Source organism: Pinus tabuliformis, chromosome 1_2 (genome assembly GCF_031772625.1).
Source record: "Pinus tabuliformis cultivar Carrire ecotype Pingquan chromosome 1_2, CPIR1, whole genome shotgun sequence".
Taxonomy (NCBI): Eukaryota; Viridiplantae; Streptophyta; class Pinopsida; order Pinales; family Pinaceae; genus Pinus; species Pinus tabuliformis.
The window spans coordinates 180,061,630-180,133,718 of record NC_142298.1 but is presented as its reverse complement, the minus strand read 5'-3'; the positions used below and the strand labels follow the sequence as shown (position 1 = coordinate 180,133,718).

Below are 72,089 nucleotides of genomic sequence, written 5' to 3'. Positions count from 1 at the left end.
ACTCAAGCATTGAGGACAACACTTTTTTTTAAGGAGAGGGGCATGTTAGGTCCCTATAATACTAGTGTAGCCCCCTTATTGTTATTGTTAGTGTAGACCCCTTATTGTTATTGTTGTGCCCATGTATCCCCCTTATTGTTATTGTTGTGCCCATGTAGCCCCCATATTGTTATTGTTATGCCCCATAGAAACCCACTATTGTTATTGTTGTGCACTTACATTATTATTGTTATGTAGAATATGATTATATTGTGACCCCTCTGACTCCTATATATACAAAGGAAGTCTTTTCATTTGTATCATAAAAGATTTTTTCATTTATGTCATGTAAAGGAGGTTTCCCCCTCGAAAAGGATACTTTTTAAGTCGTTGATCTATCTTTTTGTGAGCTATTTGCACAACACAGTTGGGGATGTTGGTCAAAGCATTCCTTGGATCTATGCAATGCTTGATAACAACCAAGAAAACCATTAGGCATTCATTATTGAGATGGAAGATAAGTTTTTCAATCAAGTTGTTTCCATTTTATTGATCCTGAATCTAATTATAGTTATGTTAGTCCTGACCTGGTGGATAAGTGTCCCTTGAATAAAGAAGTGCATGTAGAGTCTTGGTTGGTGCAATTAGCTACAGGGACCAAGAAAAGAGTTCATCATTGAGTAAGAGCTTGTGTCTTTGAGCTAAATGGTATGCCTACATCAACACATCTAAATGTGCTTCCTTTGGGATCATATAGTATGATTTTGGGCATGGATTGGTTTTTTACTCATAGGACCAAGGTAGACTATTATGAGAAGGTCATGTAGTGCTTGGATGATGATGGAGAGAAGATAATTTTGCAGGGATAGAAGAAGCTTGCATCAGTGAGAATGGTTACATATACGCAAGCTAAGCGTAGTAGCAGGAACGGGCATGTATTGTTTGCAATGCATGTTTCTAGTGACAAAGGGAGGATGTTGAGGATGATGAAGTCCTGAAGAGGTATCATGTTTTGCAGCAGTTTCAGGATGTATTTCTTGTAGATTTTTTAGAGTTACCGCCGCATAAGGAAGTGGATTTCTCTATTGAGTTGATACCAAGAGCAACATCAGCATCAAAGGCACCTTACAGGATGAGCACTCCAAAGTTGGTGGAATTGAAGTTGTAGCTTAAATAAATGCTTGATAAGGGATACATAAGGCCAAGCATGTCACCTTGGGGTGCACCAGTGTTGTTTGTAAGGAAGAAGGATGGTAGTCTCAGATTGTGCATTGACTACAGGCAGTTGAACAAGATGAAAATCAAGGACAAGTATCCATTGTTGAGGATTGGCAACTTGTTTGATCAGTTAAAGGAAGCAACAGTGTTTTCAAAGATTGATCTGAGATTAGGATATCATCAAGTGTGCCTCAAAGAAGAAGATATCTATAAGGCCGCATTTGGCATACCAGGTATGGGTATTATGAGTTTGTGGTGGTTCCTTTTGGTCTTACTAATTCTCTAGCCACTTTTATGTCTTTGATGAACAATGTGTTGTGTCCTTATCTGGACAGATTTGTGATAATATTTATTGATGATATATTGATATACTCCAAGAATGAGGAGGAGCATGCAAAGCACCTGGCAACAGTGTTGTGATTATTGAGAGAGAATCAGTTGTATGCCAAGCTCAAGAAGTGTAGTTTCTTTTAGACTCAAATTCATTATTTGGGACATGTTTTTTCCAAGGAAGGGATAGCAATGGACCTGGAAAATATTAAAGCTATCATGGAGTGGCCAACTCCTAGGAATGTGGATGAGGTTAGATCATTTATGGGACTAGTAGGTTATTGCAAGAGGTTCATCAGGAACTTCCACAGATTACCTATCCTATCACATCTTTGCATAGAAAGGGGAAGAAGTTTAAATGGGCTGAGGAGTGTGCCACTAGTTTTGAGTAGTTAAATCATTTACTTACAAATACTCCAGACTTGAAAATTACATATCTTGATAAGGAGTTTGTAGTATGTATACATGCTTGTAAGAAAGGACTCAGCGGAGTCTTGATGCAGGAAGGACAAGTGGTATGTTATGAATCCAGGAAGTTGAATGAGCATGAGCATAACTATGTGACTCATGATCTTGAGTTGGCAACTATTATCCATGCATTGAATATGTGGAGACATTATCTTCTTGGCAGGAGGTTTGTGTTGATGAATGATCATATTGGACTAAGGTACTTGTTTGACCAACCTAATCTGAATGTCAGGCTAGCTAGATGGTTGGCTAGTATTAGTGAGTTTGATTTCGAGATTAGCTACATCAAGGGTAAGAAGGACAAGGTTGTAGATGCTCTCAGTAGGAGAGTGTAGGTGAATCACATTTCAGTTGTGAGCTCTTATGGGACAGAATTGCAAGAGAAGATCTTGCAATATAGGGCAACATGTGAGAGGTACCAACAGCTAAAGCATAGGTTCCAGTAGTAGGGTGAAGGTGATAGGGATGAGGAGCATCACCTCATGATATATGACTTGGTGAGATTCAGGAATAGGATTTATGTGTCAAATAGCAGTGAGCTCGAGAAGCTTATCTTGATGGGGTTTCATGTCAAGCCATATTCAGGTCACTTGGGATATCAAAAGACGTTGACAACTGCTAAGAAGTTTTATCATTGGCCAAACTTGAAGAAAGAGGTGGCTGATTTTGTTGCTAAATGCTTGGACTGTTAGTGGGTGAAAGCAGAGTGTAAGCATCCAACTGGTCTATTACAGTGTATTTCGATTCTAAAATGGAAATGGGAGGTCATTTCCATGGACTTCATTACAGTTTTTTTGAGGATATTGAAGAAACATGATTCCATCATTGTTGTGGTTGACAAGTTGAGAAATGTAGCTCACTTCATTGCAGTGAAGTACACAAATTCATCTAGTGAGGTAGCTTAGATCTTCATCAGAGAGATAGTGAGATTGCATGGTGTTCGCAAGAAGACTATATCAAACAAATATACCAAGTTCACTTCCAGGTTTTAGAAGGAGTTGTTTGTAGGCTTGGGGACAGAGTTAGCTTTTAATACAGCCTATCATCCACATATGGATGGAAAGATAGAGCGAGTCAACAAAATTCTTGAGGAAATGTTGAGGATGTATGTCATGCATAAGCAGAGGAAGTGGGAGGATTATCTTCCACAAGTGGAGTTTGCATATAATAATGGGTATTAGGAATCCTTGAAGATGAGTACATTTGAGACTCTTTATGGGTGTAATTGTAATACTATTATTAGTTGGAGTGATCTAGTGAGCAGGATGTTTATTGGACTAGACATGTTGGCTGAGATGGAGCAGGAGATGCAGGTTATTAAAAGGAATTTGAAGGCAACGCAAGATAGGTAGAAGAGTTATGCAGATCATCACAGAGCATTCAAGAAGTTTTAGGTTGGGGAGCATGTGTACTTGTACATCAAGCCCAAGAGGATCTCCCTGAGGATTAGATCATGTCCCAAGTTGGAACCTCGGTATTGGGGGTCTTTTGAGATCCTTGAGAGGATTGGACCAGTGGCCCACAGACTTGCACTGCCACCAACAATTAAATTTCAAGATGTTTTCATGTTTCATTGCTTAAGAGATATGCGCAAGATGTTGATCATGTGATTAATTGGTTTGTATTGCAGGTGGAACTAGAGGAAGAGTTCCAACCAGAGCCTCAATGCATATTGCAGTGGAAACAACTCATGCTCTGGAACCAATCAATTGAGCAAGTTAAAGTTCATTGGAAGTACTTTAGCCCCAATGAAGCTACATGGGAGATGGTTGATCAGATGTGTGCCTTGTACCCATTATTTGTTGGTTCAAGCAAATGAGTTTTTGGTATATGTGTATATATATATCTGTGTGTGTGTGTGTGTGTGTGTGTGTGGTTTTAAATACCACAGTGAACTATGTTATAAAGCTCCAATAATTTTTTTTGTTTTTCAACAAGATGTTATTGTAAATATTGCATCGATCTATGTTATAAAGCTCCACAGGCAGTATGTTTTGTTTTCAATGGTTTGTTGGTCATAGGTGTCATAGAACACCGAGGACAGTGTTCTCCCAAGGGGGAGGGGTTTGAAACATCACCAAGGTTAAAGTTTCATATAATAAATGATAATAAATGGAAAAAAGGCCAAAGTCATGGAACACATATTCCAAGCTAATTGTTGGGAAAACACTATAGTGGGCTTTACTTGTGGTTAAATAATGGATATGGAAATTGGCAAAGGAAAAGAGGCATTAATTGACATATAATTATGAAAATAAAGGAAAATAGGAGAAAAGGAAGGTGAATAAATGCAAATATGCATGCAAAGGAAATTAGAGGGAAAATGAAGAAAAAAGGGAAAGCAATGATAAAAAGGCATCAGAGAAACAATTCACAACTTTTGTCATTTTAGATTTTGGATCTCTTACACTTTTGCAGACTTAGAGCATTCTTGGAGAACTTTAGAATTCACTTGGATTTGGATAAATGCAAGCAAGCAAGCAAAGGAAGGAAAAGGACAAGTAAAGGAAAGAAAGGAGAAGGTTGGATCAATAGCTTCAGCAGGAATATCTTATAGGTAATGGGTTTCATGTGTGATTTTATTATTGTGATGTGAATGCATGGTATGTGAATTTGTTTATTTGGTTCATTTTTTATCATTGGCATTGGTTTTTCCTAGTTTGACAGTGGTTTCAGCCTTGCCTTTCCATTTCCAGGTACCCATGGTGTGATGGGATTCATTCTTGGTTGAGCTTTCGATTGGCAGAAGGTTTTGGAATTGGGTGAGGTGGTCTGAGGAAAATCCCCAAGGTTTGGGGGTGGAGAAGGTTTTCTCTGGGAATCACTCTACATATGGGTGGAGATAGGAAAATTCTTCAATGTTTAGCGAAGGAATTCTGAGGCATCCAAACTTGGTTTAGTTTTGTGATATCAATATTAGTTTATTTGAGATTGTGGTAGCTTGAGGGTGGAGGTGGTTTAACCTTTGGAGTCCTTATTTGTTTATGTCTTGGTTTATCCCATGGGATCCCACATTCATGCTTGCAATATGGCATGGGATTGATTAGATGAAAAAAATATTTGGTTCAACTAAATCTATGGTCGAGTGGTATGTGGAATTCTCTGACTTGGTTGGATTTTGCATAGGTTAATATGAGTTATTAATTTAATGTAATTAATGAGCACATCTACTTTTTAGTATGTATATTTTATGGTTGATTTGTCATGGTTTCTATCTAGTTATATGTTGGTTATATGATGTGCTCTAGCTATGGATCTTGTTCATGATTTTATAGTTTATTGAATGGTTGATGAATGCATGGGATAACAACTGTTGTTGCAGCTAGCTTGAGAGGGTATTGAGCCTTCTTGGTGATTCTCATATGAATTTCACAAGTTTATGATCATATATGCATTCATGACCTGTAGTTTATATGTTTACCATATGTTTGAAGAAATTTCTATCATGTACTAGGCATGCTTAGGTCAATATCTTGTTCAAGTTTTGAACTGTTGGCATTGTTATCATCTTAATCATGATTCTTGAATGTTACAGGAAATTATGGGTAGTGCTCTGGAGGCTTGGCTGAAAAAGTGGCATAGGTCTCACGATTACATGCACATAACATGGGATTTTTTGTCACAACCGCTGGCAGGAAGACTTTTGTGTGTGGTTGGAGCCTCGTAACCACAAGAACATTGTGTCAAGGGTGCGGTTGGGGTGTTAAGTTAGAGAAAAAGAGTTCCAACTCAGGGATTGATCACCTGGGGTGGTTTGCAGGCTCCTGTGTGGTTTGTAGTCCCTGAGGGATGGATGTAATTTTTCAGTTAGTCAACCCAACTTCCATAACTGGAACTTGGAGGTTAGGTCATATCATAGTGACACTCAGCTCATGCCTACCTGGGAGAGCTTGTAAAAGAAGGTAAATATGGTAGGGGCACGTTACAGTATATTTATGTGTCTCTGGAGCTTGTATCCAATAGTCATGAAGGCCTGGTGGACGCATCACGCGTTTAGTGTATGTTATCTAATAGCCTCGGAAGTCCTGTAATCGCTGGCATTTGATTCAGAAATAGACAAGCAATCAATGAAGAGGGATTGGTTGGACTTAAAAGAGTAAACAACTTCATATGCACAATGATTCCAACGTGCAAACTTGAGGTTAGTGAGCTTATTGGTTGTTAGTATTCTAAAGATACAATTGAATTACACTTACACTTATATGTATCTATGATTTTTTCCCATAATCAGTTAAATGGAAGTGTGAACCAATGGCCTATTGTGCCATTCCTGTGTCTGAGTGCAATTGTGATATTTTCTGCTTTAAATCACAATGCAAATTGGGAGGACCAAGTGAACAAACTTAGGTTAAAACTGACCTATCACCAAATTCAGCCCAATAAATTCTAAATTTCCCTAATATGCTCACTACGATTCTACCAAATCAGTAAAATAAATTTGAAAATTCCCCACTACTTTTCGATCAAATTAATATTAATAAAAGTTTATTCTATATAGAATTGTATGCAATCTAGGGTGAAGGACTCTCAATCACTCATTTCCCTATGAAAAAGGGGAAGCTGACAAATGTTGAATACTTTCTCATATATCATGCCTTCTCTCATTCGGAAAAGTTGAGTTACGTTTAGTGAATAATCTTCTTAAAATTTAGTGTTCAGTGACTTGTGAGCATTCTGCTAGACACAATGAGTTTGTCGAATATGCTTTGGCTAGACTTCTTAATAAATAAATCTTGTATCCTTTTAAGTGTTTGTTTGATATTATTTTCCTTTATGGCGGGAATTAGGAGATTTGAAGTTTAAAGCTGACGAATTCACTTTTATAAAAGAATTTAGCTCTAAATTTGTTGGAGCGATTTCGTAAATAAATGCCAAATGCCCATCTACTTTAAATTTTGCAGGAAAATTTTCCTAACCTTAAATGCTGGAAAAATCCCACATTTGAATCTCACGAGACAAATATTTTTACAAACTTCATTGTAAATTTGCTAATATTCAAACTTCCCTCACATCACATCACATCCTCTAACTAATTTGTTGTTAAGTTTCGGTAGGTATGCGTCATTATTTTTTGGTGTGCGATGGCCACTTGAAACTTGTCTATCTAATATAGTATAAATCATATTAAATAGTCAACCCTTTTAATAATAGAAAGTGATATAGACTGTAAGAGGAAAAAGACTCGATGACGAACTGATAATGGCGGACGAAGCTGGTACGATCAGGCGCCTGTAGCATGGCCTGAACGGAGTTTTGGCGTATCGGGGCTGCAGGCCGGCATCGGTCCTGCAGCCATCCCTGACACCGTACCCTTTCGAGACTTGAGCCTGGGGTTTTTTTATTTTTGTCCTTTGGTTTTTCCCCCATACCTTCGCAGGCTCTCCACTTACCCTTCCCTTTTTTCACCCTGTTCTGGTTTACCCTTCTTCGCCGATCGTTGCGAGGTCTTTGTCGCTGCGCCCAAACAGCTATCGGCTGTCGCCCGTCGCTTTCCTCCCGCCTGTTTCACCCCGGACGGTTATCTGCTGCCCCTCTTTTCTCGCCCCTGAACGGCTCAACGGCACTCCTTGCTGTCGGCGACGGTTACCTGGTTCCGAGGTTACATTCTGTTTTAAGCAGCTGGCGAGATGGACCTTGACGAGGTGGACTACTCGGACTCTTCGCTGGCAGAAGGATCCATCTGGCGCTCCACGTTCACGGCTTCTGGAGGTCTGTACAGTGAAAGTCTGTCCGCCAGTTTTGAGGATCTCACACAATCGACGGATCCGGCCCCCCCTGCCGAACCCTCCTCCTGGGCTCCTTTCTCTGTTCCTTCTCCAGCCTCCCTAGGGTTTCTAGCAGAGTGCCTCCAATCCTCCCCTATCGACGTCGGCCCCTCAAATCTACAGGGTTCACAACCCTTTCCTCTGCTACCTGACGCTCCCCTTGAAGCCCCCCCTCCTACAGCTCCCCTCCCCCCTACTGCTCCCCCTGCCTCATCTGGAAGCTACAACCCCATTCCCCCCCTCCCGGAGGCTACCCCCCCCCACCGGTCGATGCTCCTATTGGATCTAGGGCATCTGCAAACCCTAGCCGTATGTCCTCCCGCCCGACGAAGAAACAGCGATGCTTTAAATCCAGACCTGAGGACATCATTCTGAGGCTAGAAGAAGACATCCAGTGGGGAGACGCGATGGATTTAGCGGACAGAGTTCTTGTGGGGCGCATCCGGGGCAGAAATTACTCAGCGGAAAAACTGAAGACCTGGGCAACAGAAATTTGGGGCCAATACCTGGCGGAAATCCCCTCTGTCCAAACATTCGTGCGAGGCTGGTTCGCGTTGAGGTTCGCAAGGGCTGACCACACGAGCTGGGTACTGTCATCTTTCTGGCACTTCGAAAAAGCACCAGTACTTCTTAAAAGATGGACGCCCCTCTTCGACCCGGAAACTGAACAAATCGGGGTAGGGCCTGTATGGGTAAGACTCCCGGGCTTGCCACTTCAGTACTGGTCCGAGGACATTTTCAGGAGAATTGGAAACTCGTTGGGCACCTTCATGGAATCGGACAAATCTTATATCGCGACAGGGATGATGGCATACGCCAGGATTCTAGTCCACCTAGACACGAGAGGAGGCCTGCAGGAACACATCACTATACAGTGGAAATCATTCTCGAGGAAGCAGAAGCTAGACTATGAAGGAATCCCTTATCGATGTAGGAGATGTCATCAAGTGGGTCACCTCTACAAGGATTGCCCCCTCCTCAAAAAGGCTCAGCAGGAATCCATAATGCAGGACCAACCCACTTCAGCGGGACCCCCAGCTCCTCCGGCCGCGACAGCACCAAGGGCGGAACATATCAAGACCTCAGACACAGTGGAAGCGCCGCTTGCACCTCTGAAAAAAAAGCAGGGCAAAATCCCGATCAGGCCTCCATCTCCTCCACTGACGTGCTCAAGGGCAGCAAAGGGAGTCGTCTTTTCATCGGGTATGTCTCTTCCCCCAGTTGTCTCTGCATCGCATCTTGCTTCTTCTTGTTTATCTCTATCCTCCCACTTGCCCCCTCCGGTCTTGATTCCCGGCCCCTCATCCCCTTCGGCTCTTGACCTGGTGATGGGCTCCCGCCCGCCCTTTCCCCCCTCGAAATCTCACCATCTCTATGTGACCTGCCCTCTCCCACAGCCATCGACTTTCTTCACCACCTGCCCCCTCTCCTCCGTCCAGTCCCGTCCCCTCCAATCGCCCTCTCCCTCGGTAAACTCCACTCTGAGGTACTCCACCCGCTCAACTGCAAAGCAGAAAGAGCCGGACGCCATAGGATTGGACACTGCCCCATCCATCCTCTCGCCCAAGCAGGGTAGAGGTCGACCCTCTAACATTCACAAGGCAAAAGAACAAGCTGGGGACGAAGTGATCCAGGGCAAACAACACACCATTGAAAGGGTTCTTAGAGCAAAGGACACCCTCCCCCCCCTTCCATGAAGCTTTTGTCCTTCAATTGCAGAGGGATGGCCAGTCCCGAGAAAAAGCTGGCCCTGAAGCGACTCCTCCTTTCCGAGATGGTTGACATTATCTTCTTACAAGAAACCCTTTGCAAAGCGGAATCGGCCACTTCCATCCTCTGCTCTTGGATGCATGATTGGTCTTTCCATGCTATTGATGTCTCGGGCCACTCTGGGGGCATTGCAATTGGGTTCAAGAACCGTTCGATTAACCTGAAGAACATATGGGGTGGTGAGGGTTTTTTGGGGGCGGATATTTACTCCAAGGAGCTGGAGGAAGAGCTAAGAATCATAAATGTTTATGGACCATGTCACAGCAGGGAACTTTTTTGGCGAAAGCTCCTCAGCTCCCACCTCCTCCTAAATGGGAATATAATTCTAGGGGGAGACCTAAATTTCTCTATGGGTTTCTCAGAATCCTGGGGACATATGGCACAGATTGACCCACTCTCTGATTTCTTCGAGCAGCTGCTTGAGGTCCACCACTGGATCGACATCCCCTCGGCCAAGATTCAGCATACCTGGAGGAACAACCGGTCGGGCGACCAAAGCTTGGCCAGGAGACTGGATCGCTTTATTATCAAGGAGGCCTTTCACAACAGTCACCCAAGATCCAGGCAATGGGTTGGCAGCGGAGGCATGTCGGATCATAGACCTATTTTTCTAGAGATTGGAGAAAAACAACAGAAGCAAAAAGCTCCCTTCAAGTTCAACTCCACTTGGCTCCGGGACCCCTCCTATATCAAGCTAATATCCGACTTCTGGAAATCTCACCCAATCCCTGAGGAGGAGGATCCAGCCAATTGCTTTATAAAAAACCTCACTGAAATAAAGGGGCTATCCAGAGATTGGGCTCACAAAAAGAGGGAACAGGATGACTTAATAATCTCCCAAGCAGAGCAAGCAATTGCAGATCTTGATTCGCAGTCGGATGGAACTTTCAACTCCCTGGAACAGAAAGCCAAGTATGGAACCCTGATCAATCAGAGAACCCAAATCCTCAGAGACAGAGAGGCAAGCTGGAGATTAAGAAGCAGAGCAATCTGGATTAGGGAAGGGGATGATAACACAAAATTTTTCCACCGCTTTGCTAATGGTTGGAAATCAATCAACACTATCTAGGAGTTGCAAAATGACCGGGGACAACAAGTTCACAAATCTAGAGAACTAGCCTCATTAGCCACCTCACACTTCAGGAACATATATATGGCCCCGAGGGAAGCCAATCTGCTAGAGATCATGCGAGTTGCCGAGCTCTTCCCCAGGTTTGTGGATGACGAGGATGCTGAAGAACTCATCAAGGAGGTTTCATTAGGGGAGCTTGAAGCCACTATTCGAGGTTTCCAAAAAGACAAAAGCCCGGGACCTGACAGATGGACCATCGAATTCTACCTTGCTTTCTTTGATCTTCTGGGCCAGGACCTCCTCAAGGTTATTAACCACTGCAGCCGCTCAGGAAAGATCCCCTCGGCCATCAAAGCCACTTTCATAGCCCTCATCCCCAAATCCGACAAGCCAGCCTCTTTCAATGACTTCAGGCCCATCTCGCTCTGTAACTGCCTATATAAGATCATGGCCAAAATCCTTGCAAACAGGCTTAAGCCCATCCTCTCGGCACATATTTCCCCTGAACAGTTCGCTTTCCTTCAGCACCGCCAGATCCACGAAGCTATTGGCACTGCACAAGAGCTCCTTCATTCGATGCACAGCAGGAGTCTGAAGGGCATGATCTTAAAGGTGGACCTCTCCAAAGCTTTCGACAGGGCAAGCCTGCTCTACATTCGAATGCTTCTTACACATCTGGGCTTCCCCTACTTGTTCATCAAAAGGATAATGAGTTGTATAACTGATGTGCCGTATAGCATCCTCCTTAATGGATCCCCCACTCCTTTCTTTACAGCAGAAAGAGGTCTCAGGCAGGGGTGCCCCCTATCTCCTTTACTTTTCCTGCTCATTATGGAAGGACTAAGCCGATTGATAGGGACAGAACACAGGAGAGGCAGGATTACTGGTATAAAAATCACGGAAAATTGCTCTCTCACTCACCTACTGTTTGTAGATGATGTGCTCATTTTCTTAAATGGCAGCTTGGCCGACTCCTCGTCCTTGCAGTATGTATTCGACCTCTTTCAGAAGGCTACAGGTATGATCATAAATATTCATAAATCCTCCCTCACAGAGATAGGTTGCTCGCAACATGAAGTCTTTTACATTCGGCACCGGTTCCCCTTCCCACCACACCAGATGGAGGAAGGGTTGAAATATCTAGGATTCCGAATAAAACATGGGGGATACAAAATTGCTGACTGGATATGGATTATTGCAAAGGTGGAAAAGAGATTAAATATATGGTACAACAGATACCTCACCAGGGCTGGAAGACTTACCCTCATAAAAGCAGTTCTGGAAGCAACCCCTGTATACTGGATGTCATTGGCCTGGATTCCAAGAGGAATCCTAGACAGACTACAAAAGATCTGTTGCAGATTCTTATGGAAAGGGAACAAACAGGGAAGCCTCTTTGCATGGGTAAAATGGGATACTATAGCAAGACCAAAGAAATGGGGAGGATGGGGTATAAAAAGATTGGATGTTTTTGCTAAAGCATTGGCAGCAAAGTTAGGATGGCAGCTCATTACCACACATAGCCTCTGGACAAAAGTGGTATATGAAAAATACATTGCCCCGGAAAACATATTCGGCTGGATCCGCAGGGAACACAGAGGGAGCGGAAGGCACTCCAATATATGGAAATTTGTCCTCACTTCCCTCCCACTCATCCGGGAAGGTTTAACATGGAGGATACATCAGGGACATGCTGTACGCATAGGAACGGATCCTTGGATCGGGTGTGGCAACGCCCATCGTCTTCCAGCACCACTAATCGCCTATCTTCAGGAGCTGGGTGTCTCCCACATAGCCCACATAGCAGACCATGCAAGCACCACACCTTTCCAGCAGGCCTGGAAGTCAGCACATGACCTCCACATTCCGGGACAGTGGCGGCATGATTGGGAGATTTTCACTGAAGCCCTCACTCAAGCACACATCAAGATAACGGAAGGAGAAGATGAGATTGTATGGGCACTCGCTAAAAATGGAACATATACCCCCAAGGAAGGTTACTTAAAGCTCATGCAACTTGCTCAGCCTGAAAATGTCCAGCTTTGGTGGAAAGCACTATGGAAACTCAAAGCGGCCCCCAGAACGCGTATGCTCATGTGGACCATACTGTTCAACAAAATTCCCACTGGCTCAAACTTAATGAGACGATCATTCCATGGACCCTTCTGGTGTCATCTTTGCAGGAGCAATGAGGAAGACACCGAGCATTTATTTCTATCCTGCCCTATTGTCTCTGCTCAATGGTCCCTCATAACCTCATCCTCCCCATCTTTCAATCAATGGCAAGGACAGACCATTACAGAAGCCTGGCTGAATTGGCTAGAGAAACACAAAGGAAGAGACAGGAACTTACCACTCCTCATGTGCTGGGCTATCTGGACGGCTAGGAACCGAGCTATTTTTTACCATAGAGACCCCATCTAGCCTAATATCAGATCCCAGATCCTTGCCGATTTTGAATTACTCCCGGATGACCTCTCACAACCCCCCCCTAGAACCATCCTCCCTGAGCACATTGACAAATCTTTCCCATGGGCCTATTTCGATGGCTCGGCCCAAGCTGATGGCTGCGGCGGAGGAGCCCTCCTCTACCTCAGGGACGGTCATTGTTTCCATATACAGATGCACCTGGGAAGGGGCACAAATAACTATGCCGAACTGTCCACTGCCAAACACCTCATACATTTTGCTCTTGAAAAACGATGCTCAAAGTTACAACTGTTTGGGGATTCCAAACTTGTCTGCAACTGGATAAATAGAACTTCACACTGCTCTGCTTTTTCTTTGAGTCACATTCTGGATGAGACACACAGGCTCATAGATTTATTTGAACATTTTGCTTGTCAACATATTTACAGGGAGCGCAACACAAGGGCGGACCTCCTATCAAAATAGGCAGCGCAAAGGCAAGAAGAAGACTGGCTGATACAGGAAGAGTTGGATGGACTCTTCTATCAACACTACCACAGACCTTTTGTCGATCTGCGCTCTCTCCGGAGGATACAGCCATGAGGTTGTTTTTATATTTACAAAACTATCTACAGTTGTTTCTTTTTTGATACTTTTTTGGCACACTGGAACCTCACAAAGCTAGAAGACAGCAGATGCTGTTAACTATTTGGAAATATTTTGAACTCATCACAGATCCATCAGACATATCTCTCTTATTTTTTGATGAATTGCAGATGTTATTTGTGTTTTTTTTCAGCATGTCTCCCTGCGTGGAGCACACTCTTGTTATTTTGTATAAATTTTGGTAAAAGACACATCTGAGAACTGAACTCCCTGTGTGGAGGAAAACTGTTAAGATTATCTGTACAGGGTTGTAGACAAAACTTTTTGCTACTATCCGGTGGAGGCGACCAGCCTCATCATGCATATGCCTTGGCATCTACAGAATGTAATTTCTTTTATCTAATAGAAATTACGACTTTTTCTACGGGAAAAAAATAGAAAGTGATATAGCTATTTAATTTTTCAAATAGTAATAAAGCTTTAGATTTTAAATAAATTGATATGTGTTAATTTAATTTATATTTTTTCCCCAAGGAAAAACTATAACTTTCATTATAAAATATAGTGAAAATTACATGATGTAGATGCATAAAATCATATGCAAAATTGGTTGTTTACTCACTCAACAAACATCTTAGTGATACAACCATATATGAGTCTATCAAATAAAGTTATATATAGTCTATACTAGAGAAAACACAACAATACAATATATGTCCTTGTCCATGTGTGAAGAAAAAATTTGTATTACTAACATAATTATAGATCACAACCAATATCAATAACTTTATCAAAAAGTAGAGATGTGATATCAGTCAGAATCAGAGTCATTTTGTTGAGGATCCATGAATGGTCGATGATAACATTGGTAATATGCTTCCCCATTGTGTTCGTTGATCAACCGTGTCTCGCAAATTTTTTGCACGCCCTGATCTATTTTTTTATGATTAGTTTTATTGTGCTAATAACAATTACAGATTTATAAACATGTACTTGCTTATTGCTTCTTATGTTGAGGTTTCCTTAGTTGTTTGTGCATACTATTAGGTAAATTTCCTTAAGTTTTAAAATGACATTCATGAGAAAAATATCTTCAAAACAAATACTAAACAACAAACATTCAAAGTACAAAAAACCATCAAAGGGACATTTTAACACAATGTTTTGATGAAGGAGTTCACCCCTCCTGGGCTGCATCTCCTTGGCCCATCTTCCATGGCTTGGGCCTCTGTATTAGCTCAATGTGGCAAAATATTGTTTTACAAAGCTCTATGGCTCCTGCTACCTGCACCAATGTGTTCAGAATGTCCCAATTAGCTAAGAACACCTCTTTTTGAGCTCAATTTGGTCGAAAATTGACTTCTCTATGGCTCAATCAACCTTTTCCTACATTTTCTCCTCTAATTCTGGAATATCTCCAGTTAGCCCCACCAAAACTGGAGGCAAGCCCGAATTTGGGGGTACCGCCAAACTTACTACCAGACTAAACTATAGTTAATTAATGTTTAAACTGCACTTAATTAATTTTAAACCGGGATTAGCGCTAATACAAACCATAACATCTGGCGATTTAATGGGATGTTAACATGTAACGGTTATGTCGCAATAAATTTCGGGGTCGAAGATGACGGACAAGCTGACAGTTTAATGTTACATCCGCCGTGTTCACATGTGGTAACCACCACAAAGTAGTGGTATGTCAGAGCCGGCAGGTTAACAAAATCATAAACATTTGTAGTTTCCAATATTGTGTTCACATGGGAATCGTTGGAGCTTTGGTTTGGATAGCTGTCGGGTTAACATAAACGGTTGCAGTTTGTTTATATTGCCATCACATGGGGATAGGGCTAGCCTGTGGGCTGGCCCTCCCCTAACCGCCAACCCCATTTCCGTTACACGTTAAATATACGCTGCGAACGTATTGGGTAAGAACCATCCGGTAGAGCAAGTGGTTAAGGCGTAAGGTTTGCGTGTGGGGGGTCGTGGGTTCGACCCCGACTTCTGCCAAATTATTTTTCTCCACTATGTAGACCACCAACTTGACCTTTGGGAGGTGCCATGTGGTGGCCTCTGGGCTTTCCACGTGGCATTCTTCCATTGGTCCAAAAATCCACTAATAGAAACGCACCAACACACCACTGTACAACCCAACCAAATGATGAAACTTGTCCATCCTTGATTCGTCATTGACCATGCCTAGTCACGTGCCACGTCAGAAGTACGGACTGCAGACTATGTAGTGACTGGGCATTTTTTTTGTAAATTTCGCTTCTTTAGCAAAGTGATCAAAACACAATAAATTTCTCATACGAACTCAGTTTTCGACAAAATGAGTTGCGTTAGGATCGATTTTTCAAAATGGATGTGGTCATTTAGGTTTCGATCCATTCTGAGAACTTTGATTTTTGAGCTAAATACTAAGCACCTGATCATTCCTCTCCACTATAAGCCTTTTGGACCCCAAAAGATATTATCAATTGTTCAGTAGGTGAGGGTACAACTCCCTCACCTTCTTTGTTTTCAACCATTTGGCTTGAAAAGGATTTGTCCCTTGAGTTCCACTCTAAGGTATTCGACATCCCCTCTCTTCGAAGTCCTAGTTCTTTTGTCAAGTATGAGATCTTGTTGAAGCTCATCTAGATATTCTAGTGAGAAATCATCTATTGATGGCAGTTGAACATGCTCTCCTTGATCATCAATCAAAGGAGGCTAAAACAATCTCAAATTCTCAACATTAACAACAGAATATATATGCATATAAGGATGCAAATCAAGCTTAAATGCATTGTTACCAATCTTTTCTAGAATTTTAAAAGGACCATAACGGATTGGCTTAATCTTTTTACCTTCCCCTTGAAGTCTCTCTTTGCTAATATATAACCAAAATTCATCGCCAACTTGAAATTTATGATCAACCCGGTGTTTTTCATGCCTTGCCTTGTAGCTACTTTGACTTTTCTCAAGTTGTTCCTGCACTGTATGATGTATCAACTGAATTTGCTCTATGAACTTCCTTGCCTTATCGATGTCACTGTGACCATCGATGGTGACATATTTGTCAAAGATGAAGTCCAATGGCGATCTTGGAAAGTACCCATAACATGCCTCAAATGGTGATGTATTTATGGAAGAATGCTTTGCCCTGTTATATGCACGTTGTATGTAATGAAATTGTTAATCCCACAACTTGGGACGTTTGTTGCAATATCCTCTAAGAAGATGAATAATTGTTCTATTGACCACCTCGATTTGTCCATTTGTTTGTGGATGAAAGGCTTTACTCTTCTTCAACTTTGTGTCCATCATGTCCCACAAATTTGACCAAAAATTCCCAACAAATCGAGAGTCTCAGTCACTTACAATAGAAGTAGGAAGACAAAAATGAACCCAACTATTTTGGAATAAAAGATGAGCTATTTGTTCAGCTATAATTTGATTTTTACATGGTGTTAGTATGCACATTTTGTTGAACCTGTCTACAACTACATACAAGTAATCATGAACTTTCCTTGACAATGGAAGACCTCCTACAAAATCCATTGAGATACTCTCCCATGGATGTGAAGGTATCGGAAGTGGAGTGTATAAACCAAGTTTCCTATTGCTAGGCTTACTTGTAGCACATAAAGAACATCCTCTTATGAAATGAGAAACATTATCCAACATGCGTGGCCAATAACAATACCTTTGAAGGTTCACTACTGTCTTGCCTACACCAAAGTGTCTAGCAATCAAGGAAGTGTGTGCCTCCCTTATGATATTGTTTCTTTCTCCTTGTGGAATACACAACTTGCCCAAGTGATACAACAAAATGTTATGTACATGATAATCCAACTCTTAAATTTATTTTCCTTGACTCAAGCTTGCATATACTTCTTGAAATTCACTATCATTTACATATTTTTCTATGTAACTTTCATGCAAAACAGAATTATTCTTGAGTATAACATATAAATTTATAATAGGCCTTGAAAGCATATCAACTACCTTATTGTAGATTCCCTTTTTATACCTGATAACCAAATGAAATTGTTGTAGAAAACCCATCCATCTGAAATGTCGTGACTATTGCAACTTTGACTGTGACTGTAAGTACTGCAATGGTTGATGGTCGGTATGGATGATGGTCTCCTTCCCCATCAAATAGTGTTTCCATTTCTTAACACTTTGTACCAATACATAAAGTTCTTTGTCATATGTGGGATAGTTAGTTACAACTCCATTAAAGATTTCAGAATGAAATGAAATGGCCTTACCATGTTGCAATAGAACTGCTCCCATGGCATAATTGCTTGCATCCATTTGAATCTCGAATGGTTGTCTAAGATCCAGAAGTGATAATATCGGTGTTGAACTTATCTTTTGCTTCAAAGCATCAAATACTTTATGTTGTACATCTCAGCAATGGAAGACTTTCTTGACACTAGTCAATGCATGTAATGGAGTTGCAATGGAAGAAAAATTAGCAATAAAATTTCTCCAATATTGTGATGCCCCTAAAAAGCTTCTTACCTCTGTAACTGTATTGGGCTTGGGCCAATTAATAATGACCTCAACCTTAGAGGGGTCTCTCTTCAGCTCACCTCCTCCAACAATGTGTCCCAAATACACTAAAGATGTCTTGCCAAATTCACACTTCGACATCTTTAAAAACAACTATTTTTTTCTCAAGACATCAAGTACTTTGTTTACATGCATGACATGTTCATCTCTTGACTTGTTGAATATGAGGATATCATCTAAGTAGACAATGACAAATCATCTAGAAATGGTCTCAACACATCATTCAATACCCCCATGAAAGTAGCTGGAGCATTTGTAAGACCGAAAGGCATAACAAGCCACTCCAACAATCCTTGCTTAGTTTTAAATGCAGTTTTCCAAATGTCTTCTTTAGCTATCCTAACTTGATGATAACCACTTCGTAAATCTAACTTAGTGAAATACTTTGCATACCTCAACTGATCAAGCAAATCATCAATTCTTGGGAGTGGATAATGATTCTTTACCGTGATTTTGTTCAGTGCACAGAAATCCACACACATGCACCAAGTTCCATCCTTCTTTGGCACCAAGACAATGGGTGAACCACATGGTGAAGTAGATGGGCGTATGATACCTTTGTTCAAAAATTCTTGAATTTTCTTTTTTATTTCCAAACTCTCCATAATATACATGCGATACATGCCAATGTTCGAAAGTGGAACATCCTGTTGCAATTGAATCTCATGTTGAATTCCCCTCTTGGGAGGTAACCCCTTTGGTTCCTGAAACATCTCACCATGCTTGCTTACCACATCAAACAAATCAGATTTCAATTTATCATCACAACCTTCAAAATATTCATAATCAATATCATTCTTTTTCTTGATCATGAGAAGCACAAAATTTTTACTTGCATTTACTAATCTCTTCATCTACCCTGCATTAACCAAAGAAATGTTCAGCTTTTTGCGATGGGATCTCACTATGTACTCCACCCCATTCTTGAGCAATATGTATTTGTTGTCATGGCAATAAAATACTTCTTTTCTATCATACAAATAAGGACTACCGAAAATGATTCCTAAGATGTCAAGTGGAACTACATCTAACTCAACTTCATCAATGAACTTTTTAGTAATGGCGAAATTGAATAAACACTTCCTTCTAACCTGTAAGTTTGCATTGTTAACTATCCAACCCAATGGATATGGCTTAAGATGGGGTACAGTTTCAAGGTTTAGTTTTTTAACCAAGTCTTCTGAAATCAAGTTTGATTGTGACCCACTATCAAATAATGCATCAATCTTTGTATGATTTGAAATCACTCTTACATGAAACAACTCTATTCTTGACTCTTTATTTGGAGTGTTGTTTTGACTATGTGATGAACTAGTGCTTGCAACAATTTATTTTCCTTTTGTAACCATGGCTGAAATCTTGGTCTCATCACCAGAATTTAAACCAAGGTCATGTTGTATGGTAGTGGTCATCTTTTGTTTTCCCTTATCGTTTTGTTTCTTAGGCCTTAATTCGAGATGTAATTTCTAGCAATGGCCTTCATCATGCCCCTCTGTGGAACAATTTTGTATGTGATTTTCTCCCCTTCTTTCTTCACACTTGCATTTTTCTTTCCCTTCCATTTTCCACCCTTCTCTTTCTCCTTACCCTTGAATGGCTTCCTCTTACTACCCTCTTCCTGAATGTTCTTTCCTCTAGATTCAAGGTGTGTGGCTTGCACACATACCTCATCTAAGTTATTTGGATTGAACATAAGAATAGTATGTTTCAGATAGGAATGTAAACCACCAATATATTTCAACAATGTATCTTGGGAATTCAAATTCACTCTTAATAACAAAGCCCTTTTCCTAAACTCTTGTGTATAATCTTGGATTGTTTGGCCTTTAATCTACCTAAGATTCTACCAACTCATAATGGATTTTTTCATATAGGCTAAAGGATAAAAATTTCTTTTAATTGCAGAAACAAATTCAACCCAAGTAATGGATATCTTACCATGGATTCTCATTTCCTCTTGAGTCTTTGCTTCCCACCAAACTAGTGCAGCTCCTTCTAGCCTCAATGAAGCCAACTAGATCTTTATGTCATCTTCTTGAAGGTTCTAAATTCTGCAGTATACCTCCAACTGTCGAATCCAATTGTCCAAATTTTTTGCATTCACCTCTCCATTGTACATGGGAAGTTCAAATTTTATGTCCAATTTCAGTAATGGAGTCTTCCCTTTGGAATCCTTCTTCTCATCTTTTTTGTCCTCTGAGCTTCCTTCTCCATGTGGAGGTTTAGAACTCTCTCCAACCATTCTAGTGTTCCTCTCTTCATAGAGGACTTTAACCATCTCAGTCAAAGTATAGAAATATTTCTTGAATTCTTCCTCTTCTGAAGAGGGACCTTCAGGCTCTCTTTCTCTAGACATAATGGCTATGGATTCAGGCTCAGAAATTGGTACTGCTTGTACCTCTTCAATCTCAGTTGAAGGCAAAACTTGAGGAGTTTCAAGTGCAGCTGGAATTGGAACTTTGGGTGGTGGAGATTGTGGCCTTGTGGCTCTCCTTCTTCTAGGCATTACCTCAGGAGTTGCAACCAATAGCTTCCCTTCTCCTTTCTGCAACTTTAACCTTGTAAGCATCACAATTTTGCAACCATTAAAACCCTAATTGCACAAACTCAAGCAATCAAGCAATTCAACCTTTGCTCTGATACCAACTTGATCTGTTTTTGTATGATTAGTTTTGTTGTGCTAATAACAATTACAGATTTATAAACATGTGCTTGCTTATTTCTTCTTGTGCTGAGGTTTCCTTAGTTGTTTGTGTATACAATCAGGTAAATTTCCTTAAGTTTTAAAATGACATTCATGATAAAAATAGCTTCAAAACAAATATTGAATAGCAAACATTCAAAGTACAGCAAACCATCAAAGAGACACTTTAACACAGTCTTTTGATGAAGGAGTTCACCGCTCCTGGGCTACATCTCCTTGGCCCAACTTCCATGGCTTGGGCCTCTGTATTATCTCAATGTGGAAAAATGATATTTTACAAAGATCTATGGCTCCTGATACCTACACCGATGTGTTCAAAATGTCCCAATGAGCTAAGAACACCTCTTTTTTACCTCAATTTGGTTGAAAATTAACTTCTCTATGGCCCAGTCAGTCTTTTCCTACATTTTCTCCTCTAATTCTGGAATATCTCCAGTTAGCCCCGTAAATCTGGAGGTAGGCCCGAATTTGGGGGCACCGCCAAACTTACCGCCAGACTAAACTGCAGTTAATTAATGTTTAAATTGTGCTTAATTAATTTTAAACCAGGATTAGCACTAATACAAATTGTAACATCCGACAGTTTAATGGGTTGTTCACATGTAACAGTTATGTCACATTAAATTCTGGGGTCGGAGCCGACGGATAAGCTGACAGTTTAATGTTACATCCATCGTGTTCACATGTGGTAACCATCGCAGAGTAGTGGTATGTCGGAGCTGCCAGGTTAACAAAACTGTAATCGTTTGCAGTTCGCAATATTGCGTTCACATGGGAACCGTCAGAGCTTTGGTTTGGATAGTCATCGAGTTAACATAAACGGTTTCATTTTGTTTATACTACGATCACATGGGGGGAGGGCTGGCCTGTAGGCTAGCCCTCCCCTAACTGCCAACCCCATTTCTGTTACACGTTAAATATACACAGCGAACGTATTGGGTAAGAACCATCCGATAGAGCAAGTGGTTGAGGTGTAAGGTTACCGTGCGAGAGGTCATGAGTTCGACCCTGACTTCAACCAAATTATTTTGCTCAATTGTGTAGGCCACCAACCCGACATTTGGGAGGTGCCACGTGGCAGCCTCCGGGCTTGCCACATGGCATTCTTCCATTGGTCCAAAAATCCACCAATAGAAATGCTCCAACACACCAATGTACAACCCAACCAAACAATGACACTTGTCCATCTCTGATTCGCATTAATCTGCATTGACCATGCCTAGTCACCTTCCACATCAACAGTATGGACTACTCACTGTGCAGTGACTGGGCATTTTTTTTACAAATTTCACATGTTTAGCAAAGCGACCAGAACACAATAACTTTCTCATACGAACTCGATTTTTGACGAAATGAGTTGCATTAAGATCAATTTTTCGAGACGGACGTGGTCATTCAGGTTTTGAGCCATTCTGAGAACTTTTATTTTTGAGCTAAATACTGAGCACCTGATCACGCCCACCTTGGATAACTGGCCAGAAAGAGTATTCATTTCCTTGTAAATGTGGTGACAAGTAATAACATAAAAGTGAGACTTAATCATGGAAACTTCATCCAGTAATTTCCCGAGTGTGTGCATGTGACATGTGGCATTAAGATTAAACCAATCAATAACATTGCGAGAATATCCATACACTTGTAGTTGACGACATCCCTGTTTTAGTGCAAATAAGAGAAGTTACTTTAAGTTGTACAGTTTAGAGAAATTGCTCATGCAATTTCCCATTCTCGATTGAAGTTTGAAAAAATGATTATTGTTCGGGTCCAAAACAGTACCACCTCTGCATTATCCATTTTGTGCAAAGTCATCGAAGTATGTATGGGGATAAGATTGATCAATGTTCTCAGGTTGTATATTGCAGGTGCTATGTCAAATCTCTTCCTCGTGTAAAAGTTCATAAATCGATAAGGCCTATGTGCCAATGATATCAGGGAGTATGCCAGCCTCATCGAAAATCTTTTGGTTCTTATCGATCCATGTTCCCCAACAGATCAGTAGAGGGAGATTTTTTAGCTTGTCAGATGAGACCTTGTTCCATCAATTTTTATAGGCCACATTAAAAGTATCACCTCCCCATCTATTACTGATATTTAGAGCATGGTATATGAAATTCCAAATAGAAGCAGTGTATGGACATGTGATGAATAAATGATCAACGAATTCCTCGACACAGTGATAAAGTGCACACCAGAAGGGACCGTGGAAGGAGCGTTTCAATAAATTGTTGCCTGTGGGAACCTTTTTCTCCAAGAGGCACCAGATGAAGACTTTGGATTCCCCGGTCTCTTTAGCTTCCAAGAGTTCTTCCACCACCACTTGTGTTGTTCTGGCCCTTTGTTTGCTTAAATGAAAATATATCCCTCCTTCAGGGTATAGAATCACTTTTTTGAGTGTGCCCAGAGGAGCTCGTCCCCCTATCTTGCAACCTAATATGAGAGGACGTAAGGGCACCAATGTATGATCTCCAAACATGGCACCATTGTATAGGGATATTTAGATCCAAGGCCGATTTCCATCTTTATCCCCATATAATTATGTTCTCTTGATCAACAATTTGGTCAATAGTGTGTCATCCATGCACAGCCAGATATTCCACCAACTCTGGAGGTAAAATGTGTTGACCATTTTTGCTAGACCATGGATCTAAAATAATGTGTACGTGAGTTCTTGAACCTATATTCCATGAAAGTCTTGAGGTAATGATGTAAAAAGTGTCTAGAATAACTTTCCCAATCGTGGGGATGTTAGTTCGACTCTTGTTCTGAAACCTAATCCATTGTATAACAGATAGAGGATAAATATATTTTTGAGTGACCCCCTGAGTCCATAAAACATTGCTAGATAGAAGACGCCAGCCACACTTTGCAACAAGAGCCTGAGAGAAACAAAAAATATTTTTGATGCCCCATCCTCCCCATTTCTTGGGTAAAGATATCATATCTCGTTTTACCCAAGCAAAAGTTCTCCCTTCCTTGGAGCCCCGCCATAAGAAACCACATCAACATTTTTGAATCCTGCTAAGGATGCCTTTGGGAATCCATGATAAAGACATCCAGAATACAAGGATAGCTTCTAATGCATATTTGATGAGAACAAGACGACCAGTCCACGATAACCATTTGTGGCTCCAAGAATTGATCCTTTTTTAAATTCTAGCAATAAGCCAATACCAATCATCTTTCCTATAATCATTTGGATTTAAGTGAAAACCCAAATATTTTAGACCATCTTCGAAATTACTGTGCTGAAAAGAAAATTGTGAGAGCGCATAAGTGATCTACCCTTGTGAACAACCTGTAGTAGATAGTGTAGATTTCATATGATTAGCTTCCATGTCAGTGGCCTTACAAAATAACTGAAGGATACTTTTGAAAGCATCAATATCATGACGAGAGCCATTCAGAAAAATAAGAACATCGTCAACGAAAAGAAGATGAGTCACAGAGGTGTTAATAGCCATCGGGGAACCATTAATATGGCCCCTCCTTTTGGCATCCTCCACCATTATGTTGAGTCCCTCCATGATCAGGAGAAAGAGAAGAGGGGAAAAGGGACAGCCCTATCACAAACCCTGCTCAGCATGGAAGAATTCAGATGGAGCTCCATTAATCAATAAATAAAAAGTGGTAGTAGTGATACAACACATGATCCAATTGTTGAAGTTTATATTAAACCCCAGATGCGTGAGAAGCATACGAATGTACAACCAATTTTCTTTATCGAAGGCTTTTGATAAATCAATATTTAGAATCATACCTTTCCATTTCTTTATTTTCATACTGTGAAGTCCCTCTTGTGCAACACCAATTGCTTGTGTATTTGTCTATTATCCAAAAATGCATAGTGCTCAAAAAAATATGTTGGGAGAGAATAAGACGAAGGCTGTCAATATATTAATATGGATTTTTTTAAATTCAACAATTTCATTATTTAATCATCTTCTTCTTCATCATTATATTAGAATATTTTAAATTTCATATTAATATTTATATAAATTTAAAATATTAGACTTTTAATCCAAAACCACCTTAATCTCTTTTATATATATATATATATATATATAAGAGAGAGTGAAGCAACCTCTTTTCTAAACTATTTTTTTTATTTAATTGATATAAATTTGTAAAGGTTTCCGTTTTAACTTTGAAATATAAGTTACATTTTTTTTATTTTTTTAAATAAATTATATGTAAAAATTGCAATAATAATTTTAAATACAAATAGAATTAATAATTTTGAGTAATATATTAATCTTCTTAACTAATATATGATATTTAATTTTTAAAAATAACTTGCTTTATAATTAAAATTAAAATTATATATATATATATATATATATATATGAATGTATATTTGTTATTTCTATGCAGAATATTTTCAATGTAATAATTTTACCATGTTTTTGGGAAAGAATTTAATTCGCCTGTCTTAGAGTGTTTTTTAATGCACGAATTTAATTCACCTGTCTTAGATTGTTTTTTAATGCATATTTTCTGTGCCGAAGATTTATCGATAAGTTTGAGAATTATCTATATAATCACACCTCTTTATTGATAAGCTTGAAAATTTTCTATATAATCACACCTCGTGTCCCTGGGCTCATTCAATGGGTTATGGTTGTTGCTCTCTATGGTTTGGATTGCGATCCTCCCCAGTCATACTCTGCTACATCTTCCAAATTTCGAGTTCCCACTCTTCCAGTATGGTCGGTAATTCAGATGCTCAAGAAAACATTGAGGTTGCAGTTGTGATTGACAGGTTGTTGGATGCTTGTTTCAATTCATAGGCTGGAAGATATGGTAGAATAACAGAGATGCTCCTTTCAACTCTTCCTGGAGGCGAAATTGCTCCCTCACCACGCTGAAATGGAGGACTCATTAGACGCTATGAGGGTTTTGGGCTCTCCCAACTTCTATTAATATAAATATTTATATTTGTTTTACAAAAAAAATCACTATGTTCCTACTTATTTACTCTTAACCAGATTTAATATATTATTTTTTAAATGATATATCTAATTTTGTTTTATTTATCATGCATATTTTTTTATTTTTTTATCTGTTTTATTTTTTTTATTTAATTAAATTTTAAAATTTTTATCTGTTTTATTCTTTTTATTTAATTAAATTTTAAAATACAGAAAATATGTATAATATTTTCATATATAAAATATAAAATTTATGTATAATATTTCTTTTACTTAAAATTGTTTTTGTTTGGATGAGAGCTAATTTTTTTTTTATATAAGGAAAGAAGTTAACGACTCAAGATTTAGAGGCATTTGGTAAGAGTGGGAGCCTACCTTTTAACAACGATCGAAATAGTTGCGGTGTGTTTGTCTTTGAATAACAATGATGAGTTAGCCTAAGTTACAGATGATTGTCCCCACTACTAGTTTCACACTGGAATTATGATAAATACTCCCAATATGTATATATATAATGATGAGTCACCCCATAATAATTGTCCCCACTACAAATTTCACATATGAATTATGATAAATTCCCAATAAATATATATATATATATATATATATATATAATTGATAATTAACTTTTATTAAAATTAAAAATAATAATTTGTAAAATATCATACATATTATTTAATTATATTATAATTATTATATATAAATTAATAAAGTAATAAAATTTATATTTTATTGAAATAAAATAATATTTTCTTAATTTTAATTAAATAATTTTTTAAAAATTATAAATAATTATTATAACATGCATTAATGGTAGTCTCTTTCTCACATACACAGATATATAAAATAAAATTCAAAAATATTGTATGCATTTAATAGTGAATATGCATCGCTTATCTTATCTGTATTGATTTATAAATTTTAAATACAAATAAACCAAATACTTCATATATATCACTTCAAAATTTTCCAAAATTAACTTTTTTGAGTTTTATAAATGAATTAAGGATAAATATCAAAGCTTTTCTTTCTGAAGAAAAAAAAAATTTAAAAAAAAAAAAAAAAAATCAATAAGGATGCAAGAGAAGCATCAGAGGAATCGGGTTGTATTGGTCACAAATGCATTTCAATTTAGTAGATATTGTGAAGTCGCAATTTTGGGTAGCAACATTGCTTGAAAGAAAGGACACAAAGGAAAAAGTTTTGATCATCAATGTCTATGTGCCTGTAGTGTATAGAGAGAAAAAATATTTATGGGACTCCTTCACAACACTAAAGGCTAGAGAAGGCTTTGCAAATAGTATAATGGGAGGGGACTTCAATACAAACCTCAAATCGGAAGAGAATAGAGTTGGCTCTCAAGTTCATGATCCTTTTCGAGAAAGAATGGAACACCTCATTAGTGAATGGATCTGGTAGACATCCCTCCAAAAATTGGAATATTCACGTGGTCGAATAGAAGAACCAGGGACAATTTCATGGCAGCCCGCCTGGACAGATTTCTCATCCACAATAGTTGGCTCTTGACAGGACTAGAATGTTCTTCATCCATTTTGGCACAAGGTGAGTGGAACTATCGCCTGATTTCTCTCTCTTTGGCCTATGTTGAAAACCTTAGTCCTATTCCATTCTGATATAATCCTATTTGGTTAAATGAATAAGGAGTTCCAAATTTAATTAGAAATGTGTGGATATCTCAAGTGATAGGATCGCCCTCCTTCATGTGGGAACATAAAATCAAATTTGTGAAGAGAGCATTGAGGCAATGGCTTAAATATAATTGCGTACCTACAAGAAAAAAACGATAGGTTTTAGTGCAAAAATTAGCCCAACAATAAAGAATGATGGAGGAAATGTCAATATAATCCAGCCATTTAGAGAAAGAGCGGGAACTAATAAAGAAAATGTTTGATGCCAATCACCAAGAGGAGGAACCATGGAGGATGAAATCATGGAGTTTGTGGCTTCAGTCTAAGGACAAAAACACTGTTTTTTTCACAGGCAATCCAAATCACGAGAAATAAGAAACTGGGTAACAAATATAATTCCATAAGGAAGGCAGAGAATCTTCTCCTTTGAGGAAATAAAAAATGAAGCCTTCCAGCACTTCAGCAATTTATAGCATGAAGAACAAGTTGTAGATCAGGAGATGGCGCAAGAGTTTTTGCAAAATGTCCCAAAAATAGTGACAGAGCACATCAACCAAATGTTGTTAAGTGAAATAACAGAAGATGAAGTTGTCAAAGCCAATGGGATTTGAACCCAAACAAAGCTCCTAGTCTAGACATATTTTCCATAAGCTTCTTTCGACAATTTTGGTTTCTAATCAAGAAAGACTTGTTAAGAATGCTAAACATTTCAAGGGTCAAAGGTAAATTAGGAGGAGCATTTAACTCATCTTTCTTAGCTCTGATCCCCAAGGAATCTAATCTAGTCAACTTCTCAAGAATCAGGCCCATTTCGTTATGTAACTCTACCTATAAAATTCTAACCAAATTCATGGCAACCAAGTTGAAAAAGGTACTCCCTAATGTAATATCTGAGAACCAAGGTGGTTTTATGCAACAGTGCCAAATTCTGGATAATGTCATTCTAGTTCAGGATGAAATAAACTCAAGCAAGGAACCAAGGGAAAAAAGAATGGTGATCAAGCTAGATATGGCCAATGCTTTTGATAGAGTAAGACACTCTTTCATTTTCCTAATGCTAGAGAAGCTAGGGTTTTGTGACACATTCATAAGGTGGGTTAAAGCCTGCATCGGCTATCCTTGGATTGTACCATTAGTAAATAGAAGGCACACTAGTTTTTTTAAAGCCTCTCGTGGGCTTCGGCAGGGATGCCCGCTCTCCCCTCTCTTGTACATTATAATGGCTGAAAGTCTCAGTGGGAATTTAGAACAAGCAAGGAAAGAGGGAAATTTAATGGGGATAAGAATCGTAAGGAATGTAAAGGAGGTGAATCACTTCCAGTTTCTTGATGACACACTCTTGTTGGGAGGGGATTCGAGGATTGTTGTATCAAGATTCAAACAGATTTTGGATGCATACTTTAGTCTTTCAAGTGGAATGGTCAACAAAAGGAAATTTCAAATATATGGGTGGAATTGTGAAGAGCCAATACTCCAAGAGATCTCTCACATTTTTATTTTCTGGTAAACCTGGAATGGAAAGCATTCAAGTATCTGGGAATTAATATCTCCCTTGGAGCAACCAATGCAGAGGAATGGGAAGAGGTCCTCCAAAAGATGAAGAAGCATATACAATGATGGGGAGTGCAATGGATAACCACAACATGGAAAGTACTTCTAATTAAATTTTTCATGTCCTCTCTCCCAATACATAAGGGATTGGGCCTTTTGGCTCCAAAGGAAACCATTCATCAACTTAGTGGACTTATAAGGAAGTTTGTGTGGCAAGGGGGGAGAAACAATATACGATGCTTCCATTTAGTAAATTAGAATATTGTCCGACTACCCATGTCAAAGGGAGGGTTGGAAATTAGAGATCCATAACGTATGAACTTAGCATTAGGAGTGAAAATTATGTGGAGAAATGTCTCAGAGATGAGTAAATGGTGGAAGAGAGCCTTCCTGCAAAAGTATTTTCACAAAAACAGAATCCTACGTCCTGAACAAGCAGTGTGGCCAAAACAAGGATAAAAAATTTGGAAGTTATGCAGATAATTCGCTTTCATCGTATTAGAGCACCTGGGATGGCAAGTTGGGAATGGGGCATGAATATATATGTGGAAGGATTGCAAACCAGTTGCAGAGACCCTGAAAGACAGTGCTAAAGTGGAAAACTTAACACAATGGATGGATGACCAGGGAATGTGCAAGATCATTGACATAGCTCAGTGAGACAGCCAAGGGAGGTGGATCAGGTGGATCGATAACAATATACCCCTAAATCTTCATCGGTCCTGGGACTTGATGATCAAGGCTCTTAAAGGTTACGCCCCAGTAATGATTACCAGGTTGGATCAGAGAATATGACAATTAAGTAGATTGGGAAATTATATAGTTAAGGAGGGGTATAATATTCTTATAAGGCAGTCACTCCAAGGAAGAACTAGCAACATATGGAACAAAATTTGGAATCATGATGGGATGCCAAAGGTTAACTTGTTTTGTTGGGAATTGGTTCAAGACTTGTCTCAGTGTGTGTTATGTCTCCAAGAAGAAGAGGGACCTCCTCACTTATTTTGGAAGTGCCCCTTCGCCTTGGAGGCAAACTCTGTGATGTCTCTATGTTGGATGGCCCTTCCAAAGTTTTTGTGTTGGGCAATTTGGATAACTCACAATCATGTAATTTTTCGTGATGATCAGCCAAACCCAAATGAAGTAGCTCTCAAAGAAATATCAGTGTTAAATGAAAAAATCTCATCTCATGGATATGATGGAGGTGAATTGGAAGAATTATCTTCAAATTATGAAAAGGAGTGGTTGAATCTTTATCAACCTCTTTGTCATGCTAGCAGCTTCAAACACAAAAAGAAGAATTCAAATTCATTCTCAATCAGAATGGACCTGGAAGAATTTCAAAATTGGATCAAAGGACTAGGATATCCAATTCTTTTATTCGGTGGTGCCTAAAAAGGCAACCCCGGGGAGACAGGGGCGGGAGGGGTTGTTCTCCACCTCGATGAAGAAAGAGTGTTGAAATTTTCCTGGAGAGTGGGGGTGTCGACCAATAATCAGGTAGAATACATGGCATTATGGCAAGGTTAGAATTAGTTGTAGAATTTTCTACAAATCAGTTAGCTCTGATACCATGTAGAAATTCCCACTGTAGATCACCTGGTAATGCAATGTACTAAAGCAAAACACTTGATCTACTTCTACAAGCAATTTAGCAAAAGCTTAATCGAACATGAGCAACATCAATAAGAACACATAAACCTGATAAGAAGGAACCAATCACACATAACACAGAAGATATAACCCGGGGAAAGCCTCAGCTTAAAACCACACTCTTTGTATTATTATACATAGGATTTATACAAAGCCTTAGCTCTCACACAACTAGCCAGCTCTCAGTACAATCCTCACAGATGAAGGTGGAAATACATCAAGATTACACAAAGCCTTAGCTCTCACAGCTAGCCAGCTCTCAGTGCAATCCTCCTGGATGCTCACAGGCAATCAAGACTTCTCCTAAGCCTTCTCCTCTGCCCTCCAAGCCTCCTATTTCCTTGCGTAGTTTTTCCTGGGTGATCCTCATGTTACCAAGTGTAACATTGATCTCTCACACTGATCTCACACCCTGTAAAAATGCACAATCCTCAAGGAACCTTAATCCTTCTACTTGGATGATTTTCCTTTATAGGAAAAATCCATCAAATTGATAGTCCATTGTCCCTCCTCTGATCTCAACTGGGTCTTTCTCTGAACTAACATGCATGAGTTATTTATGAGAGAATATTCAGTTATCTGAAGTGCGGTAGTTACATGCATGCAAGCATTAACTAACTCAACTCACTTAATTTAAACAAAATGTTTAAATCAAATATAACTGGAATTGACTCAGTTAACTGAGCCAACTAATTACTACTCAATATTGAACTCATCCTTATCTCTTTAACTGATGGATAAATTTCTCAATTAATAGAGAAATCGTTGCATGTCCTCACATAGACTTCATGTTTGATTTTTCACAACTTTTTAACTCATGGAGAATTAATTAATTTATTTTCAAACAGTTGCTAAGACCAAATTCGAATTTTACTTCCTATTTTAGTCCAGGGACTGACTAAAATAGGAATCCATCCTGAATTGCTAAAAATAGAATTCTATTTTTAGCACTTCCATTTTTCATTCCCTATTGCTCAATCCAGCACTGGTACCCAAACTGCTATATTTAGCACATCTATTTTTAGCATTTCTTGTTGCCATTTTTCAACACTCCCTCTCAACAAGAAAGGCTTCAACTCGAACCCGATCCTGTACCTCTGGAATGTTCTACATGCAACACATCTACCAAGTGTGGTTGCTCCAGCAACTCTTAGAACAAAAAAACTCCTAACTGACCTCTCTGTTGGGCTAGAAACATACTCTGATGCTGAAGTTCTACCTACTACTGACAAGTGCTACCTCTCTGACCTCTACGCTATTGCAACATCTCCATGCATCTCGCACCATTGCACACCTCTCTGTGCCATCCTGCACTGGTGCAACACACTTGTGCCTCTCGCATTGCTACAGCCTGCTAGCTTTGTGCTGTCTTGGGATTCCTGCACTGTAGCTCTCTCTGCTGCTCCATCCGCATTTGTCTCTACCCAATTAGTCAGTCCTGCTACTCCTCATCGGGGCTCCTATAGCAAAGTTGAATCAAAGAGGTTGGGTACCTCAAGGATCCTGCCCCTCCTCCTTGGGACGATCACTCCACATCGCCCCACCTCCTACCTAGTGGTATGGTTGCATGTGATCCCTCTACCCACTTGGCTCGAAGTTTCCCCCTACTAGAGGTCTCCGCATGACTGGATGCCTCCACTTTGTCTCCTCTCGGCTTCCCAAATTATGGTTGCTCCACAACCTCCTGAAGTTGCTTCACCAATTGTGGCTCGTCCACAATCGTCTGAGACTTCTTCTAGCGCTGCATGTTGAGAGGTAATTTATTCTCCCTCTCAACCACCAAGTATCTAACATTTTCCTTGCTCCTCAAGGCTTTGCATGCATTTTGTACCTCAAGTGCATACAAGTTCTTGGCTAGCACACCAATCTGTTTCATATTTCTCGCCGTCACGAAATTTTCTAGAAAAAGAGCTGATTTTAAATCAACGATATCTCCCTCATCCGAACTCTGATTTAGCAGATTTTTTTTTTGAATTTGGGCCTTTTTCCACAAGGAATCTAAATATGCTATTTGTTTGTGACAATTTAGTACAGAAATTTTTAGATATTCTCTGCAAACTCTCGTCCCAAAACTCAAAACTTTGAAATCTCATCTCAATATATTGTTCTCTCCTTTGATCACCTTTGCTCTGATACCATGTAGAATTTTCTACAAATCAGCTAGCTTTGATACCATGTAGAAATTCCCACTGTAGATCACTTAGTAATGCAATGTACTAAAGCAAAACACTTGATCTACTTCTACAAACAATTTAGTTGAAGCTTAATCGAACATGAGCAACATCAATAAGAACACATATAACTAATAAGAAGGAATCAATCACACATAACACAGAAGATATAGCCCGGGGAAAGCCTCGGCCTAAAACCCCACTCTCTGTATTATCATACATAGGATTTATACAAAGCCTTAGCTCTCACACAGTTAGCCAGCTCTTAGTACAATCCTCACAAATGAAGGTGGAAATACATCAATATTACACAAAGCCTTAGCTCTCATAGCTAGCCAGTTGTCAATGAAAATCCTCTTGGATGCTCACCGGCAATCAAGACTTCTCCTAAGCCTTCTCCTCTGCCCTCCAAGCCTCCTATTTCCTTGCGCAATTTTTCCTGGTGATCCTCATGTTACCAAGTGTAACACTGATCTCACACCCTGTAAAACTGCACAATACTCAAGGAACCTTAATCCTTCTGCTTGGATGATTTTCCTTTATAGGAAAAATCCATCAAACTGATAGTACATTGTCCCTCCTCTGATCTCAACTGGGTCTTTCTCTGAACTGACATGCATGAGTTATTTATGAGAGAATATTCAGTTATCTAAAGTGCAGCAGTTACATGCATGCAAGCATTAACTAACTGAACTTACTTAATTTAAACAAACTGTTTAAATCAAATATAACTGGACTTGACTTAGTTAACTGAGCCAACTAATTACTAAATATAGAACTCATCCTTATCTCTTTAACTGATTCCTCAATTAATAGAGAAATTGTTGCATGTCCTCACATAGACTTCATGTTTGATTTTTCACAACTAATTAACTCATGGAGAATTAATTTATTTATTTTCAAACAGCTGCTAAGACCAAATTCGAATTATACTTCCTATTTTAGTCGAGGGACTGACTAAAATAGGAATCCATCCTGAACTACTACAAATAGAATGTTATTTTTAGCACTTCCATTTTTCATTCCCTATTGCTCAATCGAGCACTAGTACCCAAACTGCTATTTTTAGCACTTCTATTTTTAGCATTTCTCGCTGCCATTTTTCAACATTAGTATCAAACAACATGCTTCAGCATCTGAAGGTTTTTTAGGACTCCAAGATCACCATTCAACAAGTGTTTAAGTGCCACAAGAAAGGAGATCCATCGCTCCCTCTGATCTTGCATAGGATAAAGTTGTTAATTGAACAATTTGATACCATAGGGTTTTACCATATCAAAATGCATTTGAATGAAGAAACTTATTTCATGGAAAATCGTGGAGTCTTACTAAATCCCGGGAAACTACAGATAAATGATGAGGGAACAATATTAAAACCGCTCCCCTAATGTTGAAAAAACTGTCAAAATTAATGTTGGTTTTGAGGTGCACTAAGCTTGGGATTAGGGATCAAATGTTGTTTTTAATACGAGACCCTTTCAAATCAAACTTCACATTAATTAGATTGCAGGAGAGGCATTATATTAATTTTGAGAAGAATGATTTCATGGCCACCTGGAGTGGCGAAGTAAGCTTGGAGCCAACACCAGACAGATGGATTAGCAAGGATTTGATAATTGGGGTAATTCAAATGTGTGAAACCAATCCCTACTCTGGTGTACCATTTTGGCAGAGGACAGTGCTTCAAATCTCAGAGTTTCTGCGTTGAGTTTTTAATGGACCCGATGCAAGTGGCCTTGATGAGCGCAACAACCTTCAATCCACCAAGCCAACGGAATGCAGTCAGGATGGGAAATTCACCACTATATATGGAGCACTCTAGAGTTCATGTAATCAAGGAGAAGGTAGTCAGTTTCTCATTGTGTTAGAAGTAATTACGATAAATTCAGGTGGAAATGGAGCAAGCCAAGGGTGAATTTGGTGAGGAGCTTGGCGTACATATGGCCAAGATTACAAGGGCGGTGGACTTTTTAATCCCTCTGACTTATCACAATGCAGAGATGTAGTTGATCGAATCGAGAGTAACGAATTGCTCTCTCTTCGGTTGATGGAGTTAAAATTGGAGCATTTGCAGTTGGTCACAAAAATGATGGAGTTCAGGGTTGAAAATTTAGGGAGGAGGATGGAAGGAAATGGTATGGTGTGCAACCAGGGAGAGAACATCAACCAGGAGATAACAGCAAACTTGGAGTAGAGGGAGGAAGTCAGCACCAACGTCAAGGATTCAGGGGAGAGCCACGCGAAGCTCATTGCAGAGGATGGTAAAGTCAAAGTCCCTCCAGTGATGGGAGACCTATGTTTAATATATATGTTATCTCTTATGTTATGTCAATATGTAGCCTATAATGGAGTTTTTTGGAGAGTTTATGGGAAGAATGTCTTTAGTATATTAATATGTAATGAGAAGAAAATCTTTAATGTAATGGGGCAGGGCAGGAATTTCAGACATCAAATGGAAATCTTATGGCACATGCCATAAAAGATTATGGCCTTTAAACCAGATTATTTTAATGCCAAATATACTTGTTTTTTTTTTAAAGCAAAAAATATTTTGAGTTATTTTTTTCCTAATATTTAATCAATATTAATTTAAAATAAATTTTATATAAATATTAATTTAAATAAATTATTTTTGAAATACATTCATATTATATTAATTTATAAATTAATTAAAAATATTAATAATTAACATAACTTTTTGGAATTTAAAATATCAATTTTTTCACAAAAAATTTGAATAAAAATGAATTTAAACTCCATTTGTATTTATATATTTTTTAATATTTTAATAATAAGAAATTGTTATATAATAATCTTCTAACATATTATCCTATTGTTCAAAGTATGACAAAAATATATATGTCTTCCTCAATAGTTGAAACCCTTTTGAATCTAAATTAGACACTCATGCAAACTTGTCATTTGGTTACATTGTCTTTGAATTGGGCCTGCTAGTACATTGTGCATTTATTGCTATGTGCTTAATATAAAATGCTTGCATGTAATCAATTTTCCTTGTTTAACTATATTGTTATATTTTTCTTCCCTCTCATCACATGTAAACAATGCCATTTTCAAATTTCCTTATAGTTTCTTCTTCATATTCTTTATCCCAGAGCGAGGTACTCGTGTTTGGCTAAGTGGTGAAAAAGAATAGAAAAGAAAGGAGACTAAACCCCCTACGGAAAATTTCATATTGTTCTCCAATGGTAGTTAGCAATTGACTATTCAACATATTTCATGCATTTTCCATTGCAAAGCAATCTTGCATTTGACACTTTACCATATTTTCCCATCAAACCACATGGCGATGAAAAATGTTTTTGAATTGAATGAGTCAAATTTGCAAGAAATCAAGCACAAGCTATCTAGATTCAACTTATATAGACTACAACATTTCTCCTACTATCCACGGGACTCCCTATTTTATTATTTTGTTGTACTTCTTCACTTCCGCTATGCCTCAATTGAAATCTAAGAAGGAATTATTAATCACTTATGTCATTGCTTGAGTTGTCAGCATGATGTTGTTGTGCAATCATTGCATACTGAACTGACTCCTGAGTATCTTGAATATTTGCACCATGTTAATGATGTACATACATACTTGCAAGGATTGTTCATAAATTTTCATTGCAACGTGTCAAGTTGTCTTAGGCTAAGATTTTAAAATAGTTATACTTTTAGCATTTAAAAAACAAATTATTCTTGATATAATGACTCTTTCATTCAGGTGTTCATTTTTAAAGTTTTTTTTAGTCATATAATTTTTCCATAATTCCATGGTTGAAATATATTGAAAACATAAGGTTTTTTGTAGTCGTGATATTTGGTTTTAATTCCATGGTTGAAGATTTGTCAAAATTTTAAGGTTTTTCTAAGTCACGATATTTTATCTTTAATGCTATGGTTGAAAATAGTTATAAGTATTTTATCTTTAACGTCATGGCTGAAAATTGTTGGAATTTTAAGGCTTTTCAAAGACATGATATTTTATCTTTAATGCCATTCCTGAAAATTTGTTAGAATTTTAAGGTTTTTTGGAGTCATGATATTTTATCTTTAACGCCATTGTTGATGATGATGATTAACATCCACTAAGACCAATATGGTCTATCAAACCTTAAAAAAGAAGCAGTTAATTGGGATTATTTAAAATTTTGTTTATGTCATCAAAAAGGAGGGAAAGAAGTGTTCTGAGGTCACTATAGTTTTGCTGACTGAACAAGTCGAGGCAGTTGGCATGGGGAAAATGTTGAAAATTTACCCTGAAAAAAGGCGTTATTCCAGCATCAACACTTTTTGTTTTCAGGGTGTTTTTTGCACCAAAAAAATTGGCTTTTATTGGATTTTACTGTCATTTTTAAAAGATGTTGAAAATTTACCCCGAAATAAATAAATAAATATATATATATATATATATATATATATATATATATATATATATATATATATATATATATATAGATAGATAATGGTGATGCAGAATCAACACTTCTCATTCTCGGGTTGTTTTTCATGTTTTTTTTGGATTTTTTTGCTAGAGTTCTCGTTTTGAGGTAATAGTTCTTATTTGATCGGTAACTTTGTTTACAATAGAAGTCAAATCCATCAAAATCAATTAGCAAATTTGCAAATCTTGTAGTGTTGCAATTCTCAATGAAAAGTTGTTTGCATTTGCATCGCCTCTACATATTTGGCGAAACCATAAATTACTTTATGTTGCACAATTGACACCTTTGGAGGAAAGATTGGTGGCACCAAGAATGACCTTTGCACAAATAAGGAAACTTGGGTACAAAAGATCACAAATTGGATTAACAGGCACAATTATAAATGTTCCTACCAATTTGGACAAAGTTCAAACAACCTTACCTAGAAATATCAATGAGTGCATGATAATTGAAATTATGCTAAAGAGAAAGATGGAGTACATGAATTCTTATTTTTTAGGAAACATTCAGCCAAATAAAGTGATCACTGCTTTGCACGACTTGTGCAACACGAATCTCTATAAAAATGAACATATAGTGATCAATGATGAGTGGAAAAACACTTTGACCCAAAAAAAAATGAGAACAATTATCCGGCACTAGATCAACTAGATTCACCAAATGTTAATAGTGATTTAGAACCAGAATTTGGAACACTTGTGCAAGGCTTCTAGGAGGCCCATTTAATCCATGATCTTGATACAAGAATAGTGCAAATTGTGTCTTCCAAAGTATTCCATCCATTGAGAATTTTCCAAGACAAGTTTTCTGAAGAACTTAACTTCCTAACATTGTTTTGTTGCTCGGGCCGACCTATTGATGTTATTAATCGCTTCTCCTACCAACAAATTTCACAATGGGAACTATTGCATATGTCAGGTGACTTCTCAATGCACATTACAAATATATTTTTTAAAGCAATATGTATCTTGATAAATCGGGTTTCCAACTCATCCTAGATTTGTATTCGCAAAGGAGAGCTAAAAGGACAAGAACTACTTACTAAAGATGTCAAAAATCAAAATATTGAGTCGGAGAATATTGCAGCCACCAATTGCATATCGTTGTATGAAAAGCATTCACACGTCTCTTGACTACTTTGAAACCATACAAAAAGACATCTTTGCAATGATACATCAACTTGGTCCACCAACATTTTTTGTCACATTCACTAGTGTTGAGCATCTTTGGAGTCCATTAAAAAATGCATTGAAAAAAATAGTTGTCTTTATAGCCAATGACAATAAAAATTCCTCCAATGAATCCATCGACACATTGATCAAATGTCATCTAATCATTTGCGGACGATATTACAGACATAGAATCACATCAATGCGTGCTTTGATTACAAAAAATAGTGAGTTGTTTAGACAGGTGCAAGATTATTTCTTTATCACAGAGTTCCAAAGCAGAGGAGTAGAACATGGTCACTTATTTCTTTGGATTAAAAATGCACCAATATATCAACACTCTCTTAATACCAATTTCATTGTGTTTATTGATCACTATTTGACTAGTGATTCAAGATTGTTACCAATTAAAATGACTAAAATTTAGACTCGTCATCACACAAAACTTGTAAAAATCATAGACATTAAGCGTGTAGATTTCGTTTCCCTTTCCCACAAATCGTTGAAACTTGTTTCTTGCACTTTTTGTGCAATAAAGACAATGACAATCAAGAAATGCAAAAAAAAAATATTTTCTTCTACAACACAAAACCTATTCAAAAACACAACATTTGATGATTTCCTAACCGATGTTGGAATTATAAAAATAGAATACATATTTCTCCTTCGCTCTTGTATCGCGCGACCTATTGTATTTCTCAAAAGATATCCTTGTGATGTGTGGATAAATGCATTTTCAAAAAATATCATGCCATTGTGGCAAGCAAAGACAAATGTTCAAATTATTTTGGATGCATATGCTGCAACAACATATTGTAGCTCCTACATGAAAAAGACGAATTCCACAATGACATCTACTTTCAAAAGAATCTGAGAAAGTTGCTTATGTAATGAAGATGACAAAGTTGAAACTATTCGCAAACTTGGAAATGCATTGTTGGATATGCACCAAATGTCAAGTGGATAAGCGGTTCATATTATTCTTTCATTGCCTCTTTACTCATCATCTATAAAAACAATTTTCATTAACACTACTCCAGCGAAAAAACGAACATACGAGCTAAAAAGACATATTATTTCCATGACAATCATTGATAAATATGTCTCACGCCCTACTGAACTTGAAAATTTTGCTTAGCAGAATATGCTTCCTCCTATTTAGCCATAGAAAAAGAAATCAGCAAAAAAAACCGTCCATTTGTCATATGATTCATCTTATACAATGAACAAAATTATCTTGAAAACCATTATAGATTAAAAATAATAATTAAAATAAATAAATAAATAATTAAAATTAAAATTAAAAAAAAATGATGTTCTATATCACATACAGAGAATCCAAATACACATTAAAAAAGGCTAATGAGACATGGACTGAGGCATACTTGTCCCAAAATCACATTGTTTTTGTAACACACCCAACCACTTCAGCCGGTGGGATGGCTACTGTCAATATGATTCCTCTTATGTTGTTAGAAGAATGGGATAGATGCTTTTGTTTTGTCTCTTGTATCCAATCTCCTCATATACATTCAACAAGATCTGACTATATTTAGAATAATGCGCTAAACTCATTCATGTTTGTGTGTGTATATATCAAAGTGGTCCCACGCCATAAGGGACATGCCACTTGTCACCCTCTCATAGGAACTTGCAATCATTTGTTGTTGGTTGGCCAAGTTCCAATGCACGCAATGGTCCCCGCTTGATCCGATGGTCACGATCTCGTGATGAGATCAAAGGCTTGCATTTGGGTTGTGTCAAGTCGATGTGCCTAATTGTTAGTCGGTAGGAACCCCGTCGCAAACACAGCTCCAACCAAGGGGTTCCGAAGACTCCATCTGACGGTCCACAATGCCTCTACCCATCCGACGGTCCATAAAAATTGTTCCACCCTCCCCCTCCTCCTCGTTTGGGGGGGGGGTGTGCATAAGCCACCTCTACCGTCAAATCTCGGTGATCTTCATCATCCAATTGAGGTGTGGGCCCGATCCTTTAACTCTTGTGTAGCCATTTACCTTCCCAATACATGTTACTTGTTTTTATTTTTCCACCTCTCTGACTCAACTACCCCTATAACTCATTGCCTTGTCACCTCGCTTCCTTATTTGCATGTTCCCTTAAGACACTCTAGGGTCAATCCATCGAGTTGACATGTCAAATGGGTCCTATCTCGGAGGTGCACATAAGAACATTAGAGGAAAGAACCTAGAACGAGTGGGATGGTGTGGGTCCAGGATGTGTTAGAAGGCACGTGAGCCTGGCAATTCCATTGTTATACGCTATATACACACACACAAACACACATAACTATGAGTTTAATGCACACCTCTAAAATATAATTAGAGCTCGATGGATGTATCTGAGGAGATTGGATACAAGAGACCAAAAAAAACAATTATCCCATTCTTCTAACGACATAAGAAGAAGCAAATTAGCAGTAGCCATCCCATCGGCTGAAGTGGTGGGGTGTATTACAATTTCTCCTACTGAAAAAGAATTATTTCATTCAATCTTACCATGGGGCGACATTGAACTTGCTTCTACTACAATTGCAAATAAAATTGAGGAATTGTTTGTGCTTCATTTGCCACTAGAACATGACACAAGTGCTTATCCTATTGAAAAATGTGATATTAAACATAACCTAATAGAAAAAATAAAATCTAGAAAAATGCAAACTAGATATATAAAGGCCATTGAATCCGTTGAACATCCCTTTGTTTTGAGCACAATAGTATACCATGACATTAGGAGAAAAGTAAACGAAGAGCAACAGTCGATAACAAAACAAATAATACTATGGAAAAAAATCAATTTAGCTAGTTTTATTTGTTTATTACAAGAGGTATAGGAGTGGGGAAAACATTGACTGCACAAGCACTTTATCATGCACTATTGTGATACTATAACAAAGACTTGCAAAGTGACCCATTAAAAAAAAGGCCTCATAGTTGCATTAACTGGCAAAGTTGCATACTGCAAATGATGTCACAGACTATTCAACTTTGGATTTACCAGTATCAACATGCAACATGGTGCAATTGACTTCTAAAACACTTGGTATATTAACCAAAGAGTATGAACAACTTAGGTTTTTTCTCATAGATGGAGCATCATTAATCGACTCTCTTCTACTATACAACATTGACAAATGGCTTTGTGAAATCATGCACACTCTAGCTACACCATTTGGCAACCTTGACATAATATTTTGTGGTGACCTATGCCAAGTGCAACCTGTATATGACCACTAGATATTTGAACATCCAATCCTTAAGGTAACTATTGCTCCTTACAACTTCTAGAAAGATAATGTCAAAATTTATGAGCTAAAACAAGTGATGTGACAAGAAAACAAGGAGTTTGTGTCCATCCTAAACAGACTTAGAACTTGTTCACATACGAAATCTGACAATCTTGTGTTTTTTAACAACATTGTTACAAATGCCCACTAAATGATCCAACATTTCCATATCTCTTCCACTTAAACAAAAACGTACAAGATCATAATGAACAAATGTTGTCTCTCATCAATAAAGAAACAATCACGTTAAATTCACATGATAAACAAACCGAAACAGTAAATGCAAATGCCACAGAAACATGAAAATGCAACTGTCAGTTGCCATTGTGCTCAAAGAAAACATGCTTGTTGAATTGATTGGCGGAAATTACGACATACAAGACATCTTGGTCAATGGTGCTAAAGGCATTTTGAGGGCATCCATGGCACCTGAAAATGATGTCATCTAGATTGAATTTGTTAATCCAGAAATTGGTAGTATACATTGAAAAAATATGCACCACTTGTTCAAAGATGGAATAATGCCTAATTGGACACCTATTACGAGAGTTTGTAAGCATAATGAGTCAAACAACAACAATTGTTTCACAAGAGAACATTTCCTTGTTCAATTGGCATGTGCACGAACCATACATTGATCACAAATATTCACAATGGATAAATTGGATTTTGACCCAAAAGGAGCCAAGCAACATGGACTTGTTTACACTATACTTTCTGGTGTCAAGGATATTAAATCTTTGTATCTACTAAACAAATTGCAGCTAACAAACTTTTCTCTCTATGACAAAGTTTCTTTAGAACTACCAAGACTTAAATAAAATACGTCTTATCAAGTCGAATATAGTTTATATTCAATTCAAACAAAGGACTGTTTGACAATATGCTCACTGAACACATGTATCTTCTCATTGAATTTTGAGGATATTGTTGTTGACTATAATCTAATGAAGTTTGACATCCTTTGTTTCCAAGAAACAAAAACAAATTCATCTCCATTAAATCCAATGTTTGCAAAAAAGTATAGCTACATACAACTATTGCGTTCGCATGGGATTCTAACATGTCACACAAAAAATATCTCAATGGACAACCAATTCATTTATACAACAAACCACGTTGAATTAATAATTGCAACCTTCCACTTTCAAGAAAATTCCATTAGACTCGCAAATGTTTATTTTACACCAAATGCAAAAGTTGAAGAAATCATTGATTTCATCAAGTTCATTTTAGAACATGCAACGAGCAAATATCCAATTGTGCTTGTTGTGATTTCAACTTGGACATGTTGCAAAATAACCATCAACAAAAAAAACTACTTCTATTTATGCAAAACAACAACTTCAATTTCCATACAACAAAACCAACAACTGATTATGGCTCTATGCTTAACCACTTTTGGACAGATTTCCCAAGCAGTAGCACTACATTCCACGTCTTTGATGCCTATTGGGCAGACCATCACACTATTTTGATTACCATATCTTTATTTCTCACTTATCCCACTTTGTCAGTGTTCATATGCATCAATCCAAATGTCCAAAACTCGCAATGAATATCATATTTGCAAATTTCCAACATAGCCTACATGCACTTATTTCCAAATATATTGGCATTTATATTCACGAAATCTCTACAATAGCTTCCTATGATTTTCTTGTTTTCATTTATGCATAAAACAAGTTTGCAAAAACTTGTAAAGGTTCAAACCTCTAGTTAGCAAAAAATCAAATGTAGAAATCCATGCATCATAGCTACAGATGAGTTGTCTTTGTCGCCACATCAGCTTCATTTCCAATAATTGTTCTGAAATCAATATAATGCATCCTCTTTTTGGGTTATTCAACATTCAAAGCTTCTTAAATGAATAGCTCTTTGTTTGAATTTAGAATTTTTACTCGCTTAGATACTACCATCCGGTAACCATTGTCTCACAATGGCCTCAAGAGAAACTTGTCACAAAGAGCCATCAAAAAAGAAGATGAAGTCAGGGGAAATAACTCTTGTTCTTTGGTAAACAAAGTTTCTGGCATTGTAAATTGCTATATTTTTTTGTACTCTATGAATTGTCCTCACATGTATTACATGATACATTTTGTATGTCTTGTGGTACCCAAGATACTCATGCACTCATAGGTTTTTGAACAATATGCACAAATAATTTTTATACAATTATGTCAGACTTTAGCTAAACGATTTGCTTCTCTTGATAATAGGTGATTGACTTCCTTGAAAACAACATGTAAAACAACAATACAGATTCCCAGATCGTCCATGAACAAATAGCAAAGGACCAAAATACAAAGAGGAAAGATTACTCTCCCAACCTAAATATTTGTAACTTTGTCAATTGATATCCTTGTAAATTAATTGCAAATTTATCAAAACCAAATGATTTGATTTTACATATGCACGGACTAAAGATTGCACAAACAACCCCCTGATCAATTATACAACTATGCATAGGAGCACAAACAAATGTTTTTGAGGGTGATGTACTCATAGTGTATGGTCCAAGTCATACTCTAAATTCCAACTCACCAATCAAAGCACAACTTGTACATGCAGACCTTATTGACAAAAGTGGACAGTTGACCATCACAGTGAGCATAAGCAATAATCTTATAGATAAATTTTGTGACATTTTTTGTCCTGGGAACAACATTTGTATCAGAGAATTTGCAATAAGAAAAAAATGAATCTATGAAAGAGGAGACTCAAAATGTTGCATATTATTGCACAAAAAAACTAAAGTCCAAAAAATTCCTCAAGTTTGTAACAATCACATATTGGCCCCAGACACAACAATACATGATCTTATTGTATCAACTGAAATGCATCTAGTTCGTTCTATTGCAGTTGCAGTTATATCATGTCACTAAAACAATAGGAAAATTGAACTCCATATCAAAGATGGTGAAGTTGCCAATGATACAAAAACTATAAGTCTGTTTTTCTAGCAATTCATTCCTAAGTTTCTATTGCAAATCCATTAGTGATTATTGCTATGATTTTCCTTTTGCTAGAAAGTTACATAAGAAAATAAATATGCTTTAAAACTTCCAAAATTAACTAACAATCATAGTCATGATCTTTCCAATGCACAATAGTTGCAACTCAATGAACATCACAAAGAACATTTCGTGCCCATAAAGCATCCAAAAACACACCACTCTATCTATTCAAACATTGTCAAGAATAGGCCAGAAGGATGCCAAATGCTAAGATCTACAACAACAACATTCATTGATGTTCTCAATGATATTTGTGCAAAAGCACACTTGTTATCTCTCATCAAATAAAAAACACAATTATTTACCAACACTTTCTCTCTCTTTTTTCCATTTAGTGCATACATAGCATTCTATTCAAAACCATGTTATTTTACGCACCAAACACATGTTACAACTCAATAATTAGACTTTATTTTGAAACAGGTACAAGGAATATTCAAAGCAAAAAAATTGTCTTTTCACCACCCTATCAACAAATATGTAGTGAATGTGCAGACACCATGCTTCCAAATTCTTGAATTTGCACACTCTGCAAGGAAAGTACAAAATATTGCTATCACCTCAATGTGGAATGCACATTGGAAACGTGTCATGGAAAAATCGACTACATATTGCAAATTCCACAACTACAAGAATATTTCCAAGCCATTATTGAAACAAGTTTTCGAGAATATCTGGAAAACATATCATCTACAGTGTTTGCTCTCAGAAAGATTCAATGTCCATGGCATTTTTACCTTAACACTCGATAACATCGTCACTGAAATTAAGTCACTCTAAACAACCTTTGTGGCATCATTAATTGTTCTAGTTTGTATGTTATCAATGCATCTATCTTACTAAAACACTTTTTGTCACAATGCATTTTATTTTCTTGTAAATATTTTGAAACACATTATTCTTGCACTAATATTTCTTTTGTTGCTCGTTGTCACAAGTTTTGTTCCAGTCACACATGGGCATATTGTTTCAATTGCACAACAAGTCTATGGCTCCAGGTGTCAATGGTGTGCATATCTAGTACACAGTTTTGTTTTTACACAATCTCGTAGCAAATATGCTTCTATCTACAAAAAACTTCAGCAAAAAATATGCAACAATAAAAAAAATTGATGTTTCTTTCGTATAGGTTGAACAACATGTCAATCTAGCTTGGCTACATGTCTTTGCTTATATTTTTGTTAATCACTTCATTTTTTTTAATATAGTTGGAGTTTGAGCTTTTGTGATACCTTAAATTTAAAAAGCTATCTAAAAAAGAACTACTTTCAATATGTGCTATAGTTTCTGGAAAAAGTTTACTTTATTTCTTGAGCTTAATTTTGCGTGTATGCCTCATCTGTTAGTCCCAATCAAGCATGGTACATTGGTCTAAAATTTGAAAGGTACTATCTTACTAGGTAATTTTGTTAATCAATGATTTATTAAAGGCTTACGAGCGTCTCTCTGATAACTGATATTTAATTTTGTATATGAAATGTAAAGATAGAGTTAATTGATTCCAATTTCCACTGAATGTTTTGTTTTTTATTACAACCCAAAAGAAAACAAAGCACAACAGAAGGATTTCTCCTCGAAGATGTTGTCAGTTCATCACTGACTCAAATTCACTAATTGGAGTGAAAGACATTGAGTAAAATTGAATGGAATTTAACGATCCAACTAACAATTGTTATGTGTGTGTGTGTAGCAGGGAGAATCCATTGCAACATCTAACTTTGTTATTGAAGTAGTTGTGATTTTGTGAAGAAAATTTGAATTTAAGCCATATATGAACCTTTTTATGGTTTTTTTGGTTGTTTTCATCCTGAAAAATAGTTATATTTAGGATGACATCTATATTTGGCTCAGTTATGCTGAGATCTTAAATAGATGGAGACTACGTCACAATGTCTGGCCTAGTTTTTTTCTTTTTCCCTTCTAACATTGAGAATAAATGAGAGGGGGAATTTCAGTAACCATATTGATTAGTTGCAAGCTGGCATGGTGATATCTTAAATGAATAGAGAGAAAATCGCAGTACCTTGCATAACTTTAGCTCTCTTTCCCTGAAGAGGGGCAAAATTTAGCAAACATTATTATTGGTTGCTCGGTGAAAATATTTTGAAAGTTTCCTTGAAATTTTATTGTATGATCAGGTATCTTGTTACTAGTAGTTTGAATGGTGTATTGTACATATATGTCCATTTATGTTTTTCCTTCTTATATTATTTATTGTTATTATCTTATGCAAATGGTGTAAGATAGCTGATGTATTCCATATTTTTGTTCTTGTATTGAGTTACCTAATACTACGAGACAAATATGTCATGCAAAAAGTGGCTAATATATTCCATTTTTTTGGTCATTCCACTGAGAATAACATAAGTATATTTGGCATTTATGTAAAAGGCATCCATTCTACAGGCGTAATTTACAGTCAGAAAAATGCATATTTCATATTTATGTAAAAGGCATCTAATTAACTCTTGGAAGCATAATTAACTTTTCTTAAATAATTACAAATTGAATAAATCATACAAATATTTACATTTATGTAATAACTTAAAATCGCATGTTTTAGTCTCTGTATAGACTAAATTGCATCACAAACATCTCATGGTTTTTGGAATACACGAATTGATTTATTGTATAGGTAATGTGGTTATGATGAGGTGGATTATGTTTCATCCACCCCGTTAAGTATGGTGTTCGAATTACACAATTTCTTAATGCTCTAGCAGAGAACCCCATAGTGCCTGAAGTTTGGAATATAAAAGTCCTTCCACCTAAATCCAAGCCTATGGCAAACTATCCCAAGCCTATGGCAAACTATGAGGAAACTTAGTGCACATGTTTTGAAAATTGGGCAAGAACCACTATCGTCTCCTTACTGAGTCCTTCTCATGTTTAAATTCCATCTATTATGAAGTTAATTATTTAGACTTGGACCAACCATTGTGTGTAAGCATCAATCAAGTAATGTATTGGTAACACTCAAATAAAAATCATATAATAAATTTGGGTTACTTTCAAATGTCACCATTGTGTCATTTTTGAACAACAATGCCTCAAACATATGTATGTGGAACCTTGTTCAAATGTCATCATTGTGTCCTTGTTTAACAACACCACCTCAAACCTTGTTCAAATATTGGAATATTAAAATATAATTGAAGGATAGAGAAGGAAACATATGTAATGATTGCTACAAATAAAATTCAAATGATTACATCTCTATGGAAGTTTCACTTTCCTAATTATTTTTTGAAAATTTTGATGATTTAAGTTACTTTAAAGTTAATTGAAAATTTAACGATTGTGATATTTAAAATTAATCATAACCCTAGAAACAAATTTTCATAAACAAAGTTCAAAAAAAAAAACTCTAACTTTTACTTAATTGCTATCAAATTTTAGATCAATTTTATTTTGGAAGTAGGAACAATATGAATGCCTTTATTGATGTTAAAATGATTATGAGAAAGAGAGATGGATTTTGTTCATATTCAGAAAGTGTTTTCTTTTGGAAATGGATTTTTTCTACATCCATGTTTTCTAAGTTTCAAAATGTTAAAATGTTCTTCACTCAAGTGTTATTAACCATCAGCATTATTCGATCTCCATGCACAATGTAAAAAAAAAAAACATGTACAAAAAAAAAGCAAGAGCAGTGACATCGCCACCATGTGCCTCTTGTTTATTTTTAGTTATGAGTACTTATGCAGGTGCATAGATGGGTTACAAAGTTCGATGAAGAATGGACTAGAGCTTGCTAATGTGATGGGATGGTCACATGATGATGTTGGGAGAGATTTTAAATGTTTTGTGGATATTTGCATTAGGATGTGAGTTTTGGTTTTAGAATAAGTTGGAGGAAATATTTCCTAATGCAAATGTAATTGCAGTTTCCCTTATTTCGTGAGAAGGAGAAACGAATCATCTCTTGTGAATCTTGGTTATCTCATGTAGCTTTCTTTAAAAAGAGAAGAAGAGTGTTTGAGAAGGGCAGTGCAGCAGAGGCAGAGAGAATGAGAAGAAGGGAGAATCTCCAGCATGAGGAGAAGAGGCAGAGGTCAAAAGGTTAGGTTGCATGTGCCTAAATTGTATATCTGGCTATTCTTAATGTATATTCGAGTTTATTAATGAGTAATACGTTTATGTACCTCTATGTTTGTAATTTCTCTATCTGTGTGTTATTAATGAGATTGTTTATTTGAATTTGTAAAGTTGATTTATAGTAAGAATTTGAATGTATCATGGTTGTATGCCTTCATATCAAATTTGGAGATGTTGAGAAATGTCATGGTTGTATGCTTTTATATCGAATCGATATGCTTTGGCTTAAATGTATTTTTGGGTTGAATATATATATATATATATATACACACACCCGTGTGTATGGGTCAATGGTCGTGTGAGGAAGCATTGTTGCCATCATTGTCTACTTATGGATTGTGTTTCGTTTTGGTTTGATTTTTGTGAATCGCTTATCTTTCGAAGTGTGTCCTTACTCCATTGAGTTGTATTAAGAATCTGCACGTTGAAGCCTCCATCATGGTGTGGTGTCCCTTTGTGTATTGATTCCTGTTGTGTCAGCTTAAAGTTTGTGAAAGACAATGTCTACGTGTTCTGGAGATTAGTGAGTGTGTGGTTTTTTTGATGTGAAACCCATCAGCAAAACAGAGCACCATTATTCGGATGTAGTCACGTGCCTTTTGATTGGAATATTATGTGCTATGTTTGTATATGGAGAATGCTCTCTGTGGTTTGGAGTGTGAAGGTGTAGCTAGAGTGTTGTTACAAAGAACCAAAGTACCTTGTTGTGTGGACGTTGTCAAACCCCTTTTATGGTTGATTTTGATTAGAAAATGTTTTAGCTTTGCAATCCTAGTGAATAAGGGCATAATAATTCGATGGTTGAGTTAAGGAACAAGTTAAGGTCATGAAGACGTGATTTGGAAGTCGAATGGAACATGGGCGAGGAGTTTCAGCTTCCCTGGAATTCAAAAAGACATTTTTTGGGATGCTACAAAAATATTTCGCAATGCCTACAGGATTTTTACAGCGCTGCAAAAAGATTTCGCAACGCCTACAACAAACATTTACAAGGATGCATATGAGCTTTTGGAAGCCTGTTTGGCATGCAAGTTGTGCCATGTGTTCAAGTGAATCCCATGTGAGTTGAATGAGGTGGAGGAAATGATTGGAAGGCTTGAGAGAAACCTCTCATGAAATTCATCAACAAGAATTCATATGCTCTTTTGACTGCATAATTTAAATTAATTTTTGAATTTCCAGAATTGAGAGAGAAACAAAGTTATGCTTGTGGGAGTTTGTCCTAGGTTTGGTAGTCGGGGCAACCCAACCTGTCCCCATCAAGTGGTATTAGAGCTCAGCTATGTTTTTGGGTAATGTCAGAGCTATGGAAGGCTTTCGGATTTACAGCTCTTGGAGAAAGATATAGGAAGCTCTTGGAGGAAGTAGAGTTTACAGCAGGTTGAGGTAAGTCTTTGTTGAATTGAGGTTTGTTGATTGTGAGGTATTGTGCAGACATAATGGAGGGTGTCTACCTTGAAGTAGAATAGATTGCTCTTTGGTGATGCATTCAGAATAGCAGAGATTGGATTTTAGTACATTTGGAAGTGAAATGAAGTGATAGTGGAGATGCTTGCATGTTTGAAGATAGCTTGATAGTGAAAAGAGGTTGAAGGAAAAAGAACCTTACAACAGTCAGTGAGGTGATTGCAGGGGAGTAACAAGTTGATATGCTCTTGAGAAAGAACAAGTGCACTGGTTGGAAAGGAGTTGGTTCAACAAGTAGTGAAATATGAGATATTGTTATAGATCTTATAAAATTGAATGTGATGTTTTGGTCATTAAAAGAATTGTGTTTTCAGGATGAACTGGTAGTATTTGTCATAGCAAGTAAGATATGCCAAAGGAGAAGGATCGGAAAAGACACTTGGATGAAGAAATGTTGACAGAACCCGGTAGTAAAACTAAGAAGAGTGAGTGGTTAAATATGCAGTGGTCAATAACTTTGAAAGCGGAACAGCGAGAGTGCTCAGGAGGATGACTTGGTATGGGTGACAAGTAGTAGACTTGTTATAGGGAAAATAAGGACTTGTTGTAGCTCACTAGTAGACAAGAAGAATTTAGCAGAGGAAGGGATGAAGATGGCTATTATTAGTCATAGCAGGGAAAGTTACTAGCAGAAGAAGTAAAGTGCCAAGTAGTTGGACCCAAAGGAATGAGTGATGAAGGATTAAGAAGGAGATGGTTGAGTGGGAGCATAAATCAATCATGTGAAACAGTTGCTACAAGAAAGTTAAGATGACCAGAGTTATGAGCAGGAAGAATGGTGTTGAATAGGAAGGTATGTAACAACGAAGGGATGACAACAATAAGAAGAATTATGCAGCAACAGTTATGTGTTCAAGGGAATATTGAATAGGAGGTAATGGTCTTTTGTTTTTAGTCAATTGAGGATTAATTGTTGATAACAGGTAGTAGTGATCAATGTTGCAGTTCAAGATGATGGAAAAGAACCTTGGAGGAACAATAGAGTCCTCAGAGGAAGAAGGTGAGTAAATTGCATGCAGAAGCCAAAAGAGTGGAGAGTGGTCAAATGAATATTCCAGAGGAGGAGTCAGCAAAAATACCGAGAGAATACTAGGCATGGAAAAGCTTAGTATGGTATTTAGAAATAGGTTGATGGTGTCAAATTTTCGTAGTGTCTTGTGTGAAGCTCACAGTGCGCAGGGAGAAGCTCATAAAAGAAGGAGATTTGTGACTAATGAGAGAGAAGCCAAAGTAGATCAAGTCAGGACAAACTTGATATAGAATCAACAAAAGCTTAAATCAAATTACAGCCAAAGATGATGAGAGGAATGCTACAGAAATATAAGAAAGACAAGGGTTACAGATGGACCCTCTGGAAGAGAGTGAAATGGAATTTGTTGCAGGTGAAGCGAGACAGAGATAAATGCTCAGTTGGAGGAAAAGATCAAGGGAGTTGAGTTGCATTCATGGAAGAACATATTAAAGGTGATGAACACATGAGATGAAACAGAAGAAGATTTGATGAGCATCCTGGAGACAACAAATTTTAGCCAAGGACTCAGTTAGAGGATGAGATTGACAAAAGGAAAGCAGGAAGGTATAGTTGGTTGGATGAAGAGACAACCTTTGATGTTTTGGAAATTTTGAATAGTTCAGCAGCAAGTAAACATCATAGTTCATAGTAGAAGCATTAGAATAAGGTACAAGTTGATTAAGGATCTGTTAAGATTTTTTTTTTTTAAGTTTCATTGTGCAGGTGAAAATAAAGGAAAGTCAGGAGATTTGTAGTGGCCTAGAGAAAGGAGTGTCGAAGGGTTCTAGATAAGAGAACCACGAAGATGCCAAAATCCCAAACTCGGGAAGAAGTTTGGTGAGGTATCATGTAACAAGGTGGAGACTTGTTACTGCAGAGGTGTGTTTCAACTCACGCGTTGAAGTTGTTCGAGAAGACCAGATGCATATGACCAGGAGGTCATATATTTTTGTACCTTGGGAGTCTGATGCAGGTGCATAGATGGGGCACAAAGTTCAATGAAGATTGGACCAGAGCTTGTCAATGTGATGGGATGGTCACATGATGATGCTGGGAGAGGTTTTAAATGTTTTGTAGATATTTTCATTAGGATGTGATTTTTGTTTTTAGAATAAGTTGGAGGAAATATTTCCTAATGTAAATGTAATTTTAGTTTCCCTTATTTCATGAGAAGGGAGAATGAATCATTTCTTCTGACTCTTGGTTATCCCATGTAGATCTCTTTAAAAATAGAAGAAGATTGTTTGAGAAGGGCAATGCAGCAGAGGCAGAGAAAAGGATAAGAAGGGAGAAGCTTTGACGCTAGGAGAAGAGGCAGAGGTCGAGAGGTTGGGATGCACATGCCCACATTGTATATCTAGTCAAGCTTAATGTATATTTGAGTTGATTAATGAGTAATATGTTTATGTACCTCTATGTTTGTAATTTTTCTATCTATGTGTTATAAATGAGATTGTTTGTCTGCATTTGTAAAGTTGATTTATAGTAAGAATCTGAATGTATCATGGTTGTATGCCTTCATATCAAATCTAGAGGTGTTGATAAATGTCATGGTTATATGCTTTTATATCAAATCGATATGCTTTGGTTTAAATTTATTTTGGGGATATATATATATATATATATATATATATATATATATATATATATATATATATATATATATATATATATATTTACCTGTGCATGTCGGTCAAAGTTTGTGTAAGGAAGCATTGTTGCCATCATTGTCTGCTTATGGATTTTGTTTCATTTTGGTTTGATTTCTGTGAATAACTTATCTTTGGAAGTGTGTGTCCTTCCTCCATTGATTTGTATTGAGAATTTGCGCATTTAAGTCTCCATTGTGGTGTGGTGTCCCTTTGTGTATTGATTAGTATTGTGTCATATTAAAGCTTGTGAAAAAAAGTGTCTAAGCGTTCTAGAGATTAGTGAGTACGTGGGTTTTGTGATGTGAAATCCATCAGCAAAACATAGCACCACTATTTGGATGCAGTCACGCCCCTTTTGATAGGAATACGATGTGTTATGTTTGTTTGTGGAGAATGCTCTTTGTGGTTTGGAGTGTGGAGGTGTAGTTAAAGTGTTGTTATAGAGAACCAAAGTACCCTTTTGTGTGAATGTTGTCAAACCCCTTTTGTGGTTGATTTTGATTAGAAAATGTTTTAGCTTTGCAATCCTGGTGAAGAAGAGCATAATAATTCGATGGTTTAGTTAAGGAAAAAGTTAAGGCCATGAAGATGTGATTGGGAAGTTGGATGGAACGAGGGAAAGGTGTTTCAACTTCCTCGGAATCTGAAAGGAGAGTTTTTGGGGCGCTACAAAAATATTTCACAGTGCCTACAGGATTTTTACGTTGTTGCGAAAAAATTTCGCAATGCCTATAGAAAACATTTATAGGGTTGTGTATGATATTTTGGAAGCCTATTTTGGCATGTTAGTTGTGCCATGTGTTCAAGTGAGTCCCTTGTGAGTTAAATGAGGTGAAGGAAAGGATTGGAAGGATTGATAGAGATCTCTCATGGAATTCATCAAGAGGAATTCATATTCTCTTTTGACTTCACAATTTAAATTAATTTTTGAATGTCCATAATTGGCAGAGAAACATAGTTGTGTTTGTGGGAGTTGTCTTGGGTTTTGGGCAGCCGAAGCAACCTGTTCTGTCCCTATCAAGTACCATCATGTTTAGAATTAGAAAAACATTCCCATCAAGCATTGAACATTAGGTAACAGGTAGATCTTCCTTTCGAGCCAATTTGTGAGTTTAATTACTTTTTAATTTTTTAAATCCACAGACAATAGTTTCTAGGCATGCCCCGACCTGTCCCCATCAGGTAACATCATGTTCCTAAATTAGAAAAACATTCCCATCAAGCACTGAACATTAGGTAACTGACACATCTTCCTTTTGAGCCAATTTGTGAGTTTAATTACTTTTTAAATTTTAAATCCACAAATAATAGTTTTTAGGCATGACCCGAGGATTTCACTTTGGGTGAGTAAAATAATTACTTGTGTGTGTTCCTCGACTCTGTTTAACCCAATATTAGTTCACTACCCGTGGATGTCCATAACCTCGAAAAAGATATCTTATTATCAAACAAGCATCGACCCATTGTCAACGAGCACCCATAGCATTAACCGATTTAGTTGCATTTTCCACACTTTTCACTGTGCTTTCAACGTCTTTTTTATTCAAATCACCCATTTAATTTACATATAATTTAATTTGCAATTAGGTGCATAGGAAGTGGGGAGATATGAAAATTATTTTGATTTTCTTGGAAAATTACTCACTCCCAAAGCTTTTTCATAAGGTTACTCCCACAATCAATCATCCTAGGCATCAACTATTTCATGTGAGGTGGGTGGAGCTCAAAAGAAAAAACCTGTGAGAAACCTAAGGTTTTGTTAGTGTCAGTCTTGTTAGCCTGTCACCTGGATCAAAAAATGCTTTTACCATGTTCTTTTCAGGCTTTCATCATCAAATTTTTCTGTTACTAGGTTTACACAGCAAATTTGGTCATTGTATGGTCAGTCCAAAGATGGAATCATTGTTTGAAATCTCACTCATGTTGGTTGTTTATCATACATCATGAAAATGGTTCAAGTTATCATCATCATTCCATTAGGTCTTAGGTCATCCATTAGGTCACAAAGGTCCCCAAGGTCCACCATTTCCAAAAAAAAAAAACCAGAAATAAGTCAAACATGACAAAGCAACTGTTGATGAATTGATCATGATTTATTCACACACTTTTCATATTTTCATGACATCAAATGTTTTAGAAGAAGGAAGCTCCAGCACTCAGGAAAGCAAAAGCACACTTGCAATGGTAAAGGTAAAATCTGTCTTCAAAAAGTGAAATCAATTCACAAAGGAGGGTTGGTTTCTTTTCTTTTTTTGAAAAAGTGAAGAAATTATCCCTATGTAAACTCAAAAAGACTCATAACCTTTTCATTCATATCCCATTCACTCCTCATCATCGAGCTCACTCGCCCAAAAAAAGCAAAAAACTTGTTTCCCTAGGAGAAATTGGCCAAAAATTGAAGGCGTTGTGCGTAGAAACACTGAGCTACGCTTAGGAGGCAGGCGCTCCATGTAGGTGAACTACGTTGCGCTTAGGAGGCAAGTGCTCTGCATAGGTGAACTGTGTTGTTCTTTAGCGTTGCGCGCAGGACAGAGTACCTAAAACTCACCAAAATTTTCCCAAATTCCAAATTTTTGCTTACAAGCTCGGTCAAATTGCTTTCTAAAGCTGAGAAACAAGTAAGTACATCATCTCCCTCTATATTTTCTTTCTCAATTCCATTCCATGTCAATAATTTCTCAAGCTAGGGTTTGTAGCAAAATTTCCATGGGAAATGCTAGGGTAGAAATGGTCATCATAACTTTTCATCTCCAAAACATGTAAATTGATATTCTACACCTTCACACATGTCTGATGAGTCATTTTGACCAGTTCATCGACCTCCAAACAAAGTTTAAACACTAAAAAATGAAACCCTAGCTCATTCCTAAAGTTATTTTGGGCAAATCTCATTATAAACCTTCTTGGTCTCACTTACAAGCAACCACATTTGTTCACTATTTTCCTCACTCATTTTCATCGGTTTTTCAAATTCATCTCATCTTTCATAAAACCCCTCCCATCATTTTGTCAAAATCTCTCACATATCACTTCATTTTCATTCTCACCTCACATCTATTTTCACTTCTTGCTGCTAGGACTTTGTGTCATCATGGAGGTTGAATCTTCACCAAAGAGAAAGAGACAACACAAAGGAGGGAGGATTCTCATATATGAACCATCAAACTACAACCAAATCAACTCCTATCCTTTCATCAAGCAATGCTTTGAGGATGTTCACTATTTGGAGTTTTGTAAAAGAGTAAGTGAAGCAGGGTTTTATGAGTAGCTGACAGATTAGGTAGCTACACAACTAAAAGGAGAGATTGATGTCATTTCTGGTATTAATTTTAGCTTCTCAGTGGCCTCCATCTCACTATCAACTGGTTTACCAGACAATGGTGAATATTGGTTCAAGGGAATGAGTCTAGATCTTGAAAACTACAAGCCCTTCTTAAAGACTCCATACAGAGATACACATACTAACCTCATGCCTTTCATATATTTGCTTGAGAAGTATCCCCCTTTAATGAAAACCATCATGAGGTTCTTTACTTGTGAAGGTAGATTCTCCAGGTTGTATGCCTATCATATTCGCCTCTTGATGCACTTCACATCTCAAAAGCCACTCAACATGTGCAATTTTCCCTGTTCAAGAGTATTTCAAAAATGTCTGAAAAGATACAATTAAAGGACAAAGAGCACTCTCCAAGCTTGTTTCATCACAATCTCATCAAAAGCATTGTCCTTCATCAGCTGGCAAAGAGGGGTATGGCTTGGCAAGCCTTTTTAGAAACATCTTTAAAATGGCATGAGGAAAATGCGGCATCTCAGTCCCCAAGTGCACCAAAACAATAAGCAAAGATGGGGTCATCTAGCAAAATAGCAGAGAAGATTCGACTACCTAGGCCAGAGGTGACCAAAGTGTATAAGAAAGGGCATAGGCTTGTGTTTTCTTCTCACAAAGAGAAAGGGGCCAAGCCTTCTTCATTGACAAGGCAGGAATCAGCAGCAAAGGATAAGGAGACAGTTGAGCATGAATTAGAGATTATTGATTTAGAGGAGGAAGATGAGACTTCAATTATGAGGCAGACTATCAGGGACAAGGACTACCAAATCAAGGAGCTGGCAATAAATATGGAAAGGGCAAAGTACATTATATCATTCCTTGAACAAGAAAACAGTCAACTCAAAGCAAAAGAGTTGATCCTAGAAAAGGAAAAAACTAAGTTAATGCAGCAAATTGGAAAAGGTAAGGAGGTCGTGACATCAAGCGATCCTGAAGCATCACAAGTGAAAGGGAAAAGGAAAAGACCAAGAACCAGAGGTCTCAAGGAAGCTTTGCAAGAGGAACAAAAACAAATATTACTTAATGAAGACCTTGACCTAGAAGAAAGGATTGCCCTAAAGGTACATCAAGATAAAGAATATTGGCTCAACAGGGTAAATGAACACTTAGAGAAGCTCCTAGAGAAGGAAAATAGAGATAATCAAATGCTCAGACACATGGCGCATCATTATCAAGCTCAAAACATGATCGCCAATGTCAAAGTGAAACAACTTAAAAACAAGCTCAAGGAGACCAAAAAAGATCAAAAGGATAAGGGAAATTTGGAGATGCTTGCTGAAGCATCCATGAAGCTATAACAAACTCATTTTTACACCTTCCCTCCAATTTTGAGCTAATTCTGAGCATTTTTATTTTTTTGGCAAATTTTGGTCTAAATTCAGAAATTTGGCCTTTCCAGAAGTGCAGCGCCTTGGCGCTGCGCTTTTTCCTCAGGCCTCCATTTGAGGAAAGGTCTACATTTTTGGAAAGTTCTTGGCATCCTCTAAAAACCCATTTGCCCATATTTTGCAAAGGTGGCTTAGTTTTGGAGAAAAGTACAAAAAAGTGGCAAAAAACTAGCATTCTGGACCATTTTTTGACAAGCATTGCGCTTCTGGAGTGACCTTAGGAGAATCAAGTTTTGAAGGTCTTCCCATGCTCCAAATTCAGAAATTCAAACTGTTCTGGAAAATAGACTTGAAGGGCTAGTTGACCGTTCTCTCAGATGTGCATTTGGGCCCCTGGAAGATACCTAAAAATCGGCTCAATGTCGGCATTGCGCTTCTACACTTTCTGTGTTTTTATTTGTAAAATTTCATTGTGTAAAATTTCTAGTTTCTAGTCTGACTTGGTCAAAGTCAAGATTCTCTATGTAATGGCATAATTTACGAGGATAAGTGATGTAGGCATGAATAAATGTATATCATAGGTTGTTTTTGATGTTTATTAGGCCTCATAAAAGAAGAAAACTCCTAAACAAACTCTTCATGAGGTGTTTGAGTTGCACCTTCTCACTCTCACCTGTTGGTTGAGATAATCTTGGAGTCAGTTCCTCCACCAAGGAATTCAACTCCTGAAGGTGGGAAAGTGATCTAGGAGAGTCTATAAGTACTATTTCACTTCAGGATAAGAGGGTTGAACTTTTTGTAAAGGAGACTTGCATTGTAATCATCTTTCAGCTAATACAAATACAAGTTGCAGCTATTTTCAAGGAACTCTAGCCCAGTGAGTTTATGGTGCTTTTACTTCATTATTTTTGTTTTCTTATGGTCTAAACATCTTTATCTACATTATATCTCTTCTTTCTATGAATGCCTTGTGATAAAATACTTATAATTCTTGTTTTTCAAGCTCTCTTATCTAGTTTTCATGGTTATGTGTTTTGTCTTCCTAAGCTAATGAAATCATGTTTATTTATGCTCATTAGTTTCTTCCACACTATATCCTCTATACTACACTGACAAATACTCAAATTACACCATGGCTTCTGACATCTAGCTCCTTCTTATGTTTGCTCCTGCATTCCCACAGCCTAGACCTACTTGTGGCTCCAAACCCTAAGTTCAACAAATCCTTAAAAAACCAAATTTTCACAAACAAATACACATATCTAGCCTAAAATTCATTTTCTTTAAAGTCATATCACTGATAAGAGACTTAGAGAGATCCCTCTCATGCTCAGTAGGGCTAGCTACTGAGCTGAAGTGGTTTGAGGTTACCCTTGTCGATTTCCTTTTCAGCCTAGGAGATTGTAAGGACTAACAGGTTCAATGTGTTTTGGATATAAATCCTTTGAACCACAAGTGTTCCACCACAAATGCAAACATTTTGAGCATAGGTCAGGTACTTCGTAAAGATAATAAAGTATGATGCTTTTGTTTTAGGATATTGCCACCCATTAAAGCACATCCGAAATGTTACCAATGTCATTTGCCTAAGATTGATGACTCCCTATAAAACTTCCCATGGCTAAAGCAAACAAACTAATTAAACAAAAATAAGGAAAATTAAAACTTTGGAAATCCTAGGTGTACAAGCAAAAAATTATCAACTAACAAGTATGATTTAAAAATAATAATAATAATAATTGAGCTCTACAATGCATAGGAAAGGAAATCCAAAATCAATGAGAAAATAGCAATCCTATATAGAATGAAAATATGATCTTGAAGAATAAAACAATTCATCTTAAACTCAAATTTAAATGAGGACAAGCAAAATATTTATCATGATATCTATTAAGATTCAAGGAACTTATGAAATACAAAAATTTGATAATCCACACGTCAAAAAGAAGCAACAAATGTATTCAAAATCTATAAGGTGTGTTAAAATGAATTAAAAGAATCCAAATTTACGACCTCTTATAAATTCAATATTTAATTGACCTTCTCACTTCTTATTTGTGCTCTTACTCCCCAAGACAATTCAATTTGTATATATAAATTCAATCATATTTAATTCTTTAACTCCATTTTCCCTTGAATTCAAGACTATCATGAATATGATATGGTTAAACACATACATCTTCTTACCACAAGGTACTAGATCTTTTATCATTAACTAAATAAGGGGAGAAATCAACCTTTTAGATCATAATGAAGCTTGTTACACAACATTTGGTCACTGTCCCTGTACTCCCCGTTCCTTGATCCTGGAGGACCTCTACAGTGAACACCACATGCTTTGCCTCCATGAAGAAACTCCCATTGTGTCCCTCTTCATGAGCATATCAATTCCCTTTTGCACCATTTCCCCTAAAACTTTTGTTTTGCCCGGTTTACAAGACCGGCACTAATGGCCTTCGTCTCCCCTGTGCTGATGTGCAGAGATTAGCACTATCCCTAGCACCAACCAAAGCGACCGAGCTGTGTTCTAGTCGCACCGGTCCTATTATGGAAAGCTCTTTAAATTAAGAGTTGAAGCTTCCAGCTCTAGAAGATTTGTAACGGAAGTTTGGTAAATGGTTTGGCCGGATGGGGTCAAGGATGTCAGTTTGGGCTCCTTTCCCCTATAATGATGGAACTACCTCAAGGATAAGACCATCACCCATGAGAAGAGGATCCATATCCCATCCATTCATCCTATATAAAGCTCCCTTCTTCCCAAGCACAAGCTAGTGTTAATGTTGGTGTGCTAGTGCTATTTTGGTTTGGAGTAAACAGCAAGCTATTCATAGCTGTAGCTATCTAGTTGTGTGAGGGAGAAGTGTGATTAGGATTGGAGTGAAGCCGAAAGGGAAGATCCTTAAAACTATTGTTGATTGAGGCCATCATGGAATGCTAGCAGAAGTGAGTGGGAACCTGGTCTTGTCAGAGGAGAACCGCAACGTCAAGACAATGGTTGTAATCTCTTCTTGATATCAATATATATGCAACTATCGATTGATTTCCTACATGATTTGTCATCTTACATATTCATGCTTAATGTTTCTTGACTTGTTAAGTAGGTTGAATTACAATTTGTCTATTATCACGGTTGTCGTTTGTTGTTGTTTACTTGTTTCAGGTGTTTGAAGAAGGAAGCGAGAGATAGCTGGAGCGAGCAAGCAAGGACATCATCAAATGGGATAAGCATACTAAGAGGTAGGCCCTCTTAATTGGTTCTAACCTAAGGAAATCTTCCATAGAATGTATCTGTTGTGGCTAGACCCATTATCGGGTTAGAGGAATTTGTTTGTGTCCGCACTTATAATTTTACTTCACCACAAATCGTGAGTCCCTTAAAGAACATTTTAAAGCCTTGAAGTTAATTTTTCTATCGACTAAGACAAGGTCATCGTGGTTGAACCATCTGGTTCACCCAGTTCCTCTTCCTCTCCTCTGTCTGAAATATTGTCTGAGGAGTCGTTTCCTGAGTTACCAGAGTCACTTGAGGACCAAGGTGTTGAACTCGAAATTGTTCTGAGCATTCAACCTTTGTCATCTCGTCCTCCACCTACTTTTGATACTGGGTCATCTGTTGATCTTGGCCCAGAATCTCCGGACAATCCCGTTCAAACTCCCGAGAACTTGCCGACCACTGACGGTCAGCTTGGACTAGTTATCTACCCTTTGAATCCTCTGTTTGACCCTATTGTGATATCACCGCAGCATCCTTACAGTCCGTACGACTAGCTGAGTGTTCCTTTGGAACTATCCCCTCGTACTTCTTCGACCATTCGTCATTGTTTGTTTCCAGACATGGAACCCAAAGGTGATGCTCCAGTCACCTCTCCAAAAGAGTCCAAAGTTTCTACTCCACACACTGTTGAGGAGGAAGAGTTGCCTTTTCCTCCTGAGGGTTTCCCCTATTCAGGGGGTATTCCCACCAGTTTTCCACCCAACTATGTGTCTTTGGCATAGTTGGTTTCAGGTACACCTAGTGCCTCATCACTTTACCATAACCCTGTTTGGGCATCAAGCACCATGCCTACTTTAGGTCCATTCATTGCGAACACGACTTCCAAATAGGTTGTTACCTAAGTCTCGGTGCAACCCACTATTCTAAATGCCCTTGTATCGTCAATCCCAGTTACCCGTCAAGCACAACTAGTTTCGAAGAATGTCTCTGTCAGTTCCTCCATCCCTCTAGTCAGTGGCCAGGTTGTGCCACTACCTGGGGGGGAAACCTGAATGTTTCTATGGTGTCAGGTGCCACCAATGTGAGTGTCTCACAAGATCACATGATTGGTATGAACCAACCTTCTTCTGGTATTATTCATAACCCTGCTGATCCTACTGGATTAAGTAATGTCTAGTACCAACAAGTTCAGAATCTCGTTGGTTCGTCTGGATCGAGCAATGTTCAGTATCAGCAACCCTATGGGGCTCAGGTCCAATACCAAACTCCTTACGTTCCATATGGTTCTCAAGGAATGGTTAATCAACCTTACACCCTCTAATTTGGGCAGTACATTCAACTTGGCTATGGCCAAATTCAGTTCGGAAATTTCTCGAGCACTGTTCAAGTACCCTTGCAACAGCAAGGACAACCTCTACAACAACAAGGGCAAAATTTGTTACCGCAAGGGCAACCTTTGCTGCAGCAAGGGCTCTCCAGGCAACCGCAATTTCAACCCTTGCAACAATTGCAGCAAACTGTGCAGTAGCAGATGCAATATGCTTCGCACACCTCCCAGCCCATGTCCTCGCAGGGCCAACCTCTGCAACCTCAAGGACAAATTTTGCAACCGCAAGGTCAACCCTTGCAACAGCAAAACCAACCAGGGCAGCAGCAACCCTTGTATACATATCAGTAGGGTCAACCCTTGCAAGGGCAGGGTCAAGGTCAAGTCCTGCAGCAACAGGCTCAAAATCCTAATGTCCTAGGTCAACAGGTCCATAATCCTACTGGCCAAGGGCATCAAGTACAAAACCCTAACACCCTAGGTCACCAGGTTCAAAATCCTTTTGGTCAAGGGCAGCAGGTACAAAATCCCTATGTCCAAGGGCAACAAGTGTATCAACCTTATGCCCAAGGACAACAGGTCCAAAATCCTCTTGTTCAGGGGCAACAGGTTCATCACCCGTATGTTCAAGGACAACAGGTCCAATATCCATATGTCCAAGGTCAACAGGCTCAACAGCCTTTTAACCCATACATTTCTTATCAGCAACCTATTGTCAGACATTTCCCAGGTATTCAAGGTTAGAATCCTCCCTATGGTCAAGGTAATCCACAATGGGAGTAGCCTCAGATGCCATATGGCCAAAATCCTTACCAGCAGGGATGGGCTCCTCCGTTCGGACCTGCTTACCGACCTCCCATGCCTTTTAACACCCAATTGCCATTCTTGTCTACACTCGAATTGCCAAATGTATCTCACCTCACGAATGATCCAATCCTTCATTCATCGTACTGGCATCTGGTGTCGTCCAAGATACCAAGTGATTGTCCAAAGTTTGATGGGAAAGTTAAAGAAGATCCTCAAGCCCATGTGATGACATATCATCTCTGGTGCTCTTCGAACTCATACGTTGATGATTCCATTCGTCTCCATCTTTTCCAATGAACCCTCACGGGCGTTGTAGCCAAGTGGTACATCGAACTGCCTCGAAGTACTTACCATGACTTTAACTCTTTAGCCATGGCTTTCCTCACGCATTTTCAGCTGCTGGTTCGCTATGAAACTGGCACCTATTTGCTCACATCGCTTAAGCAAGATACTGCAACACACATCTCTGATCACATCCATGAATGGAGATGTAGACATCGCCTGATCAAATTTGAGATTTTTGATCAGTTGCTCACTTAATGGTTCACCAAATCATTCGTGGCCCAATTGGTCACGATATATCTATGGGTGGATGCATCACTGAAGAGCAAGACATCGCTCGTACCCAGTACTTGGATCTAGTTTACTCTCAGTCTGGCACTTTGTATGAGTTATTACCCAATTCTCTGCGGCCATCATCCGATCCTGTAGCATCAAAGTCACAAGTTGTACCTCCCGTTGATGGAGTTATTGGTTTAGTATCTCAAACCCCTGCTAAATCTTCTTCCAAACAGAAGTCGTTCTCAAATGTTGTTCCTAATAGTTCGTCCCAGAATTCACCTGGACCTGGTAAAACTTCAAAGATCCATGTTTTCCAGTCTACCGCAGCGGAAAAATCCTCGAAAGGAAAGAAGAAAGGCAAAGGCAAGGGTAAAGCCGATGCCCCAAAGCAGGGTCCTCCCAAATCATCTGTTGGCGAATCTTCACAATGGAAACCTGAGTATCCTTGCCTCATTTGCGAGGAAGATCACTACACTAAGGATTATCCCCGACGATCTAAAGTTAGTTGCTTGCTCAAAGGGACCCCCACTGTCCTCAAAGAGTCGTTTCCATCTCAGCATACCCAAATGGTAGACTACCGCAATCTGCTTTCTCCGGATCTCAAGTGTTCATGATGAGTATGCCTATTAATGTGGCTACTAGATCGAAAGATTATCAAACTCCTACTTCAACAACTGGGAAAGATAAAGAAGCCACACCTTCTTCTTCTACCCCGAGTTCTAGCCCTCTTCATATTAAGCGCCCTAACCCTGATTCCACTATACGGCCACCCTCTCAAGGTGTGTTGCGGAAATCCTCTTATAATCCCAACGCTCGAGCCACTCAACACTACAATGTCGTTGAGGATTTGGCTCAGGTGACGTCAGCCATGTCGACTCTCGAGGTGCTCCAAAACTGCCCATCACAGCGGAAATCTTTGCTATCAGCTATCGGGGGCATCAATCCCACCGATTCCAATTTGATATGTTTTGATCTAGAGAACCATGTTCCGCGTCTCCCTCATCAGATTGCCTTTCTCATTCAGGTGATCATGAATGAGAAGACCATCTGTTGGGCAATTTATTGGACTTAAATTGCTGCATAAATTATCGACCAGGGAAACTCGTAAGCTTGTGATGGTGCCAGCACAATATATGCAGGAGTAGGCAACTAACCTATGTCTAACTAAATTATTTACGATTCAATATCATATGCAAGGGAAGAGGCTCCTAACTAAGGAGGTCCTGGTTGTCCTTCCCTACAGTATCATAGAGAAATCATTCATTACATAAACTTAAAATGAAAACAAGAGAATGAACTTAGTTATTGTTTAGATTCAAGTAGAGAGAGAGACTAACTTAGTCTCTTGATTGTCCTCTCATGTACTAATCCAAACTAAACTAAGAGTCATTCATGAGCATAAGAAATGAAATGACTTAAAACATAAAAACAAAAGAATGAATTTCAATTACCATATAAATCATTGGAGAGAGAGCCTAACTTAGACTCTTGGTATCTCCTCATATGATACTTGAAACATAAAAGCACAAAAGAATTCCTAAAGCATACAACAGAAAGATGTGATGCCAAATTAAAGTTATCGTCGTAAAAATCCTCCAATCGATTTTCGAAATGTGTTTCCAAGTATCCCTTTTTTTTATTTTCAAATCTGTGTGAATTTTGTGATTTTTTTATTATTATTAATTTTTTTTTTATTTTTTTTAAAACAAATTTAAAAAGAAAATAGTAAAAAAAAAAATATTTTTTATGTTGATTTTATTTAGATTTTTTTCTTTAAACAATAAATTAAAAACATAAAATTTTTAATTTATTATTTAAGGTGAAATTTTTTTTTTTTAAATCAACCAAATTTTATTTATAAAAATAAAATGAAGTTAGGTTTTTTTTTTTTTTTAATTAAAAATAAAAATAAGGAAAACTTTTTTATTTTAAATAAAAACAAAAATTATTTTGTGTGGCTTTGATTTTTTATTATCCAAAATAGTACACAAAATATTTTTTATTTTTATTTAAATAAGAAACCAACACTACAAAATAATTTTTTTTTATTTTTATTCAAGTATCAAAGTAAAAACGACACAAATTTTTTATTTTTTTTTTAAATAACAAATTCAAAACAAATGTTTTTAATTTATTATTTATTTTGATATATATATATTTTGTTTAGTTGTAAATAAAATAAAAAATAAAAACTAATAAAAAAACAAACCGTGGGCAATTCGAAGGAATCCCTCAGCTCGAAGTTATTGTCGCAGGGCACAGTCATCTGCGTTGATGAAAAGTGATTATAGGGCGCATATCCAACAGTTGGTAGGATATTCTGGTCAATGCGAGACATCTGCTGCATACCAGGTGCTTGCATTACCCTTTCAACTGGTCCAAACTTGCCATCACGCTTGTCCAGTTCAACTTTGTGTTGTGTCTGCATGCATGCACAAACCGTGCAGTAAACACCATCTGTCAAACAATTTAACAAATTTGAGGCAGCTTGAAGTTCATCACTGCCAACAATACATGCAATAATAGAGAAGATACAAGCCAGCTGTTGGAGAACAAACATGAAGCCAATGATGCAATTGTCACATTTAGTTGTCTGGATATTGAATTCATTTTGCAAAAGGAACCGAGTAGAAGCAACAGAATTTCCAAAGCAGCGGAAAACCTCTGTGCACAGACAAAACTCAGGACACCGACTTTCACCACAACTACCACTGCAGGGCATGTAACCAGCACAGCAAACATATCTTGACATGTCATTGTATAGTGCTTGCTTCCGCAGTAAATAAGAGGCGAATGGTCCACAAAATAATGAGAAACAGCAGTAGGGTGTATCCGCTGTGATTGTGCTCAAGAGATCTGTGTGCCAGAGGTTGCCATATTGCTGGCGTTGTTGCATCTTTTCCCAGCACATTCTTGTCTGTGAGAGCCATAAATCTGATTTTATCCAAAGCATCAGAGCCATTTGAGATGAGTTCTCGCAAGAAGATATCCTTGTTGCTGTAGAGAGAGTAGAGAGAAAACTGTGTAATGTACCTACATTTGGCTCTCGGCCTCACCCAATATATCATCTTTTTTAAAAAACTTTGACTGTGTACTGTGCCAAAATTATGCACACTTCCTCGACCTTACATCAACTATACTCAGGTGCAATCAGAGCTATGAGCACGATGGCAACTAGAGGGCTATTCACATACGCTCAGCCTCTAAAAATAAATAAACACAACGCGTTTGAGATCATGCTCACGGCCTTAAAAACAAATCACAAATATTTTGGCAAAATACACTCCTCGGCTCATGAAAGGTTTGCAAACACCGCTTTCGGCTGTCTCATAAAAATTCGCGGCCCAAAACAAAACAAACACAGCATATTCAAACGATTTTGATATACACTCCCTTCATCAGAATGGCGTTAGGCATTCAACATAACAATCCTCTGTTTTGATATGAATCAGTGCGCAGCAAGGGATGCATGTTGTGTTTGACTGCTTGTTTTAAATCGGCGCACAGCCATATGGCAACACAAATGTACAGTGCTTCTATAGCGCTCCTATTAACATTCACCGCCATTCAACATTCAACAAGACTGCACTGTTTATGGGCTATGTTTGACACGGCACAGTCATACAATTCCATATTTATTGCCAAAATCTACGTGTTAACCATGCAAACCCGTCACATTTAAATGAAACGTGATCCCTTAAGGATTCATACCAATTTTTATGCAGCAAATCACCGAGCTCCTAAACCGCCGGCAGTAAGGATGGATCTGATTGTCTTCGTTTGTGCCCTGGATCCAGGAGGATCCCTACGCAACCAAGAAAGCCAAGATCGACTTCTGCGTTTGGATCGGCTTCTTTGCATCTCATAACTCTGTCATTATCGAAATTTTTATATCTCTCACTTTCTTTGACGAGCTGGCACCAGAGGATGAGCTTGCAAACGTCATTTTTCGGTTGAAGGCCACTGCCGTTGGAAACAAACGAAGCCATCACCGGAACTAGATAACCTCCACCTGGATCCGGGCGAAGATTTCTGGATCCAAACATCGAGGGTTTGCTGTGCTGTTCTTTTTGCTGAGCGTGATCCTCAAAGATTAGCCACAAAATCGTGACCATGGCAATGTGGGATAAGCATTATGGAGCAAATTGGATGGATCACTAGAATTTCCATGGAAATTGGTTTTTGCATTTGAATTTTATTTGTTTATGGCTGGTTTGTTTTGTTGATAGAGCAAATAATTCCAATGCGGCTGTGGTGAATGCGATCATGACAGAATTAATCAATTACACAGAAACAAAAATAGAGTAACAAAAGATCTGGAAAATGTCGATAAATAGCTGAGCATTAGTAATGGATTTTTCCAGACTTTCCTATTCCATAATGATCTTGCCACACAGCCACCAATTAGGGTTTAATAATTTTTTTTTTAAGATTTTGGATTTCATTTTAGTTAACGCTTTGTATATTACAGGTGGTTGAAAATCAAATCATGATCATTTGCAGAAGCAAACAAAGAATGTCCAGCGTTGTTTCAGAAGGCACGATGCTGGAAGCATATCTTGGCTAAAGTTTTTTTTTAAGAGAATTCAAAACCTGAAGAAGATCCAATTGTTCGAATCACTGAAGCCGAGATTGGAGATTTTAAGATGCCAAAGCTATGATGGCAAACAGTGAATCCGGTGTTCAAACCACCAAATCCCACTTTGCAATTTTCGGAAGAAGTTACCGCAATAACTCGCATGAGCATGTTGGTAGGATTTTTTTTTTTTGAAAATAGTTATTTTTTGTTTAAATATCTAAAAAAAAATGGTTAATTTATTTTTTTTTTAATATCTAAAAAGAACAAAAACAAGAAAAATGGTTAGTTTGTTAAACAAAAGAAATGGTTAGTGTTTTTTTAAATATCTAGAAAACAAAAACAAAATAAAAAAATGGTTAGTTTTTTTATTTATTTTTTTAATAATAATATGTGTATATCTGATACATATATTATTATTATTTTGTGGATATTTTTTTTTAAATCTAAAATTAAAAACTAATTTTTTTATTGGTTAAAAATCTAAAAAAAAAACTAAATTTCATCTAAAAATTTAAAATGTTTTTTTATTCACAAAATTCTTTATTATCATGTTGCACATTAGTTTTCCAGCAAGAGCTTTTTTTTTTTATTTGAACCAAATCAATGGATTTTCTGATCTTCCTGATCGCACGAAGCGCAGGAAGAGAGCATACTTATCGATTGATTTGTGTTTATTTAGGCGGGGGGTGTTTTTGAAACAACGAAATTTAAAACTAGCTAAACATCAAAACATCAGAAAACTCAAACTTAAACTCCTTTGTGAAGAGCCTGCTGTCACCAGGTTTCACAAATTATTGTGTCTAAAGAAAAATAAATACCGAATTAAATTCTAATGCCTAATCCCTTAGCACCATCCCCGGCAACGGCGCCAAAATGTTGGGCAATTTATTGGACTTAAATTGCTGCATAAATTATCGACCAAGGAAACTCGTAAGCTTGTGATGATGCCAGCACAATATATGCAAGAGTAGGCAACTAACCTATGTCTAAATAAATTATTTACGATTCAATATCATATGCAAGGGAAGAGGCTCCTAACTAAGGAGGTCCTGGTTGTCCTTCCCTACAGTATCATAGAGAAATCATTCATTACATAAACTTAAAATGAAAACAAGAGAATGAACTTAGTTATTGTTTAGATTCAAGTAGAGAGAGAGACTAACTTAGTCTCTTGATTGTCCTCTCATGTACTAATCCAAACTAAACTAAGAGTCATTCATGAGCATAAGAAATGAAATGACTTAAAACATAAAAACAAAAGAATGAATTTCAATTACCATATAAATCATTGGAGAGAGAGCCTAACTTAGACTCTTGGTATCTCCTCATATGATACTTGAAACATAAAAGCACAAAAGAATGAATTTTAATTATCATGCAAATCAAATAGAGAGAGAGTCTAACTTAGACCCTTGGTTGTTCTCTCACGTGCTGATAAGATTTTAATTCAAAACTTATTCACCAATCAAATCCTTAAACATCTAAACAATGAAATGAAACAAGATCTAATATGAAATAACATGTTTCTCTCATCCTTTTAGAGTGAGCTCAATTCTCTTAAGAACAAGACAAATTATTCCATATACTACATTAAGAAAACTTATATCTAAAACTACATAAATTCATATCCTACATTCACACAATTTATATCTAAAACTACATAATGGAAATATATTAAAAATGAAGCCTTATTCTATTCCATCATCAATTGGATACAATGCTCTAAGAGTCCTCCCCTTTGGAATGGAGGAGGTACTCCTATTTATACAAAAACTATGATAACAACCTCATAAATGTAGACCCACTATTCTCTCCTTTGACCCACATATTTCTCAACCAATGATGACACATAACCCTATCCTCCATGATCTCCTCCATGAAACTTATCTTTTCAAATTCGAATTTGATCATTCATGGCCACATAAAGATGCCCTAGAAGCTTCCTTGGAACCTACACATGTCACCAAAACAACCCACTTTCCATATATAAAGTAAAACATATTATTTTCTAATATTTAATCAAGAATTTCTCTCAAAAATGCTTAAAAATAAACAATATTTGGAAAATATAAATGAGACCCATTAATGGTGAATAGTAGGGAAAATGGAGTGACAAGGTGATGAATAGTGAGCGAAATAATGGAAGCATAAGTGAAAAATGTATGGTAATGAGTGCCATTTTTGGAGCCCAACACCATCCACCACACTATCATCAATGAAGGTGCTTCCACCTGCATCATGTCGACCGCATGTTGGAAGGCTATTAGTTCTCCTGCTTTGAACCAATCTCCGAACACTTTGGAAGCTTTCGATGGGTGCGATTCGCGACCCTTCGGTGTCTTACCTAACCTTTCCATCACTCTGGAAGGAAAGAAAGTGCAAGTCAAGGTAGAAATTGTTGATGCCAATCTCAATTATAATCTTCTACTCGGCCGAAGCTGGACCCATGCCATGCATGTCATGGCCTCCTCTTTATTTCACGTGATTTGTTTTCCCCATCAAGGGAAGATTTTCACTATCGACCAGTTGTCTTTCTTTGCCTCTTCCTCCTCATATGGCAATGTTTCGTACGTCAAGCACATTGGTGCTCCCTATGAGAGTGTGGGGGCAGGTCTTTTCAAAGATTCTGCCTTAATGGGAATTTTTCCACTCCCACCTCCTCATGTTGCCTCTGTCAACATGATCTCAGTCAAATTTGATCCTTGGGTCATACCTTCACTAGATATTGTTGATACATGGGGCGAGGTTATGCTTCTTAGTCCCGCCGAAGTCAATTATGTGGAAATTGTTTTGGCTTCGAGTTCTACATCCTCTGATTCTTTTATGTCGAAGACCTCTCTTGATACGTACTCTCAATCCCCGTGGCTTGGCACTTTGGAATCGTCTGATCCCTTAGCCGAGACCTTCCTTGTTGATGAAGGTATCATGGAAGTCATGTCTCTCAAGGAACCACCTTGGATCGATACTCATCATCGCTCCTCGTTCCTGCCTCGTCTGGTGGTCATGTCTACCGTTTTCAAAGAGTCCTCTTCTCCGTTTCTGCTACCGATCGTCACTCACGAAGTATGGTCGGAAGGAAATTTGGGTAATATTACCCAAACGATGCTAATTGATATTTCTATCAAACCCGGTATTGTTGAACGCATTCATATTGGGGTATCTTGTTCTCCGATTGAGCTCAAGACATACACTCGTCTATTTCAGGAATTTCATGATGTGTTTGCGTGGTCCTAAAGAAATGCCTGGCATTGATCCTAGCATTGTAGTGCACGAAATACCAACTTATCCGCACACGAAGCCCATTCGCTAACAGCTTCGCCCTGTGCAGCGTAGTAAGGTCACTGCTATTAAGGGTGAAGTTGAAAAGCTTCTCAAAGTTGGGTTCATCTATCCCATCCTCCTTACAGACTGGGTGTGAAATATTGTCCCGGTGACCAAAAAACAGGGCACGATCTGTGTTGGCATTGATTATCGAGATCCCAATCGTGTTTGTCCTAAAGATAACTATCCTACTCCCTTCATTGATCAAATCATTGATGAATGTGCTGGGAGCGAGATCTTTTCCTTTATGGATGGGTTTTTTGGTTACAACCAGATCAACATCACACCGACCGATTAAGAAAAGACAGCTTTTATCTGTCCGTGGGGTACGTTCGCGTACAAAAAGCTCCCTTTCGGCCTCAAAAATGTTGGGGCTACGTTTCAGTGAGCAATGTCCTATGTGTTTCATGATATTCGCAACATTGTCCAGCCTTACTTGGATGACCTTCTCGCTCATTCTCGTAGGCGCCAAGATCACCCAAACCATCTTCGGAAAAAAATTTTGCACTGCAGACACTATAACATTCGGTTAAACCCACACAAATGTGTTTTCTACGTAGAATCCAGACGACTCCTCAGCTTCATCGTTTCCAAGGATGGTATTCACCTTGA

General features: G+C 37.8%; 2 protein-coding genes across 2 annotated transcripts; one reads left to right on the top strand and one right to left on the bottom strand.

The window, feature by feature from the left end:
• Positions 1-9,483: 9,483 nt before the first annotated feature.
• LOC149205087 (uncharacterized) lies at positions 9,484-10,599 on the top strand. The gene has a single exon (XM_089397297.1). The coding sequence runs from the start codon at positions 9,484-9,486 to the stop codon at positions 10,597-10,599; it is 1,116 nt and encodes a 371-aa protein (XP_089253423.1).
• A 2,481-nt stretch (positions 10,600-13,080) lies between these two features.
• On the bottom strand, positions 13,081-66,503 carry LOC149205086 (uncharacterized). Its single transcript, XM_089397296.1, has 2 exons — positions 65,787-66,503; positions 13,081-13,230 (listed from the first exon to the last, which is right to left on the bottom strand). The coding sequence occupies exons 1-2, from the start codon at positions 66,486-66,488 to the stop codon at positions 13,081-13,083; spliced, it is 852 nt and encodes a 283-aa protein (XP_089253422.1). The 5' UTR covers positions 66,489-66,503.
• Between the last annotated feature and the right edge of the window lie 5,586 nt (positions 66,504-72,089).

Bases quoted from the DNA above. Each gene is read 5' to 3' on its own strand.
- LOC149205087 (XM_089397297.1), top strand. From the start codon at position 9,484: ATGGCCAGTCCCGAGAAAAAGCTGGCCCTGAAGCGACTCCTCCTTTCC.
- LOC149205086 (XM_089397296.1), bottom strand. From the start codon at position 66,488: ATGTGCTGGGAAAAGATGCAACAACGCCAGCAATATGGCAACCTCTGG. The intron at 13,231-65,786 runs GTTTGTTTTTTT...GCCCCTTCCCAG, and splicing joins ATTCCTTCGAATTGCCCACG to GTGCATCTGTATATGGAAAC.